Source organism: Ictalurus furcatus, chromosome 4 (genome assembly GCF_023375685.1).
Source record: "Ictalurus furcatus strain D&B chromosome 4, Billie_1.0, whole genome shotgun sequence".
NCBI classification, from domain to species: domain Eukaryota; kingdom Metazoa; phylum Chordata; class Actinopteri; order Siluriformes; family Ictaluridae; genus Ictalurus; species Ictalurus furcatus.
Window position 1 is genome coordinate 11,186,477 of NC_071258.1, and position 72,089 is coordinate 11,258,565.

General features: G+C 38.4%; 2 protein-coding genes across 2 annotated transcripts; one reads left to right on the forward strand and one right to left on the reverse strand.

The window, feature by feature from the left end:
- Positions 1-2,257: 2,257 nt before the first annotated feature.
- On the reverse strand, positions 2,258-15,389 carry mgat4c (mgat4 family member C). The gene is made up of 3 exons (XM_053622951.1): positions 13,916-15,389; positions 5,381-5,528; positions 2,258-4,327 (listed from the first exon to the last, which is right to left on the reverse strand). Exons 1-3 carry the CDS (start codon positions 14,144-14,146, stop codon positions 3,171-3,173), a joined length of 1,536 nt encoding a protein of 511 aa, XP_053478926.1. The 5' UTR covers positions 14,147-15,389; the 3' UTR covers positions 2,258-3,170.
- Positions 15,390-42,306: 26,917 nt separating this feature from the next.
- Positions 42,307-49,327, forward strand: eps8b (epidermal growth factor receptor pathway substrate 8b). Its single transcript, XM_053622950.1, has 6 exons — positions 42,307-42,957; positions 44,257-45,594; positions 45,718-45,808; positions 45,995-46,172; positions 48,693-48,825; positions 48,974-49,327. The coding sequence occupies exons 2-6, from the start codon at positions 45,373-45,375 to the stop codon at positions 49,049-49,051; spliced, it is 702 nt and encodes a 233-aa protein (XP_053478925.1). The 5' UTR covers positions 42,307-42,957; positions 44,257-45,372; the 3' UTR covers positions 49,052-49,327.
- Positions 49,328-72,089: the final 22,762 nt, after the last annotated feature.

Here is a 72,089-nt window from a genome sequence, read left to right on the forward strand (position 1 = left end):
CCAAAGATTCTGTTCTTTTGAAACGCAAATAACTCAAAGCTATGTTGTGACACTTATATACAAGTCTGCATAACAGATTTGGTAAATTAGTGTTAAGCTCTAAATCCAAAGAGCTATAGGAGATGCCAGGTTCCTTATGACTTTTCCTGGTTTCCTGTGACAATGTGCCATTTAAAGCTACAATTAAATTAATTTATTTTCATTGTCTTTAGTGTTAGTTTCTGCGATGAGCGATCGTGTCATTATGAGAAGGTTAATCTTGGTTGTAAGAGTGCTGTGTTTAGAAAGTTCCACCATAATTGGCTTGTTATCAGTGGTATCTTTTACAAAGTTGAAGGTGTTATTGCAGTTTTGACAATGGTAGTTATGAACAGTTTTTTTCAAAGTGTCAGAAAGATTACTTCAGTTGGCAGCTTGAGAAAATGTGGAATTTTAAGCAAAATAGTACAATTAGTAGCATTTGTATCATTACAGTATCACGGGGGTAATGTGTTGCACACACAGTACATTTATGTAGCAGATCCTCCGTTTCTGTTTTTTCTAGTCACGAGCATTTATGTAAATTATTTAGCTGAAGGCAGCCCATTAGACAATGAATTGGTCACAGAGCAAGAGATGTCAGCTTAGAAAAGGGGAGGTTTCACAGATTTTCATAGGTTTTTCATTTTATGTATTCTCTCATATCTGATTTAGCAAACTGACATTGCTAAACATTTATGACGAATGAACAAAAAGGCATGTGTTTATTCTCTACTTCTACAAATTCCAACAGAAGTGTCTCAAACATCATGGAGCTAGTCAAAAGTGATAACATGAAAGCGACCCACTGTGTATTGTCTTTTTATTTATAGCCATAAACTAATCAGCAATAGTTAACCATTAAAAGGTAACTGTTGTCACCATTCAGTTATGTTAGTTGCTATTCTGACCTTTGTAAGTAAGGTATTGTATGTAACTGGACCTTTACAAATTTTAGTTGAAAGCCCCTATAGTGTATGCCCCAATGTACTGTGTGTGTGTGTAAACAAAGGGACTGTACAAAGGGAATTCACTTAAAAGTGAATGCACAGTAAATTAATTACAAATTCATTAGCACTATGCATATTAACATATAGATGAATAATTTTGGGGGGCATATCAGCTTTTGGCCATGTTGTAACAAGATGCAGTAATGTTAATTTGAGTGCTTTTATGAGCCTAAACCCTATTTAAATATCCCACAAGGTAATGTTTACTTGACAATGATGAGGGGATAGCAAATTGCAAATAGAGTGGAGAAACTATTGTATATCAAAAGAAAATAAGCTCTGGGTGCAAATAAAGCTAACCAAAATATCTAATAAATTTATTCTGTAATATTACAAATTAATAAATACATTATAAATGTATTATGTGCCAATCCAAGTTAACTTCTAATTAATCCAAGACAAACTATTTAGAGTTTTTAGGGCATCTGTATGGCTTTAGCCTGAGAACTGTGTGTGTATCTCTGTAAACAGTGTGAAAAGACACTAGACACACAAATAGGTTCATGTTTTTTTTTCCAGATCAAATGGCATTCTTGTTTCAACACTTCAGATACAATATACAAGGCAAACAATTCTAATGATACATGTAAAAAAATATACGTCATTTTACAATATACATACAGTACCATATGACAAACGATGTGGTGACGAAATACAACATAAATATACATCATCAAGCATTCTCTTCACTTACAGACCTATGCAGTACACTCTGAGAGAGATGTACACTGCAGTAGTATTTGGACTAATTATACCAAACTTAGTACAGTACGTTGCTGGTCAAATTCAAAGCAGACAGTTTGGAGACAAGTAATAAAACAGGCTTACTCACAATGCAATAGTCTTCCCTGGCTCATGCACTGTTGAGTGATGTGTTTTCATGTGTTTCATTATTGAGTCAACAAACACCTTCCAGTAATCGTATAATTCAATTGGAAAACGAAACCATCAATTCCTCAGGTAGCTCTCTGAAACAGGACCTGTGCTTTTCTTTGGAGAAAAACAGCAATTGAAAAAAAAAGAGATTGTTTTGTAATAATACTTGCTTGGTTGCTAGGATAAAAATTATTTCATCCAGAAGGAAAACTGGAGCAACCTGATATGCACATTGGTAAGATGTGAGTGAAGAGATTTTCCTCTACTACTATACCATAATACTCCTATTTTTGAGCATAACATCAATCATTTTTAGATAAGCATGCTGTAGGTACTTGGTCATTTTCCTTTTATATATATAAAAGAATATATCCTATAATATATCCTTTTATATATTATACAGAGCCTATCTGTAGCTGGTGTATCTTTGGATACAGCAAGAAAACCAAACAAAATCCAATTTACTTGGGTAAAATTGTGCTGAGGCAAAAGAGGGGCGAAAAGAATGAGTGGACGGTAGAACAGGTCCACCTCATTTGTCACTGTACTGTTCAATCACAAGCCTTCTAAGATGGGTGAATAAAAACACTGTGTTGTGGTTCATGCTTCTGAAGGAACACACCAACAAATTACACACTGCAATTTCAAAACACTAGACTAAAGGTGACCCTTCAGGGCCAAGGTCGATTGAACAAATGACATTCCTTTTACCATTTAGTGGGGAGACAATGTGAAGTGCAGTCGACTAAATTCATGCCACAATACATTGTATATTCAATTCCACATTGACCATATGCTTGCGATTGGATGATATAATGAAAGGAAATGAGACGAAAGGAAATATCAAATAACAAATCTTTGTATGTTTACAGTTTATCAAGCAGCTTTACCATATCATGAGAATGTAAGTGGACATCCCAAGGCTATGAGTGAAAATGCCACTGCCAAATGATGGAACCAGCAATCAGACTGCTGAAGAGCTTATGGCATAATCACATACAAAACAGCATAAGCCTACAGTGTTCTTATTAACGAAGAGTCAGAAAAATAACAATCTATCAGTTCATCACATACTTTTGTATACATACTTAGGGTATGAAGCAAAACCAAAGGGATCTTATATAAAAATGAATAAATAATCAAATAAATAGTAAACATAATAAATAGTACTAAACCAAAAATAAATAGATAAATATACCAAGCAAACTCAATGACTGATTGTTGTGCCATTTGTGTGATAGTTGTTGTAATGATCTACAGCAGTTCTCACTGATTTGGAGGTTGAGTAGTCCACAGGCTTATACTTCTGATAATCAGCCATTCCTTCTGGTTTGCTGTGACCACAATGCGAACGCACTCAATATCAAAAGCAATTTTATGGTCCACATTGTGAACCTCAATGTTCCCATGTTTAAACTCTCCTAACGTGATGTAGGAGGAGCACTGCCTGCCTTTTTTTGTTCCCACCAGTTTCTCTCCAACTTCTAATGCTCCATGATGCAAAATGTCATTCTGACGGTCATCTGTTCCAGTGCTGATTTTAATTTTGCTGATTTTTGTCGGCTTGTTGAACACTATGACATAAAAGTCCCCAGTTGAAGGAGCCTTGCCCCAGAAGTACTCATCCACACTGCTGTAAGCTTTGGCAGCATCATAGCTCTCAAACACATTGATGTTAGTGTACAGTGTGGCAGGGGGGTTGTCTGGGATATCGAGTGAGTCCTCCTCAAAGTCATCATCCTTCAGTTTATTTTCAGCCCCCTTGTATGATGAGTAGTAGCCCATGTGTTGGAAAAGTGATGGCTTGAAGCGAATCACTTCCTTCTGGGCCAACAGGCCTCGGAAGTGAATCAGCAGCCAATCACAAGGCATCTCTTGATAGAACATGAGCAGAAAGTGTGCAAGTCTGGGAAGATCTCTAGAGTGGTAAAGCTTCCCGATGTAGCCCAGCTTGGAGAACTCCAGCGTGACCCAGTACGACCCCTCTCTGGAAGTGACTACTTTCTTTAGAGCAGTGAGAAAATTCCGTGAGCATCGCACATCATCCTCTAGCATCATATAGAAGTGGGAGAGGTTGGTGCAGAAGTTGAGGAGGAAAGCATAGTCTACATTCTGCTTGGAACGGAACCGAACTCTATCCTCAGGGTCGTTGTAGTTTCGCTTCAGCCCGTCAAGAGATGGGTAGTATTCCTCAGGCGCATGAATAACCAGTAGACGTCCAGCAATTATGTGATGTCCAAATTTGCGGGTAATCTCCTGAACCAAACTCTCACACCAAGCCAGGTCAAAATCCGCCAAGTGAACCACAACTACAATCTCTTTGAGCTCTTCATAGCTGGACTGGTCAAAAATTGATTTAATGGTCTCCAAAAGGTAATTTCCTCGTTTTCTTTTCACTGATGACAACCCAATCGTGAGGTACTCTGTGTAAAAATAGATTTAAAAATGTTAACAATCAACACATTCATAATGGGTTCATTACACAAACTATTCCACTTTCTACTTAATACTGGTCCTGCATTTCCGGTTCATTTACTACACTCGCAGTGGTGGTATTTCACAGTCAGTGTCTGCAAGAGCTCCCAAAGATGAATGCCAATGATGTCATCAGATATGTAAGAATATTTACAAATCCCCTTCAAAGCTGGAGAAAGGCTTCAGACTGTATGCCTCATTATGCATACACAAGTAGAATGTTAGAAAATCCTGCTTTATATATAACTTATATACTGTAAGTACACTATTTGGCCAAAAGTATGTAGACACCCGAGTACTGAACATTCCAATTCAAAACCATGGGCATTAATATTGAGTTGTTACCACTTTGCTGCTATAACAAGCTCCAATCTTCTGGGAAGGATTTTCACTAAAGTTTGGAACATGGCTGTGGGGATGTGTGCTCATTCAGCTACAGGAGCATTAGTGAGGCTGGGCACCGATGTCAGGCAAGAAGGCCTGGTGTGCAGCCATCATTTCAATTCATACCAAAGGTGTTCAGTGGAGTTGAGATCATGGCACTGTGTAGTACATTTGAGTTCTTCCACACAACCCATGTCATCATGGATCTCACTGTGCACAAGGGCCAGTGAAAGGAAATCATAATGCTACAGCATACAAAAACATTCTAGACAGTTGTCTGCTTCCAACATTGTGGCAACAGTTTAAGGAAGAACCCCATATGCTCTAAGGATCAGGTGGCCACATACTTCTGGCCATATAGTGTACATTATATAGATACAGAAATAATAGTTAGAGAGACTTGAAGGACAAGTTGCTGTCTTACTGTACCAATGACTGTAAACAATTCTGCCCGAAACATGAAAGCCACACTATTTCAAAAAGCTAATGCGTCATAGCACTGAATGTAAGTAACCCATTATCTTGCACATTATTCTGCATGCTAGAGTTATGTTAAATTACAACTACAAGATAGAATGCCACATTACACCACATATAAATAAATAAATAAATAATACTTTTTCGAGGCAACGGTGTCCCAGCAAGGTAGCGATATGTCACGTTAATGGTTCCAGAAAAATTGGTGATGTCTTTGAAGGTGTGAACATATCGTTCAGAATTTAGCGGGTGCATCGAAACCTCCCTCAGCTGCCGTTTATCCTCCTCCTGTGGACATACAGATGTATTAATATAGATTGCTAATATACAGTACAATTCTTCTTATAACAAAAAAAGCTCATCTAAATATTTCATAAAGCACTAGTGACCTGATGCAGTGAAATGTTTCTTAGTCACACTGTACCCATCTGTTAGCACAATAATCTAATATGAAAGGCAGTGAAAAAATGAGTGCACCTATTGCTAAACAGAATGAAGAAGCAGGTCTTGATGTTTTTTTCTCCTGTTATGGGGTTTTCTCCAGACACACAATGTATATCCAACAGCTTGAGGGCTGAGTTTGATAAATGGTTAGTTTTACTTAAAAAGATGCCATGTTACCAAGCTCAAACATCAATTCTTCAGCAGCAGGCTACTCCTAGCGCTGTCGCTGTGCAGCAGAAGGCTTCATTATTCTGCTTACAGAGAAACTGATAATTCTGCAGATTCTCTTTTGCAATAAGTTTCTGCTTGTTTATTCTATGCATTACATAAAAGAATGCTTAGTTTCTCAAAACCAGACTATCAGCAAAAAACAAAGATTTCCATTAGGAGAATACAGTGTGACACTGTAGCACTAATGCACGTTATACATTTGAAATCAGCTGTACAGACATGCATGATCATTTTCTGTTATCTGTTCATGAAAAGTAAACATTGCATATATACTCCCTGTCCACTTTATTAGGAACACCTATATATCTGCAGCAATGCAATGCATACATTCATGCAGATACAGGTCAAGAGCATCAGTTAATCTCCACATAAAGCATCAGAATGAAGGAAGAAAAAAGTGATCTCAGTATCTTTGACCATGGCATGGTTGTTGGTGCCTGACAGGCTGGTTTGAGTATTGCACGAAATGTTTGATTTTGCACAAAATGGTGCAAAACACAAAATGTCATGATTATTTGTGCACTGTTATTGTAAAATATTACCGAAAAATGTTGCCTGGTTTATCTACATTATACACACTCAGCAAAAAAAGAAACGCCCCATTTTCAGGAGACTTTGTTTTAAAGATAATTTTGTAAAATGTAAATAAGCTTTACCGATCTTTATTGGAAAGGGTTTAAACAATGTTTTTCATGCTTGTTCAATGAACCATAAACAATTATTGCACATGCTCCGCTGGAACAGTCCTTAAGACATTAACAGTTTGCAGGTGGTAGGAAATTAGGGTCACAGTTAAAATAACTTAGGACACTAAAGAGACCTTTCTACTGACTCTGAAAAACACCAGAAGAAAGATGTCTAGTGTGCCTGCTCACCTGCGTGAACATGCCTTAGGCCTGCTGCAGGGAGGCATGAGTACTGCAGACGTAGTCAGAGCAATAAACTGCAATTTCTGTAATGTAAGACGCGTAAAACAGTGCTACAGGGAGGCAGGAAGGACAGCTGATCGTCCTTGCAGTGGAAAATTACCTGTAACTATGTGTGTCCCCCCAGACGTGATAGAGAACACAAGGCAAATGCCTTGGTGGAAGAGTGGGGTAACATCTCACAGCAAGAACTGACAAATCTGGTGCAGTCCATGAGGATGAGATGCACTGTAGTACTTAAAGCAGCTGGTGTCCACCAGATACTGACTGTTACTTTTGATATTATCCCCCCTTTGTTCAGGGACTCAGTATTCCGTTTCTGTTCGTCAAATATCTGTGAAACCTGTTCAGTTTATGTCTCAGTTGATGAATGTTTTTATGTTAATACAAATATTTACGCATTTTAAGAAATTTGCTGGAAATAAAAGCAGTTGAATGTGAGAGGACTTTTTTAGTATATAAACACTGATTCTTTTTATTAAGTCAATCTGTGCAAATTATTAATTGCGCATCTGTCAACATTTACAGATATGGAGTAATATATATATATATATATATATATATATATATATATATATATATATATATATTTCAAAATAGTTTGTCAAAAATTATAAACATCTCTTAAATAATTCAAAAGACAAATACACGTGACATGTTATGACCACGAAGTTTTGATCATTAAGTTGGTCTCATAAATAGTAAATGGGTTTCTTGCATTTGGAATGCATCATGAAATTTTAACCATGATGCATTTTGAGCTCCATAATGTTTACAACACATCAATATCAATGATTCGAATTTTAAGAATTAACACCTACCTTTAAAAAACACATACATCTGGAAACTTCAAATACAAATGGAAATTCAAATACCCAGTCCACACCAACACTGATTCAAAAATTATCGTTCCCCCTTTCAATTAATATTTTGTGAGGCCTCCTCTAGAGAGAATCACAGAAGTGAATCTCTTTGTGTAATGTCTAAACATATTGGATAAAACATTTAGATGGATCTTGGGCTTTCCTCCATGCAGAACATTTCAGGCTCTTTTATATTATTAGGTTTGTGCATTTGCACTGTCCTCAAAAATATAGATAAAGTTCAAAACTAAAAACTAAAATTGTCATTTCAAAACATTTGAGTTGATTGGAATAAGTCATTACTGAAACTTCATGACAAAGGCAACCATTTATTTAATGTAGTGTCTGGAGTCTGAGAGTAGTTTACAAAATAAAGAATGATTTCAAGCATTAAATATTGTGAAGGGAATTTAGCCAGCGGTGGGCGGAGCACAGACACACAGGAGGCCGTTTTAGTATTATTCATGGAGAACTATTTATTTAAGACAGTCTGTGAGGGGAGTGTGGGTGTGCGTTTGTGTGTGTGTATTGAAGTGCGATCGGGCGGTGAGGGTCTCAGCTGTCTGGGGTTACAGCCAAGGGGCGGAAGCTTCACTCGCGTCAGAGTCGTCTGAAACAAAAAAAAAAAACCACACAACAGTGATTAGCAGACATGCACTCGTCGTAAAAATCGCCTAAAACACGCCAGAGACTTGCACACATGCTCGGAGATACTTCTCTCTCCCTTACGAGTGGAATATTGCCCTTTTATACTCTCCCCTCGCCTGCTGGATGGTGGAATTCTTCCATGCGGTGCACCATTCACGAGCCGTGGGTGTGTCGGCGGCCCCGCCCCGCCTCCACGTGCTCTCCGGCCGTCCAAAACATTGGTGGCACTGAAGCGGAGCTGTTTCCTCAGCGCCACCGCGGCAGTTGCGGGAGGAGCGATCTTTGTTTCCTGTGCGCTGGCCGCCGGCCTGTCGCCACGGTACCCCCCCCCGAGCTCCGAGCCCACTGCTGTCGTGTGTCGGGCCCACAGTACCTCCCGTCACGAGAGGCCATCTGCATTCCCATGGTGGGTCCCCGCCCGGTGCTGGACCTGGAAAGAGAAATCGTGCAACGAGAGGAACCTTGGCGTTAGTGTCCTTGGCCTTGACCATCCACTGCAGTGGGGCGTGATCTGTCACCAGGATGAAGTGCCGACCAGCCAGGTAGTATCGCAGCTCCTCGATGGCCCACTTTATCGCCAGGGCCTCTCTTTCCACGGCCGCATACTTCCTCTCAGCTGGGGACAACTTTCGAGTGATGTAGAGGACCGGGTGTTCCTGTCCGTCGAAGGTCTGCGAGAGAACAGTGCCCAGCCCGGTCTTGGAGGCATCTGTGTGTACGGAGAATGGGAGGGCGATGTCTGGGTTGCGTAGCACTGGGGCGCTGGTGAGGGGCTCCTTTAGGGCTTGGAACGCCTGCTCTGCCTCTGCAGACCATTTTACCCGGTCCGGCTGACCCTTCTTCGTAAGGTCTGAGAGGGGGGAAGTTACAGAGGAGAAGTTAGGCACGAACCTGCGGTAATACCCCGCCAACCCCAAGAAGGCACGTACCTGTTTCTTTGATGTGGGCCAGGGATAGTACTTCACTGCCACGACTTTCTTCGCCTGTGACTTCAGCATACCCCGGCCAATACGGTAGCCCAAGTACTGTGCCTCGGTCAGCCCTAGGTGGCATTTCTTGGGGTTGGCTGTCAGCCCGGCCTTCCGGAGTTCCTTCAGAACCTTCCCAGGTGGAACAGGTGGTCTGACCAAGTGGAGGAGTGGATGACCACGTCGTCTAGGTAGGCGGCTGCGAACATACGATGGGGTCGCAGGACCATGTCCATCAGCCGCTGGAACATTGCGGGCGCCCCATGTAGCCTGAAGGGGAGAACCAGTGACCTGCCAGTGACTGGTGGCCGTGCTGAAGGCAGTCTTCGGGCTCGCATCCAGTGCCGGCGCGACTTGCCAGTAGCCTTTTATTAGGTCCAGGGTAGATAAGAACCAGGCCCTCCCCAGTCGCTCCACGAGGTCGTCCACTCGGGGTGGGGTTAGCTATTGATCTCGGAGACCTGGTTTAGCTTCCGGAAGTCATTACAAAGCTGCATACTTCCGTCCGGCTTCGGCACAATGACAATGGGGCTGGACCAGGGGCTGTTGGACTCCTCTATGATGTGGTCTCGCAGCATTCGGCCGACATCTTCCTCGATAGCCTTGCGCCGGGCCTCTGGGACATGGTAGGGCCGCTGTCTTACCACTACTCCCGGACGGGTCTTGATCTCATGGTGTACCAGCTGCGTCATTCCTGGGGAGGTAGAAAACACATCAGAGAATTGGTCCACCAACTCAGTTAGCTAGTGTCTTTGTGTGGGGGTAAGATCTTCCCCCAATTCTACCAAGGTACCCTTGCCGTGATCTGTGTCCAGAGCTGCGTACGCCAATACTACCGGTGCCGGTTCTGTCCACTCCTTCAGCAGATTCACGTGGTAGAGTTATTCCTCTGCTCGCTTACGGGCTGCTGCAGGCGGTAGTTTATGGTGCCTTTTTGCTCGAGGACTGTGTACGGACCTTGCCACCAGGCCAGGAACTTGCAGGAGCTACTGGGCTCTAATAGGAGCACCCAATTGCCCGGTTGGAACTCCCGAGGCTGCATGGGACGGTTGTACACCCTTTTCTGTTCTTCTTGGGCGGCTCACATGTACTCCTGAACTATCAGAGTTACCCGGTCAATCTTCTCTTGCATCTCCTGCATGTAGTTGATGACCGAGTGGAATGGGGACGGTTGTTCCTCCAATGCTTCGTGGGCCACGTCCAGCAGTCCTCGAGGTCGCTGTCCGAAGAGGAGCTCGAAGGGGTGAAGCTCATGTATGCCTGGAGGCACTCCCGGATGGCGAAGAGCAGGTAGGGAAGGAGAAGGTCCCAGTTCCTTCCTTCCTCATCTACCACCCGGCGTAACATCTGTTTTAGCGTCTGGTTGAATCTCTCGACCAGTCCATCAGTTTGCGGATGGCGGACAGACGTCTTGAGGTGTTTCACCTGTAACAGCCTACACAGATCAGACATTAGTTTGGACACAAAAGGCGTACCTTGGTCGGTCAGAATGTCCTTTGGGATCCCCACATGACTGAACAGTTCTCTGGCGATGTTGCGGGAGGTGGCTTTGCATAGTGGCACCGCCTCGGGGTACCGGGTGGTGAAGTCCAAGATGACGAGTATGTAATTCTGAGAGGGGCAGGGCAAGTTCTAGGGCAGTTAGCATCTCCTTGGGGGTTCCGGGCGCACGTATTCCCACAGTTCGGTGCTCTGAGGGCGGCAGAGCTCTCAGGAACCGGCCCATGGCCACCTTTTCTGCCACCTCGGTGGCGGTGCACTGGTCAGGGTGGAGCCACCATTTGGTGAGGCACAGGAGGGTGTTCACTTGACCATGGGGCTGGGCCCCCGGCTGGTAGCTCAGCACAGGAGGGTGTACATTTGACCATGGGGCTGGGCCCCCGGCTGGTAGCTCCACCGGTGGAGCTCCGCTGCCACTTGGTGGGAAGTTCGGCCATACCCTGCCAGGATCTCATTCTTTACCTCTCCGTAGTCCACCGCGTCCTCCATGATTTTTTTTTTTTTTTTTTAATTTATCTGAGTGTTAAGAACCATTCGTGAGCCATGCAGTCATCCATCCTGTTACAATGAGTTACTGTGACGGTGGCTTGCAGCCCACACACACCAAAACCAATGTGCTTCTCACACAACTCACAACTGCCGCCCGGGTGCTGAATGGACAGCTTCGCTTCAGCACCCAGTTTGTTGTGGACAGTACAAGAGCACATGGCTGCAGGGCGGGGCAGCAGAAGCACACATGGCTGGCAGCCAATGAGTGGAGCTGCTGCTCTTCGCCCTCCTGCAGGAGCCAGGAGAGTATAAAAGTGCGCAGCCAACCCAGAAAGGTGAGTAAATTCTACTGTCCAGGTTTCGCTGATGCATGTTTCTTTGCTCCCTGCAGAAGCCGACACTGCAGCGAAGATGACAAAACTCCATGGCCATGCTACGCCCTCAGCCAGCACCCACGACCAGCTCCACGGTCCCTGAGTCCTGCCTCTACACTGCTCCAGCTAACTTGCTGCTCCTGACGCCGGGAAGACCGCGACGACCACCACCTGCACCTCAATATCTCACTCCTTCACCTTCCCCATTTCCTTTTTAAAATAAAAGAGCACTTTTCCCCACTCCTGCCTGCTGAGTGTCTATGTTCTGCCTGCCGCAGCCTATAGTAGCCACAGTGGTGGAGAATGCAGGCATGAGCACAGACCCAGCCCAGACCCCCAGCACAGACCCCATGCTACAGCATAAGCTAGAAACGAATATCCAGCAGCAGGCAGTGACCCAGGAGCTGGCACAGAGCCTCCGTGTGACCACGCAGCTGAAGAAGCCCCGCTCCGCTGTCACCATCCCTCTCCCGGACCCTTGCTGAGATGCCCAGCACCTGCTCACCAAGCTCAGCAGTGAGGACAATGTCGAGGACTTTCTAGAGACCTTTGAGTGTTACCCTGCGTGAGGAGTGGGAGGGGCATGATTGGGACAAAATACTCTCTCCATTTCTCTCGGGGGAGGCGCAGCTCGCCTACTACGTGCTTCCACCGGCAGCGGATGTCCACTATGAGACCCTTATAGGCAAAATCCTGGCTCGATCCCAAATGGACACCTTACTTTGCATCCTTAGTAATTCACCAACATGGGGATGATTAAAGAATACACAAATGATATAAGTAAAATGTGTTGCCTTTCATAGGTTAGGTATTGGCTTTAAATAGCTACATGCCTGAAAATGCCCATATTCACTGTTATAATTATAATTAGGAAAACAACCAGAGCTATTCTTTTAATTAACCTGGCTGGAAGTGAGGACAGGGAGGAGGATAAAGAGGTTAGAGATGAACAATTTCTCCATGGAAATCTCACTGTAAGACTGGCAGAAAAAGGTATCATTTCAGGTCACCATGTCTCCAAATCTACTATTAGATGCCACCTCCATTAGAAGGTGTTCCAGAAGAAAACATTTTCTTTCATCTAGCCACAAATGTGCAGAAAGCACCTGGAGTGCACCAACTTTGAGTGGAACTGTGTTCTGTACACTAAAAAAAAGGAATATGTGCTCGGTTAGATTTAAGTAAACCTATTATGTATGGTTTACAATATAAAAATATATCGTTTCTCATCAAAATGTGATTTCATTGCTTATGCTAAATTTAATATAAACAAGTTTCTAATTAAAAGATGATTAATTAGTTGAATTATGTAAAGTGAAAGATGGGTTCACATAGTATTTACATAAACCAATTACATTATGAAATCTTGTGGGGATGTTTTCACTGACAGGCACTATAACTATGGTATTTAAAATAACATGAGCAAAAATGGCTGTGGTAGAATACTGCAGTGGTAATGTGGGTGTTACAGCAATGCCAGTAACCTGGGTTTGATGCTCAGCTCAGGTGAGAGTGTGGAGTTTTTATTTTATTCAGCACATTTAAAATATACACAGTAAAATCCCTAGTGTTGAATTAACACCCTGAGTGTTTATTTGAGTCCAGTGGACTTATATAAACACTGTAGCGTGTGAATTCAACACTGTGGGTGTTAAATCAATACTGGTGATTTTGCTGTGTATGATGAAATCATTTTGGATATATGAAAACCAATTATGTTAATGTAATTCAATTCAATCATGTTGAATCAATGTACGCATTTGAATTAAATAAATTAAATGAGCTTTTTTCAGTGTAGTCAGATGAGACAAATATATAGCTTTTTGATTTTTGATGACAAACACATAAGAAGGCTAAGGCATAAAAAGAAGCATTGTTATGCAGAAAAGAGTCTAATGCCAGCTGTTCAGTGTAGTTGAAGAGCTGTGATGTTGTGTGGCTGTTTTTCCTCCGAAAGGGCCTGTTAACCTTGTTAGGAAACATTGCATGAAATACACATCCATGAGGTACTATGAGACTGTAAATGAAAATTGGGCTGCTTCTGCCAAGATCTTGTTTGGATCTTCAAGGAAGACAGTGATCCAAAACTGTGCAAGTCTGTGCAAGTCACCCTAATTAGGCACCCTAAGTTTTTAAAGCACAAATTCTGTCTTAGATGTTTGTCACTTTCCGCATTATAAAGTTACAACTTTTTTTAGATTAGTGTGTATTTAAAAAAGTAAGAGTACTCACCAGCACATAGCCATCCTCCATGTAAAGGTTCATGAAGAGCAGAAAAGTGATGAGAATCACCAAAAAGGGGATGGTTGCACGCTTGCGTAAACATCTCATTTTATCCAGGTTCTTTAACAGAAGCCTCATGATGGAGACACTATCACTCAGACCTGCCAGGAAACAGAGAGACAAAGCTACATTGGTGCTGAAGTATAATACTGAATATAAGATACCTCTAGAATGCCACATTTTAAGTGTAGGAAAATGCCATATATTAAATTCTTGCTTCACACCAGTAAGAAACTTGGTGTTGAATAATACTGATTAGTTCTGGGTGAAAAAATGAGGCTCTGTAATAATCAGCAGCTCTCTATAAAGTGGATTGCTGTCTCAATGCTGTCTTGGCTATAAAAAGTCTAAGATGGTGTTGGGAATGGCAGAAGCAAATGCTGTCAGGAAAAGAGGCTTAGCTCATTGTTGCAGAACACTTGTACAATCATGTCTTCAGAGAATTATCCCCAGGTTCAAACTGCATATCTGTACAGAAAACAGAGTATAATCTATTTGTTTGTAAGGCAATGCACCGGGTAGAAATTCAGTCTGAATATAAAGCCACTTTCTCAGGCGCTACGTTCAGGAATTAACCTGACAACAATGTTTGTAGGCTACAGTACTGATTCCAGATAAGAACAAAATGATGGGATTAATATTAAGACCCACTTAGTATTAGCAAACTTGATACTAAGCATCTATTATTCATACTTATTAAGGTCTGTCCACGGACTAAATATTTGCCTGAAAATCCATAAAAAGAAAAACATGCAGAATAGGACCATATATTCAGGACTGGAAGACAGGAGAGAATAGCACTATGAACTAAGATGGGATAAAATGTCTGGTTATTTCTCTAGCAGCAGAGGGCCATTTTGTTCTCAGTAGCCTTCATTCAAGGAAGAGTGGACGCAATCATTATCATCTTTTTGCTTGAAAAAAAACTAAAAGCACTCCATTATGTGCAACATGCAGACTTGGGGTGTTAAATTACACTAAACAAGCAAAAAAAAAAAGATATAAAATAAGAAGTGCTGTTGAAGATTCTTGTGAAAGCACCTGTGTAGCCGTTTTTATGACTCTTGCTAACCACCAGGGACCACTAATGGAATACAAAATAGCTCTATGCTAGATTCCGTGGCCAGATAGGTATCGATCTGCCTGACCACCAGTCTGTTCACCAGGGTATAGGGCAGTCAATTGCTGCCTGAACTAACAGCAGTTAACATGTTCAGACCAAACAACGGTCCACTGCAATACTTATAGAAATATCACAAGTCACCGGCTAATGAACTTTTATGGAGCGTTTTTGAAAAGATTTTGGATACCATCTATTGATGCAACATTATATTCTAGTAGCAACACTGATTCAGTTGTCCATGCTCTTTTGCCCTTTGGTCTTGCTCTCATTAGACTTTTAAATGTTTTATAAATGGTGTGAATTAAGCATTAAATATTCACAGTGCGACATGAGAACAGACATTATGTTATCTAGCAACAAAACAAATGTCTGCTGGGAAGAATAACTGTCAAGGATCAAGGCTGTTTCATATATATACACACATACATACTCACACACAGGATTATATATACATTCACATGAAAAAAGAAGGACACATATTTGGAAAAGCAAACATTTGATCCTCTTTGAATAAACATTTGATCCTATCAATACAGGTGAGACACTTTGTCAAATGACACAAAAATTGACATTTTGTAGTAATTTTCACAATTTTAATTAACAAAAAAAAAACAACAACCCCAGATCAGTCATATGGCAAAACTATGTACACCCCTACGTTTATCACACCTTCAAATAAGGTGTTCAGGATTGGGTGCCAGTGATTAGAACCTGCTTGGGAGTGCAGGTGGAACCTGTCTTATTTATACCCCTCTCATATCTAGTGTCTGGTGTTCTCATTGTTATTGAGGTGTGTGATGCCATATCAAGATCAATTCAACAAGACCTTCAGAAAAAAGGTTGTGGATGCCTATGAGTCTGACAAGGGATTTAAAAAGATCTCCAAATTATTTGAAATACATCATTCCACTGTAAGGAAAATAATCTACAAATGGTTCAGATTTCAAACGACTGCCAATTTGTCCAGGACTGGTCGTCCTAGCAAATTCTGTCTGACACAAAAATAAGTCTCCAAGAACCCCAAAATTTCATCACAGGATTTGCTAGTAAGTCTTGCACCTTTTGGTGTACAATCAGAAAGAGATTGCACAAATTTGACCTGCCTTTACTATCTAAGCCTTTACTATCTAAAACAAAAATTACAGCAAGACTACAGTTTGCCAGTGAGCATATAGGCAAATACTAGGCCATTTTGGAATAATGTGCTCTGGACAAAGTCAAAGATAGAGTTGTTTGGCCAGAGTAACAGCAGAAATGTTTGGTGCAGACCAAAGACAGCTTTTCAGGAGAAGCATCTCATACCAACTGTGAAGCGCGGTGGTGGAAATGTTATGGTTTGGGGTTGCTTCACTGCCTCAGGGATTAGACAGCTTGCATTCATTGATTGAACTATGAATTCTGCATCATATCAAAGAGTGCTTGAAGATAAAGTGAGTCCATCTGTCCGAAAGTTGAAGTTGAACCCAAAGTGGACATTTTAACAGGATAATGATCCTAAGCACACTAGCAAATCCACCAAGGAATCGCTCAAAAAGAGGAAATGGAGGGTTATGGAATGGTTTAGTCAAAGCCTGGATTTGAATCCCATTGCAATGTTGTGGGGGGATTTGAAACGGGCAGAATATGTAAGAAAACTCTCAAACATCCTGCAACTGAAAGAATATTGCATAGAAATGTGGTAAAAAAAAAAAATTCCAGCAAGCCTGGTGGACAATGGTGGCAAAATGCCTACAAGAAGTTATTTCTGCTAAATGGGGCAATACTAGCTTCTGAGGCCAAGGGTGTACACGCTTTACACAGAAGAATATCACATCTATTTATATTTCTGCTGAATAAATGATTGAAAATTGATAAATGATTGAAATTTTTTTTTTTTTTTAAACTTTGTGGTTTAGTTCAAGTACATCAACTTTATTAATAGGCACTGTTTCAAAGATGATCAAATATTTGCTTGTACAAATATGTCAAAAAAGCCAACAATTTCCATGGGATGTACTTGTTTTTTCACATGACCGTATAGATACAATAAAGTTGGAGCAGCTTTAGACATACTTTTGTGCAGCCGTGTTCAGTATAGCTTGGCACACACTGAAGAGCTAATATCATTAAAAAGGGTCACCAGTTTTCAGAAAAATTTCCAGCCCAACTACATCGCAAAAACTGCACATAAGACTTGAAATTATAGCCAAAAAATTTGGACACTGGAAAAGTGGAGCCATTTTTTCCCCTTTTTCTCAGCCTTTGTGTGAGAAACAAGGCCACTTTGGTGCTTATGCATTCCTGATGTACGTACATTATCAACTCCATAACTCCCCTCGCCTCCCATTTAAGATATATACTCTTTGCAACATAACTTATAGTTGAAATGGTTCTGTACATTACAACTAGGGGCCTGACCAAATACCCACACTTATGGTCTTTGCACTTGACCACTTGTCTACTTACATGACGTATTTCCTGTATTTGGCCCAAATGTTCAAGTGGGCGTGAAAACCACAAGTGTATGTAGAACTTCATTACTTGATGGGACACACTTAGCAAGTGCAAAAATGTTGGTCCAGGTTGTGGCAGCGGTTCTCATCATTGTTATAGTTCTTTTAAGAACTTACAATTACAGAACACGGCAATGCAATGAACAAACAAATGACCTAACTCTGATGAGTAAATTCCGGGTAAGTGAAATGTATTTTAAGTGATAAAAAGCAGTTTCAAACATTTTACAAAATACAAGTTTTCCTTGACATCTCGCAATTTCTGGGCACATGAAGTCCTGAACATGATGAATGATGGGATATGCTTAGCCTCGAATACTTCCCTGAAGCGGTATTAGAGATAGAGTGTTAGTGTGCATTAAATGCACTGAACGTTGGCATTCTTCAGTCCTGAGACAGTCTTGTGCATTTCCTGTCGCGTGCATGCGCTCTCAAGTAGCCAAGACTGCAAGTGTGGGTATTTGGACGGGCCTACTGTGTCTGTACCTTACTTTGCCTTGTAAGTGTTGTTTGAGAAAATTCATTGTTGGAAAGATTTTGCAACTCAATCTGGGAACCCTCTCGGTAACTGTCCTTCCCACTGCTCCTCCCCGAAGCAGGGGGTTAATGAACTAGCTTGTTTCACAAATTCTCCAAAACATTAAACGTAACTATAAAAGAGAACAATTTGTTGATTTGGTATAAGAGAAATAGGAGACTTCAGGGTAGACTGTTATAAGAAAATAATCAACTTTGGGTTCATAACAATAACTCCACTTTGTGTCGAGCTGCATCACACCACCCCTGATTATTTTACTATACCATCATGCCATGTTAAAATTCCTTACATATTTAACAGACACACTGATAACATGAAACTTCTGTTTCTAAAAACAGATAAACAGTCAACTTTATTTTGAATGTGTACTTTGGGCTTTGTGTCTTTACTAAAGACTCTACATAGCTGTATTTAGATTAAAGTATTAATAATTCTTCAGAGGATTTCTACACCACAGTGCCTGATGGATGCATGGACACATTCTAGAGTGCCACATCCTTGAACTTGTCTTTCCTGCTTTGCCCCAACTGCACTATTGTTAATAAGTAGAGAAAAAAATCACTTTGCCAGACCAATGGAGGTTTACTGTACAATTACACAATTGGATGGTTTTTAAATTTTCTAGTTCATGCTGTTTTGCATCTGAGTGGCACTGTGGTTATGTCATGATAATGCAGATTAATGGTGGGTCTGGATCCTTTCAGCTGTTTAGGCTGCAGGTGGACTCGGCTTTGCCATGGGAGGTCACTCAGGGAAGCTGCTTCACACTTTACTGCTGATGCGGTGAGAGAAACTGGGGCAGCAATCTACACAGACCTTTCAGAATATGATGCATATACAGCACCGAATACAACAGGGTGACACTCCTGAATAACACAGAGCTCCAGCATGTAGAACTGCAGTAGATCATGAGCAAGGGAGATACATGCTTTTTAAATTTCAGAATGAAATGCATTTCTTTACTACTGAAAGAAAATAATTTATAAATATACATTATGCGTGTTAAGCTATCTCACCCCCTCAGATTGCCTTTTACAAACTCCATCCTCATTAGACATGCCCTCTGGCTGACTGCAACATGTCTATTAGAAATGTATTAAGCTGTGCTGATATCACTCATCACTAAACTCAAAAGAGCTGAACTCTTCTACCCATAAATACAACAATTTTGAACGAACAAATCCTCTGATACAAGCTTTTCCTTTTGGTTTTCAGACATTGTAGAATTTAACAGTTAATTACTTCTGACAGGGGCCAGATTGAGCAAGAAAGCCCTGCTTCCAGCTCTTTGTTGTCTGCCAAGGACCTCACATCTGAAGAGGTGTCTTTGATGGGAATGGCCATTCAACCACTCATCACCTACCACAGAGGAAACACTGTAATGGCAAATTAAGCATGTATGCTACAGAGAGAGGTAACTCATCTGGACAGTATTCATTTAAATTCATAAGATCATAGTAAATCCATATGGGTTGCTGAAGTATTGGCTCATCTGCACATTATATTGTAAATTTGAACTCATAGACAGGCGACAGAACAGATTTATTGCCCATATACATTTTTACAACATGAAAGTACAATGGCGACAAGCCTGAATAAATAATTAAAGGCATTAATAATAATCAAAGGAAAATGCTATACCATACCATCATCACCATTGTTCTTGGAATCCCATTACTGTTGACTAAAGAAAAAAGAGTTTCATGCTCTGCATATGAAACCGATGTATGTAATTCCTAGTCTAGAGGCATAACAGTGCCTCTAGTGGATTATACCAAGAGTCACTTTAACCTGTTCCTCATTTCAACTAGCAAGCTATTAATAACACAGCATAAACCTCACAGGATTTAGAAGCACTTACCATTTATCTGCTAGTAATCAGTGTGTGTAAGCTACAATTCAGCACAGAAATGAGTTTTCTTAAGAAACCTCTGAAGATTATTATCTAATCTTTTAGGCATTTCAAAAAAAATCTTGTGTCATGTACTGTCATGCATGAAGTTGACTGATGAAACCTGTGTCAGGTGAGAAGTTCTTGTATTAATTAGGATACAAAGGCATAACCTGCCTCAATATAAAAACCTGGACAGAGTGTGGGGGAAAAAGCCAGTCTGACTGAGAAAGAAACAGATTAATAAAGCTGGCAAGAGAAATTCTCCAGCATTTGATCTTGTTATCTGTTTTACATTATTTCCCCTGGGTGTGCTGCACCTCGCTGATACACAGCTCTGCGCAAATAATCAATTAAGCCTGCAGCCCTTACTCTCTTTGTGTCACAGCTTCTGCCAGTTAAATAGGGTTTTCTTCAGCAAAAAAGAGCTGAAAAATGGCAATAAATACTGTGGGGTGTATGAGATAAGAGTGTTTCAAAACAGAAATATATTTGAAATAAGACAGAATATTCTAGAAAGAAAAGAATAATGTTAAAAATCCTTTGTTATGATCAAATAATGTGTGTTTTTTTATTATGAAGATTAAAAAAATGTCATTGTGGACTTACAGAAAATGTTAAAATGCCAAATATGTAAAAGGAGTAGATATACACTCACGCAACAGTTTATTGGGAATACCTTTACACATACTCATTCATGCAATTATCTAATCAGCCAATTGTGTGGCAGCAGGGCAATACATGAAATCATGCAGATACAGGCCAGAAGTTTCAGGTAATGTTTACATCAATCATCAGAATGGGGAAAAATGTGATCGCTGTAATTTTGACCTTGGCATGATTGTGCACACCATGTTGAACCTTGACATGGATGGGCTACAACAACAGAAGACCATGTCAGGTTCCACTTCTGTCAGCCAAGAACAGAAAGCTGAGGCTGCAGTGGGCATAGTTTCACCTAAACTGGACAGTTGAAGACTGAATCTCGATTTCTGCTAAGGCACACAGATGTATCCATGGACCCAACCCGCCTTATGTCAACAGTCCAGGCTGGTGGAGCTGGTGTAATTGTGTGGGGACTGTTTTCTTGGCACACTTTGGGCATGTTCATACCAATCATTGCTTTTATGCCAAAGCCTATTTGAGTATTCTTGCTGACCATGTGCATCCCTTCAAGGCCACAAATTACTTATCTTCTAATGACTATTTCCAGCATGATAATGCACCATGTCACAAAGCAAAAGTCGTCTCAAACTGGACTCATGAACATGACAATGAACATATCACTGTTCTGCATTGGCCTTCCCAGTCACCTGATCTGAATCCAATAGTATACCTTTGGGATGTGGTACAACAGGAGATTCACAACATGAAAGTACACCTGAAAAAATCTGCAGGAATTGTGTCATGCCATCATGTCAACCTGAATTTCAAAGGAATAATTCCAACATCTTGTGGAATCCATGACATGAAGAGTTGAGGCTGTTTGAAGAGCAAATGGAGACCCAGTACTAGTATAATGTTCCTAATAAAGTGCTCAGTGAGTGTACAGTACATCTATTAAAAAAAACACTCAGTTAATGTCATGATGCACAGAGGTTGTGAAAAAGTGGTGTTTTGCCTGTTCATTGTAAGCACAACAAAAAGGGTGTAATTTGTGAGTAACATAATAGTCAATGCTCATATAATGCTATTGATTAATCATTTGCAGTTGCCTCAGGAAGTGACTAACAGTACCATTAATTATTAATGCTTTAATTATGTTTCACTGCATGCTACTCTTAACTCATTAACTAAGTGGATGTTAAAGCTCATCTACATTGTGAGCATTCGTGTTGCGGCACGGGGGTACAGGGGTGAGGGTGGATGCAGGGGGAGGGTGGGGTGAGGAGTTGTTGTGGGGGGATAGAATGTTCAGTAAGAATTCAACAAATTCTAAGAAGGGTAGACAGTAATGTTCCAGAAACAAATTGTTCCTGCAATGTTCTACACTGCAAAAATGATATCATAGCAAGTTATAATATCTTAAATATAGGCAAATTTATCTAATATTTTTATCATTCGATTATTACAATTCAATTATAATATTATTCAGCTTGTTTGTAGATGCTTTTACTAATTTCAAGCTTTAATCTTCTTATTCTATTACCAGACAATTTTGCTTCTTCCTTCAAATAAATGCTTAAACATAGAATAAGACTATTAATATTGTAAAATAAGGTTAATAATCATATATTTTGTTTATTGTAATATTATAACAATACAATTATATTAACATAACAATACAATTATATTAACAGTTGCAATCAAAATTATTCAACCCCCATTGCAAATCAGGTTTGTTGTCTAAATTCACAGACTTTCAGCTGTTTGCAATGAACAAATTAAACAAAAGCAGTTGAAATAGTGCAACACAATGAATGCTTCAAGTGGTTTCCCCAAATTCAACTGAAAATGCAACTTGTAATGATTTCTCCAGTCTCAAAATTATTCAACCCCCTGAATAGAACCCCTCACAACAGCACAAATATGCAAAACAGGTGTTGTCTCAAGCACACCTGATACTATTAATCAAGGGCTTCATTAGTTGCACCAGGTGTGCTTCAGCTGGAACACATGAAATACCTGAACTGGCTAGGGGTAGAAATTTTTTTAAAATACCTGGACGGGGCATAAAAAGGAAGCTATCAATGGCTGCAACCAGATTTCTGAGAAGGCAGGTTGTAAAAAACCCTTGAGTGACTGCAAAAGACCTGCAGCAAGACTTGGTGTCAACAGGCGCTGAGGTTTCAGTGAGCACAGTAAGGTGCGTACTAAACGCAGAAGGTTTCTGTGCCAGAACTCCAAGACGTACACCACTACTGACCCAAAAGCACAAGAAACGTCGGCTTAAAATCATATACAGTATCTCACAAAAGTGAGTACACCCCTCACATTTTTGTAAATATTTGATATCTTTTCATGTGACAACACTGAAGAAATGACACTTTGCTACAATGTAAAGTAGTGAGTGTACAACTTGTGTAAAAGTGTAAATTTGCTGTCCCCTCAAAATAACTCAACACACAGCCATTAATGTCTAAACCGCTGGCGACAAAAGTGAGTACACCCCTAAGTGAAAATGTACAAATTGGGCCCAATTAGCCATTTTCCCTCCCCGGTGTCATGTGACTTGTTAGTGTTACAAGGTCTCAGGTGTGAATGGGGAGCAGGTTTGTTAAATTTGGTGTCATCGCTCTCACACTCCCTCATACTGGACACTGGAAGTTCAACATGGCACCTCATGGCAAAGAACTCTCTGAGGATCTGAAAAAAAGAATTGTTGCTCGACATAAAGATGGCCTAGGCTATAAGAAGATTGTCAAGACCTTAACACTGAGCTGCAGCATGGTGGCCAAGACCATACAGCAGTTTAACAGGACAGGTTCCACTCAGAACAGTCCTCGCCATAGTCGACCAAAGAAGTTGAGTGCATGTGCTCTACGTCATATCCAGAGGTTATCTTTGGGAAATAGACGTATGAGTGCTGCCAGCATTGCTGCAGAGGTTGAAGGGGTGGGGGGTCAGCCTGTCAGTGCTCAGACCATACGCTGCACACTGCATCAAATTGGTCTGCATGGCTGTCGTCCCAGAAGGAATCCTCTTCTAAAGATGATGCACAAGAAAGCCTGCAAACAGTTTGCTGAAGACAAGCAGACTAAGGACATGGATTACTGGAACCATGTCCTGTGGTCTGATGAGACCAAGATAAACTTATTTGGTTCAGATGGTGTCAAGCGTGTGTGGTTGCAACCAGGTGAGGAGTACAAAGACAAGTGTGTCTTGCCTACAGTCAAGCATGGTGGTGGGAGTGTCATGGTCTGGGGCTGCATGAGTGCTGCCAGCACTGGGGAGCTACAGTTCATTGAGGGAACCATGAATGCCAGCATGTACTGTGACATACTCAAGCAGTGCTGGAAAATAATGGTGACCACACAAAATATTGACACTCTGGGCCCAATTCGGACATTTTCACTTAGGGGTGTACTCACTTTTGTTGCCAGCGGTTTAGACATTAATGGTTGTGTGTTGAGTTATTTTGAGGGGACAGCAAATTTACACTGTTACACAAGCTGTACACTCACTACTTTACATTGTAGCAAAGTGTCATTTCTTCAGTGTTGTCACATTAAAAGATATTATCAAATATTTACAAAAATGTGAGGGGTGTACTCACTTTTGTGAGATACTGTAAATAAGCCACAAAAGTTTGGGATTCTTTTTGGCATGATGGATCAGCAGTATGTCTGGAGAAAGCAGAATGAAGAAAGAACACTCTGTGCACAGTCAAACATGGTGGTGGCTTGGTGATGCTCTGGGGCTGCTATTGATCGTCTGGCACTTAAAACCTGTAGCGTGGTGAAGGCAAGATGGATTCATTGAAGTATCAAGAAATCATAGGAGAAAACTTTATGCTGTCTGTGAGGAAGTTGAAGCTTGGGCGTCACTGGACCTTCCAACAGGACAATGATCCCAAGCATACCTCAAATTCCACCAAGGCTTGGTTGCAGAAGAAGTCCTGGAAGATACTACAGGGCCATCACAGTCACCTGACTTGAACCACATCAAAAATCTCTGGTGGGATTTGAAGAAGGTGATTGCAGCACGCAAACTCAAGAATATTACTGAACCATTGCTCATGAGGAATGTGCTAAGATTCCTCAGGAATGCTGCCAAAAGCTGGTGTCTGGCTATGCATCTCATTTGCAGCAGGTCATAACAACAAAAGGGTGCTCTACTAAGTACTAAAAATGCTTGCCGTGAATAATTTTGAGACTGGAGAAGTCATTATAAGTTGCATTTTCAGTTGAATTTGGGGAAACCACTTGAAGCATTCATTATGTTTAATTATGTCTTTTGTTTGATTTGCTCATTGAAAACAGCTGAAAGTCTGAAACTTTAGACAATAAACTTTTTATTTTTGATTTGCAATGGGGGTTGAATAATTTTGATTGCAACTGTTCATTTAACTATATTCAAGATATTTACCTTACTAAGATTTTTTTTTACAGTACCTTGTCTTTTTTTTTGTAGTGTAAAACATCTGGTGTAATAAGGCTTGCTTGATATGGTAAATAGAACATGAAAAAGACCCAGTTAGACAAACACTAACATTATGGAATGTGCAGGATCATTTACATAATAGAAATCAATCAAATTAGGGAAACTAATACAGACTGATTATCTTTTCACCACAAGCCTTCAATGATTTTTGTGGTTGTTGTTTTTCTTTTGTTGGAGACCAAATGTCCCCATAATAATAGGAATACAGGGAAAACTGCTCTTTTTTTTACTGCTCTTTTTTAAGCTTTCATTTAAAAAACTAAAAGAGCCAAAAGCTTACCTTTTGATTATTAAGGTTAAAGTTACCAGGCTTAGATTTAGGTGGAGTTATAGTATTAATTATCTGCATTAATAATTATGTCAAGAGAATGCATTCGCAAGGATAGTAAGGCAATAGAAATCAAATGAAATGGTCTGCACTTATATAGCGCTTTTTTTAACCTTAGTGGCTCCAAAGCACTTTACATTGGTTCTCATTCATCCATTCACACACACACACACACACACACACACACACACACACACTCTCACTCACACACCAGTGGTAGCAGAGCTGCCATGCAAGGCGCTAGCTTGCCATCAGGAGCAACTTGGAGTTCAGTGTCTTGCCCAAGGACACTTCCACATGTGAAGTCATGTGGGCCAGGAATTGAATCACCAACGCTATGATTAGTGGACAACCTGCTCTACCACCTGAGTCACAGCCGCCCTAAATCCAGCAACTAATAAAGAAAGATTATTCCACCTCAATCTCCCAATGTTTACATGATTCTCTCTCTCTCTCTCTCTCTCTCTCTGTCATATTCATATATATATATATATATATATATATATATATATATATATATATATATATATATATATATATATATGTATGTATATTTGTGTGTGTGTGTGTGTGTGTGTTCAAAGGTACTGACACTGTATCTCCTAGGCTTATGAGTTTTACTCATTGTCATATTTTCAGGCACAAGAATGCTCTATAGAGTCTCTGGAGAAACACACTCACCTCACATATGTAAACATTCACACGTGTAAACATTGTTAGCAGCTCTTGCTCTGTGTGTGTGTGTGTGTGTGTGTGTGTATGTGTGTGTGTTTGTGTACACTCACATACACACACACTGTCTAATCTAGAGAATTGTGTCAGTTCTCCTGCCCACTCCTTTACTGCCAGAGAGTTGAGCAGTAGCAGCAGCAGCATGAACTGCACACGCTTTCAGCTGTGCTTTATTATGTGTATTAAAAGCATGCTCTCAAAACCACAGACACAGAACAGAGAGACATCTCATTCATGTAAATGGTAAGAATTTGATGAAGACATACACTTCTGTGTAGGAACTCCAGTTCTTTATTTCTACACTTTTTTTTCTCACCTTAAAATGGGGTGGTCTGCCACCGAATATTGTTTAACACATCTAGATGTATCAGGAAACGAAAGCTGATCTATCATCACATATTCAACTTTTGATCTCAAACCCAAATGTTTTCAGTGTATAGCAAAAACAAAATAATTGACCTTGCTGTTCCAATACTTTCAGAGAGGACTGTATATGTCAACCAACACCAGCTTTTTATGTAAGCTTTTATAAATGCTTGTACCAGTTGATGAGTGTGTGGCATAATTGCTATTACAGACTCTACATGTCAGATTAGGGTATAAGACACACTGAAGAGCTCTCCTGAAGTTTCACATTCTTGAGTAGTTGCTTTAAGAAAGTGATGAAATCTGAATGAAATGTTTTGTTCATTTTAAAATAAACAACCAAGGTGTGTAAGGTTGTGGTTATTCACTTTGAGAAGAAATGTAACGAAAGGTAATGCTTCCTTTTCAGCATGGAATGGACACCAAATGTCAGATGCTACTGTGATAAACTGACAGTAACTGGTCTGTTTTTCTAAATGGATGTTATCTTAACTGGCGCCCTTCGACCTGATGTAACTACACAGCACTTAGGCATTTGATGGAGAAAAAACGCTATGTACTGAACACATAAAATTAAGAGCTGTTATTTAGGAGGTATTATCTCTTCATCTGTTTCGTATTGAGACAGTGGATTTAAGAGCATAATTATAGTGTTGCAGTGATTTTCCTCATATTTCATTAGCCTGCAAATTTCCATAAATAAACACACACTCACACAAACACACACACACACACACACACACACACACACACACTAATATTAATATACAATCCCAATTCTGAAAAAGTTGGGACAGTATGGAAAATGCAAACAAACAAACAAACAAACAAACAAACAAACAAAAACCACCAAAAGAGTCATTTGAAAATTCAATTCACCCTGTACTACAGTATATTCAAAACACATTATTAACACATTACTTGAGGTTTACTTTGTGAATTTAATTTATTTTTAAAAATATATATTCATTTCAAATCTGATGACTGCAAAACACTCCTTGGGACAGTTGAGACAGTCGATTGTTTACCACTGTGCGCCCCTGTGCAACATCACCTTTTCTTTTAATAACACTTATTAAGTGTTTGGGCACTGAAGACACCAGTTGGTTAAGTTTAGCAAGTGGAATTTTCCCCATTCATCCATTATGCATTTCTTCAGCTGCGCAGTTGTACAGGGCCATTGTTGCCTTATTTTTCGCTTCATAATTCACCACACATTCTCAATCGGAGACAGGTCAGGACTGCAGGCAGGCCATGCTATTACCCGCACTCTATGCTTGCACAACCATGCGCTTGTAATCCGGGCAGAATGAGGTTTGGCATTGTCCTGCTCTGGATGGCAGCATATGTTGCTCCAAAATGTGTACATATCTTTCTGCATTAATGATGCCCACACAGATGTGCAAGCTACTCATGCCATGGGCACTGACACACCCCTATACAATGACAAACGTTGGCTTTTGGACCTGACGCTGATAACAGCTTCGATGGTCCTTTTCCTCTTTGGCCCAGGGAATACGACGGCAGTTTTGTCCAAAAACTATTTGAAATGTTCACTTGTCAGATCATAAATCATGATTTCACTGTGCTACTGTCCATCTCAGATGATACTGAGCCCAGAGAAGTCGGCGGTGCTTCTGGACAGTACTGATGTATGGCTTCTGCTTCGCGTAGTAAAGCCTTAACTTGTATCTGTGGATGCAGCAGCGAATGGTGTTGACTGACAAAGATTTACCAAAGTATTCCAGAGCCCATGTCACGATATCCATTACACACTCATGAAGGGTTTTAAGACAGTGACGTCTGAGGGATCGGAGCTCACGCACATTCAGAAGTGGTTTTCGGCTTTGTCCTTTACTCACCGAGATTTGACCGGATTCCTTGAATCTTTTAATTATTTTGTGCACTGTAGAAGGTGAAATGCCCAGAATCCTACTGATTTGTCCTTGGGGAATGTTGTTCAATAGAATAACGAGCCTCGACCCATCCTTGCTCTTGAAGGACGAAGCATTTTTTGGAGGCTCCTTATATACTATGATTAGATGATTGCCTCACCTGTTTCACATCACCTTCTTATTTCAGCTAGTCACATCGCTATTAGTCCTAAATTTTCCCTGTCCAAACTTTTTTTGAACATGTTGCATGCATCAATTTCAAAATAAACATTTATCTTCAAAAAACTATGCAGTTGATTAGGTAAAACATCAAATACCTTGTCTTTATATGATTTTTGTTTAAATACAAGTCAAAGTACATTGACAAAATCACTCCTCTTTGTTTTTATTAGCATTTTCCATACTGTCACATCTTTTTTGCTATTTGGGTTGTATATGAACACTTAATACAGCACACAAATAAGTTACTCATGTTGGCAAATAACTGTATTCACCACTTCTATCTATACATATCTATTAGTTATGAATTAATATTTAATAAGCAACCCTATCTGTCCTTTATAATACAGCGCTGCTGATTTCTCAAATGTGTTCACTTTGAAGGTGTTTTTCTCTAACAGCGGCTCTGAAAGTGGTTCTGGATGCAAGACAAATCACAGGTTTATATTAATGCCCTTCTTCTAATATGTATATAATAAAAAATTACCCTGGGAACTGTAAGTTGGATGTTCCATATAAACAGATTTAAAAAATGTGCAATTGTTGATAAGGTGAAGTTTTATGTTGGGAGACTTTTATTCAACATTTTTGGAAGGAGTCTCGTGTCAGTGCTTTGTAACAGTCAAAGGTAAAGTTATAACTTTAAGTATTCTAGCATGGGAAAGTTTTTAGTATGGGGGGTTTGTGGTTTCTTAACAACATGGCAAGGTGCAATTTTTCTTTCTCATTAAATTAGAGAGTAAGAGAGAGGCTGGTGAGGGAACGATTTTATAGTTGAAAACATGTCATCCTGTAATACATAAAATGAATAAAATAAATAATTTTTTTTAAACAAATTGACATTGTACAAGAGGGACAAATCACTTCAGGTCATGCTGTTACTGGAAAAATAATCAACTTCAACTTGATTGATTATTTGCCTCTAACAGCACACTCCATCATGTTTTTTTTTTCTTATGCAATTCATCACTGTATAATCTGATGTTCCGTTAATTCCATGCTGGGAGCAATGAAGCTTCTTTATGGCACCCATTCACCTAAAATTTGCCTTGTGACTGAGCAGATGTTTAAATTATGCTCTTTCTTACAGAGATGACTAATATGAAGATTTTACTTGTCTACACCTGGCCTTAGCCTATTTTCCTTCTGGTAGTGAATGATTACAAGGAAGAAATTTTTTTTAATGTATGAGCCATTCCATCCTGCTGCTGGAGATCTGGGCACGGTCCAGCCTGCAGCGAGACCCAGCTGCACAAAGGAAGGCTGCCTCTGCGAAACGCTGCCTTGATGCTGACAACAAAGATGCTCTCTATATACTGCCTTTCTAGATACAAGCAAAAAGAATGCAGATTGTCCAAAATGAGCCATAGACACAACAGCAACCCAAAAGCCTGATAATGTCGCAAGTGAGAAGAGTTTATTAATGGGACAATCCACACTCTTTTCTCCTCATTTTGGACAGCTGCCAATTACCATCCACCACCCAGCTCTCCCCTATCATATGACATGTGCCAGTTACCAGATCTTTTGAAACTGCCGCTCATACTGCTTCACAGGGCAGTGTAACACACTCGGAAGAAAGCATTATTGGACCTTTTCTGCATACATGAACTCACAGATGCCCATGATTGCCTAATAGTGCTATTGAAATATGCATGAAATAGTTATATGACATCAAAACGTCTAGTGTTTTGAGTAAAAATGATTAACCCTTATTTACATGTCATATGCATAAGGCACATGGTAATTGTGCACAATGGCAATTAACCCTCATATACTCATTTATTTGACCTTATATAAAGTCATATACCTCATAAAAATTGTTGGCTTTTTTGACATATTTGGACAAGTAAACATTTGATCCTCTTTATTAACAGTGCCTATTAATAAAGGCTATACACTCTATATACACACTCTAAATGACACATAAAATTGACATTTTGTGTAGTAATTTTCACAATTTAAATGATCAAAAAACAGATCAGTCACATGGAAAAAGTAAGTACACCCCTACATCTATCACACCTTCAAATCCATAAAATTACAGTCAGGTGTTGAAGATTGGGTAGTGATTATAATCTGCTTAGGGAGTGCAGGTGGAACTGGTCTTCTTTATACCCCTCTCACATCTAGTGTCTGGTGTTCCCTTTGTTATTGAGGTGCGTGGTGTCATCATGCAAATATCTAGAGTTCTGCAAGGCCTTCAGAAAAAAAGGTTCTGGATGCCTATGAGTCTGGCAAGGGATTTAAAAAGATCTCCAAATTATTTGAAATACATCATTCCATTGTAAGGAAAATCACCTACAAATGGCGCAGATTTCAAATGACTGCCTTTTTGACCAGGACTGGCCGCCCCAGCAAATTTAGCCCAAGAGCAGACCATCTGATGCAAAAAGAAGTCTCCAAGAACCCCAAAATTTCATCATAGAGTCTGCTAGTAAGTCTTTCAACGGTTGGTGTTAAAGTGCATGCTTCTACAATACAGAAAGGGGCATGCCAGGAAAAAGCCTTTGCAAGACTTCAGTTTGCCAATAAGCATATAGGCAAAATACAGGCCTTTTGGAATAATGTGCTCTGGACAGATGAATCAAAGATAGAGTTGTTTGGCCACAGTAACAGCAGACATGTTTGGTGCATCTTTGGTTCAAAGACAGCTTTTCAGGAGAAGCACCTTATACCAACTGTGAAGCACTCTGGTGGAAATGTTATGGTTTGGGGTTGTTTCGCTTCCTCAGAGACTGGACAGCTTGCATTAATTGATTCAACTATGAATTCTACATCATATCAAAGCGTGCTTGAAGATAATGTGAGACCATCTATCTGAAAGTTGAAATTGAACCAAAAGGACCTTTCAACAGGATAATAATGATAAACACACTAGCAAAACCACCAAGGAATGGCTCAGAAAAAAGAAATGGAGGGTTATAGAATGGCCTCCTCAAAGCCCAGATTTGAATCCTATTGAAATGTTGTGGGGGGGATTTAAAACGGGCAGTACATGCAAGAACCCTCAAACATCTTGCAACTAAAGGAATATTGCATGGAAGAGTGGTCAAAAAATCCAGCAAACCTGGTGGACAATTATGCAAAATGGTTACAAGAAGTTATTTCTACTAAAGGCGACAATGCTAGCTTCTGAGGCAAAGGGTGTACTTACTTTTTCCTCAGAAGAAAATCACATCTATTGATATTTCTGTTGAATAAATGACTGAAAAAGCTCATTTTCCTTGTGGTTTTGTTCAAGTATAGTCTTCATTAAACGTCATTAATAGGCACTGTTTCAAAGAGGATCAAATGTTTGCTTGTCCAAATATGTCCAAACAAACAACAATAACAACAACAACAACATCCATGGGATGTACTTATTTGTTCACATGACTGTACATGTAATTTGCCTGAAACATGCACTAATTTATGTAGGTACTCTTATAATGAACGAAAGAGCATCCACAGGAACATGGAAATAAATATTCAGTGAAGATGAGTTGGATGTGCTTTTGTTTGGGGTGCAAAGCACAGAACACAATTATGGAAGTATGCTGAGATTTGTTTTATTTAAAAGAAAAAAAAAGAATATTTTCCAACCTTGCCTTCAGATAGTTATGTGAACTATATTTTTAGTGATGCTTTTATTCATTTTAGAACTTAAATAGGTTTCAGTGATTTAACTGAAATCCAACTGAAATAAAGCTTCACTCCATCCAGCTTATCTTACACAGTGTCATGGGGGAGCCTGGAGCCTATCCGAGGGAACTCGTGGCACAAAGCGAGGAACACCCTGAATGGGGTGCCAACCCATCACAGGGCACAATAGCACACTCACTACAGACAATTTGGAAATGTCAATCAGCCTGCAATGCATGTCTTTGGGCAGTGGGAAGAAACCGGAGTGCCTAGAGGAAGCCCCTGTAGCATGGAGAGAACATGCAAACTCTGTGCACACATTGTGGAGACAGGATTCGAACCCCCAACTCGGCAGGTGTAAGGAAAACGTGCTAACCGCTAAGCCACTGTACCCCCTTAAAGCTCCCTTTTTGAATGGCAAAGCTCTATGCAAAACGCTTATTCAATTGAAGGATTAATGAACTGATAAAGCTCCATGTCTGTGTCTCTAATTAACATTTACGTTTTAGACCAACTAGACATTTCTGAAGCTAGTACTATCAAAAAAATATTCAACATTCAGCAACCTTTTTTGCCTCTCAGATTTCTTTTCTAAAAAACACCTCTTTACAATGCCCTCTCCCTGCTTCTCCAAAGTCCATTAGCGGCATATTTCAAATACTGAGTTACATAGGCCCTCAAGTGTTGTGGTTTAAGCACTGGGTGACCTGATTTGGTGGAGCTGTGTGCTAGTGCGATGTTCCAAAGGTGCCATGTCGAGTGGCTCTCTGTGAGTAACATGAAGCCGAGAGCTGCAAGTCCACCTTTAAGGACAGTGTGACACATGAAAGGCTTTGAAATTCTATCTGCAGCAAGCATAATGAGGACTGGAGGCATAAGAAATGATTTATGTGTGAGTGAACCTCTCACAGGCCCTTCTCACCAGTTAACACTTTGACCCAGATTACAGTGTTAGGGAGGCTTGGAGACCTGAAGGCCGCTGCGATACCGGCAGCTCTGAAACTGCTCTGCACTGAAATTCACATTTGGTCCCACTGTTTGTTTCTCTGCCTGCATGAGCAAAGCATTTGCGTATGTCTCTATATATTGCAGATCCTATAATGTCAAACAAGCTTTGATTCAATGGTATATTAAATTACTGAATGTTAAAAGCAGAAAATTCACATGCACTTATGTGTTTTCTTGAAGCCTGAATTTATCAGTAGCCAGTCAGCAAACAGACCTTTTTCAACCGCAGTCCAAACTACTTCCTAAAATCTCTCCATTTCTCTCTGTCTGTGAGGGGAAATCTGTGGGCACATGCAGTTTCATTAAAAGCTCGGAAAAAAAGGCCAAGGTGACTTATAGGATGTGTGTTGATGAGAAAATGGCTGCAGGGTGAGCATCCAGTGGCAGATAACATGAAAAAGCATTATCTCCCCTCAGCACATTTAGTGGGAAGAAAGTCCACAGCAGTCTCAAAACAGCATTTCTCTTTCTCTCTCTGTCTAAGAAATGAAGACTTATGAATAGTCTTAATTTTCCCTTGCTCAAAAAGCCCTGAAGGATGAGGGTGAAAAGTCTGTTTGCCAGTCAAATTTCCACTTTATTTATTTCTTCTACTTTCTACTAAAAACTAAACATATAGTCAGCATCAGTTTTACATGTTCTACCCTAAAATGTCTCAGATGACATTGTGATCAAAGTTGGTATAACTTGCTAACTGTTAGTTCCCCAATTTTTCACAGACTGCACTTTTTTCATACTTCAACAGTGAAAAAAATGGGGGGAGAGAATTTTTTGAGAGCTGAAATTGTAAAAATTTCTTCCAAAATTATTTACTATTATTACTCTAAACAATTTTTACTTTGGCCCGCTAGAGTACCTTGCACTGTTACAGGCAATATGTACCACATTAAACTATGTAAAAATAATTTTAAAAAATAGATTTAGATGAGAAGCTATTCTAAATGATAAAATAAATATAATGTCTTTAATGCCTTTACAGAATGCTGACAAGTGTTGGCTTGTGAACCTGTGTATAGATTGCACATACACTAACATTAGATACATTATTAGTCTTGCATGTGTCAGTGCACAGTATTGGAAGGTTGTGTAAGGTTTAATAGGACTAAAGTCTTTGGGATGTTGTTTATGAGTGATGGATGAATTCCTTAAAGTGGAATTTAATGTTAATTTTTATTGACTTTCTAGGTAGCTGCGGCTGATGGCACATGTACATTGTTTTGTCTCTGGTTGGTGGTGTTCAGGGGTTATGTTGCGTTTGGACTGATCTTTATGCAGGTATATTCAAGCTTGGATTCAAAACTTTGTGTCATGAATTGGGCTTGGACAGCATGTTCTCTGGCAGCAATCAGGGCACATGAAATATTTTAAAGCCAGTTCGCTTAGAATGATATACAAACCATCAAAAAGTATTTCTTAAAACAAATGAGGCATGCAGTTACACAACTGTACAGAATGTCTTTGTATGCTGTTGCATTAAAATTCCCATCACTGGAACTAAGATGTCCAAACATGTTCCAGCATGAAAATGCCCCCATGAAACAAAGCGAGGTCCATGGTTTGCCAAGGTTGTTGTGGAACAACTTGAGTGGCCTGCACAGAGTCCTGACCTCAACCATACTGAACACCTTTGGGATGAGGTGCCAGGCCTTTTCACCTGACATCAGTGCCCAATCTCACTAAAGCTCTTGGAGCTGAACGGGCACAAATCCCCACAGCTGAGTTCCAAAATCCAGTGGAAACCCTTCCCAGAAGAGTGGAGGTTATTAAAACAGCAAATTTGGAATGGGATGTTCAGGAAGCACATATGGGTCTGATGGTCAGGTGTCCACATTCTTTTGGCCATACAGTATATAGCATTACACATTCACAAGCTGCCTTCAAAAGCTACTTTCACAATGAAACATGATTAGCAAACTAAATTTGCTACCAAACTCTATACCAAAACCTATATTGAAAATTATAACATACAGCCCTCTAAATTTAGTTGTACAAGGATGTGGGTCAGTTTCTCTAATCCTGTAATATGGTTCTCTGATATATTGTCATCCATACAACAGTCTCAGTTTGCTTCATCCATGGGATTCTCCATGATTTGGGTCTTTTTTAATAATTTGGCATGAGATGGGTTTGGGTGGTGTGTGAGTGTGAGATAGGACCTGAAAGTGAGTCCCATGCCAAAGACATGATTGCTGGCAACCCTGTCACTGTCCTTCGGCAAAAGTCCTGACTATATCTACTTTTTGTGCGAATATGCTGAATCTGTTGCCACCATGATTCAATCTGTTCTTTCGATCTAATGAAGACTCTCTACATTGCAACAATGCATTCAACTAGCTTTCTTAACGTTATTACAACTACAACATGCCATTTTAGCACGTTTCACGTATTTTAATGTCATATTTAAATACACAATAGATTTATAAATTTACAGACAAAAAATTATTTTATTTGACAAAAAAAATCTTAATTTACACTTTATAAATATTACTAATAAATAAGTAACTGAATTTCTTACTATTGTGCAATAGTAGTTCATATTTAAATTAATATACAGTACTTTTATAGAATTAAGTAATATACTGGATGGAGAGTGTACAATACACACAAGTCAAGGATCACTACAAAATACTAGACATGGCATTGAATATGATGCACTCACACAACCTTATTAACCAAAGATTCAAATCAGTGTGTGTTCTGGACAAACAGTGAGCTAGCATGTAATCCAAATGAAAAGCCTTACACTGGCCTTACTCCAGCTCCTCTCAACACAGTCCAGCCAATTTCCAATGCATTCTTGATGAATAATTGATGAGGGCAAGCATATGACTTCTCTAATCTCTTTTTCCACCATTACTTAAACAGACAGGTGACAAATTAAAGGAAAACAACAACAACATTAATTATCTTAGTAAAGTCTTGGACCTCCATGAGCTGCCACAACATCTTCTATGCACCTTTGGAACTGTATTGGAATCTTCCAAAATATATTTCCTCAATTGGTGTTTTGATAATAGTAGTAGAGAGCAATGTCTACCATGTCAGTCCAAATTGGGTTATACGTGTTGGTCACTGTGAATGCCATAGTATAAGTTTTACATCAGTTTCATAGTCATTAAACCATTCAGTGAACTATTGTGTCCTGTGGATGGGGCAGAGTCATCCTGGAAGAGGCCACTCCCATCAGGATAGAAATGTTTCATCATTGGATAAAGGGAGTGGAAGCTCTTCATTCATATTCATATATACTATACTGTATTATATTATCCAAATGTGTATCTCCATAAAGTCCTCATCCATACAGTTCAAATTCTATTAAAATACTAATTACCTCTTTTGAGTGACCAACCATTTAAAATTTTTTTTGCTATCTGACAGATATAAGCCAATGTTTTATTGATTTGCATGCTTGCTGCCCAACTCAACGCCATAGATTTATTATTGCAACTGGTGGTCAAAAATAGGAACTGCACCAAGCACTAATAAAGGCCTATTGAGGAAGGAATCAAGGTGCCCCATGCTTGGTCTATGAACATTTTCAGTGGAGAAGCAGCAGCATACAGGACAGCTAATAAATTTACATTACATTACATTTATTCATTTACCAGATGCTTTTATCCAAAGTGACTTACAAATGAGAAAATACAAGCAATGATTTACCACTATTAAAATAATTGTTACATAACTGTTATTCTAGAATGTGTCCATTGAGAAGTTACTAGTTGACCACTATTTCATTCTGAGTGGCCTGAGTCAGGTTTTGTTCATTTAAATGCTCACAGTCTGATCAGAACTTGAGACGATTCACAGTCCAACCCACAAAATCCAATGTGATAATAGAAGTGATGATGGTAGATCACTCCATGTGAAAGACCCAGGATAGGCAGTTATCACTCTAGATTGAGTGTAGGTACACAGCCAAATGATACTTTCACTGATGTATTTAGAAACATATATTTCACTAAATATATGTGGAAGAATTTTAATAAATCTTTATAAATTATAAAGAGAAACAATTGCGTTACAATCTCAACAACAATGAATGTGATTATAGTTTCACATTGCACGTTCTTGGTAACTTGGTAACCTCTCTAATAATAGGTATATGGGTATATAACTATCTATCTATCTATCTATCTATCTATCTATCTACACACACACACACACACACACACACACACACACACACACACACACATATACATACAGTACTGTGCAAAAGTTTTAGGCACATGCAAAGAAATGCTGTAGAGCAAAGATGCCTTCAAAATAATGAAATTAAATGTTTTTACATAAAAAAAATTCTGTAATAAGCAGAAAACAGCAATAAATGAAACAAAGTCAATATCTGGTGTGAAAAAAATCTATAAATATAAAAATAAAAATAGTAGTCTCCGTTACAATTTGTGCAGTTTTATAAGGAAATGAGCTGTAAGTTTTATTGAGCGTCTTGCAGAACCAGCCACAGTTCTGGAAACTTTGACTGTCGCACTTGCTTCTTATTTTTTGCAGCAAACCCCATCACCCTTTTTGTCCGAAAAGTGGTCTCTTGCTGCTTTGTTTAATGACATACAGGCATTTTTCTGTAACATTTAATTTTGTGTTAGAAAACTAATGTTTGGAAATCTAAAATGTTTTTGTACTGACTTGATAATGTAGAAGTCATAAAATAAAAAAAAAATTAAAAAGTTTGTACTAAAAAAATAAACCTTTTGCACAGTACTGTATATAATTGGACTAGTTTAAAAATACTATTTAGATAGTGTTTAAAATTTGTTTTATAGAAAACAATTGGAATGAAATCTAACATTTCTACAAACAGACTGTAGGTGCAGACAGTGTGTCTATGATGTACAGAATCATGGAAAAGATTGGGAGAGGCAAAGGGTGATTGTGGAGTGGATAATGTCCATACATCAGAAATGTGCATGCACCATGGTGACCTTGTTTCCCACTCAAAGGCTGAGCTATAGAAGAAAAATGTGTCTCTCTTTTGTAAGGCCCAAATTTTGGGCTCGTTTCAGGTGTTTTGTGTGCTTTTTGAGATGTAGTTGGGCTGGAGAATTTGTTGAAACCTGGTGACCCTGGTTAATAATATTAGCTATCGTACACTGTGACAGAAAACACACCTGCTATATCAAACACAGTTGAAAAAAGGTACATCTAGAACCATCAAAATGAGATGCTAGATGCTAGGCTGTATGATTGTACACAGTCTATTGTAGACTCTATTGTAAACTGCCTATTACGGGCTTACTCTACAAATACACTAGATAGTAGCATAAGTCAGCTGTGATAGCCTCAAACAAAATTAAGTCGAGAGGCTATGTCATTATTAATGCCGTCCTGCCCCAATAAAATCTATGGTCATAAGCCGCTGCTAGATATACTGTAGGTAATCAGTGAAAAATAACTTTGTATTTGATTTGCAGCAACTCTTCTCTCTAAATGGACAAGTGGTCCCTAAGCATACCAAAAAAATGCCCCCACAGCAAAACAGGGAAACCATTTTTTCCCTTTAAATTGTCACCAGTATGTACAATACCAGCCACGCTCACTAAATTAAATACACATGGTGCCTGTTACCTAAGAATAAAGCCACGTTTCCATGTTGCTTACTTTTATGTAGTCATTATCATCTGATGAATTAAATCTCGCTATTGCCAGAGGAAAGGACTACTTGTAAGTCCAGATTTATCATATTATGTAATTATGAACTACTCTGAGATTGCCATTCTTTTTTCCCAGCCTCCCTATTAAGTTAATGATTCTTAATCATGAGCAAGCTCCTTTCAGCACTCCGCAATACTGTTAATCACTTAAGTGTGCTTCCATTAATAGGAGGCAGCTATCTTTTATATTCAGACTATCATTGTACAAACAATGGCTGTACTACAGTGTGTAGGAACAGGAAATTTCTAAGCAGACGTAAATTTCCATAGAGCTGATCACTGCCATTTAGTTTAGTTAATGAGAAAATGTCTAAGAACAACATTATCAGATTTTTAGCAATGTTCCCCGGGCTTGGAGAAAAAAAGTGGGTATTTTCTCCTTCAGTAAAGCCTGTTTAGACTGATACCCCGACAGAATTAAATGAGGCTGTAGCACATTTGTAAAGCAATCAGTCCTTAATTAATGAGCACTATTTTGTTCACTGACATTTCTGCTTGTAGCTATGTGGAATAACTTTCAGCCTGCAATCATTCTTCCAGACTTTAAATCCCGTAACTCAGCATTATGCTGCAGAATTAAACAGCCGTTACCCTAGAATATCCAAATAATTACACGTAAGCATGATATGCAGACTATCAGAAATGCCAAGTTTACCATGTCAGTAAAGTTATATCCAAAAAAACAGAAAAAAGATATGAATAATTCAGAATGTTAGGTCGACAGTATATGAATACTTTCACAGTTTACCAGTTTGACTTTGAAATGTCTCAGCAAGTCTTGGATGATTTTGTTGATGTCCTTAACAAAAGAAAAGTCCTGCATGGATGTTCCAGACTGCAGAACCTATATAAACAGATGTCTATCAGAAAGTCGTGGTATACTCAGAAGCATATTCTATATTATTAATTTAGCTTGTCTTAAAGAACATGTCTTCAGCACTAATAGGAGAAGCACAGAACAACAGCTCTTTCAGTGAAAACAAAAGTCAAACCAAGGAGTCCTTTGCTTGTATTATTTATGACAGCACAGAGGATTTACTGTAGATGGTAGAATTTGTCTATCTCTCCCTCTCGCTCTTTCTCTCCCTGTCCTGTCTCACTCTCTGTCTTTTTCTTTCTCTTTCACTTGGTCTGTCTCACTCTCTGTAATTCATCTTTTGACACTGGTCTGAAACTCATTATTCTAAAGAGAAAGTTCCTCACACCAACTCAGAATGTTTTTTGTCTTTTTTCCCCCTCATCTGCATATAACAGTTTGTTTTTCACACATTTTCATCTTCTCCAAATCTGGTTCATGTATTCTGGATTCTGCACTCACTTTACTTACTGAACTACTTTTCTATTTGCAAGCTTCCAGGAAATGAATATGCATCAGTGAATATTGCAGGGGATCTTATTTACATGGCGGAATGTTAATGAAGAAAAAGTGCTCTTAAACACAATTAATCTTATGTAAAACGCCTGCTCAATGCCTCTAATTAGATGCCATTTTAATAACTGGGTGTGTTGTACAACAAAGCCGTTTGGTAAACACTATTGTTCATTTGTTTGATGACATGCAGATGGGAAAGAGCTGATTTTGTTTGCCAAAATAGAACCATTCATTCTTTGATCTTAAATACACCTGCCCTATGAATGGTTCACATACATCTTGTTTGAACTTCATTTCCACTATAAAAAGACCAACAAGGCTCTTTTACTGAAAATGTATCAAATTGAAATTTTAATTATGAATCAGTGGTTGAGGATTGTTATAATTCAGCCATGCAGAGGAAACAAATACATCTCTTATTTCTTTAGATGGAAATTTATTACATTATTTATATCACATGCTGGTTTCTTAAACAATGATATTTTATGCTTACAGTCACTGATGAGTAATGTGCAACATGGAAAAGTTAATGAAAAGTTAATTTGCTCATAAATTTGTGTTTTGTCAGAACAATAATAGTTTTGTCCTATGTGCATGTTTTCCCAGCTCTCCATTAGCAAGCTGTAATTAAAAATGAGGCCATGATTATTAGCCCATATTTTTTACTACACTGCCACTGGGAATGGTCACTTTTTTTGGGGACTTTTGGCACATCCATTCAACACTCAATGACTGAATTATTTATACTAATTAAACGTCTCTATGTTTAATCTTTTGCCTTTAATGCTTTGCTATATGACAGCCTCCAATCTGGAGCATGAGCAAAAATAAAAATAAAAATTACATGTACTATTTAAGCATCAGCCGCTGTGAGCCTTCACTGACCAGTCCCATGGGGACAGAAATGTAGTTACTGACATTTATGGCTAATGCCACCTACCAATGTCATTATTCACCTGTACAAGTGACATACTGGCTCAGTGAGGAGGAAATACTTAACAGCCAATGGAACCTGCGCGTAGCCTCTGGCTATACGTCACAGATTTCAAATCTGTCTGCCACTGTAGTCATATTAGTGCTTGCAGCTGCTGTCAGTTGGGATATCAAACACAGTAAAGTCTGGCCTCCACTACAGTTATAGTGTGGGTAACAAATTAAAGGAAAAACCTGAATAAATATGTGGAGAAACAGCAAGTGCCGATGTTTCCGGGCAGCTGTACAGCATGATACAATTAGACAAAATGAAGTAAATAATATGTTATGATCTTCAAAATCACTGGATCTCAATGAAAGACAGTGCTCTGATCATCAACAAACTAATTTAGGGAATATATTTCAGAAGTATGTTGCTCATCCATCCTGATCCAAAGACTTATAGAATCTATCCCAAGGCAAACTGAAACTGATCTGTTCCCAACACATTATCTTACTTACTTGAACGTTTCATGCATAGGCCCCTTGTCTCACCACCTTTCCGTTAGCAGAATGTGATAAAGTTTGGAAAAAATGTGACCTGGTGAAATGTTTACAATTTTCAATTGTTCAGTTTCGGTTAGCCTGTGCCCGCTGTAGCCTCAGATTTCTGTTCCTGTTGAACAGGAATGGAACCTGATGTTGTCTTCTGCTGTTGTAGCTCATCTGCCTCGAGGTTTGGTTGAAATGCTTTTCTACTCACCGTGGTTGTAAAGACTGACTATTTGACTTACTGTAGACTGCCTGTCAGCTCAAACCAGTCTGGTCATTCTCTTCTGACCTCTCTAAGGAACAAGATATTTCCGGCCTGCAGAACTACTGCTCAGTGGATGTTTTTCTCTCTCGCACAATTCTGTGAAAACTATAGAGACTGTTATATGTGGAAATCTCAGGAGATCACCAGTTTCTTAAATACTCAAACCAGCCCATATGACCATCAACAATGCTAAGTCACTGAGATAATTTTTTTTCCCTCATTCTGGTGTTTGATGTGAACATTAACTGAAGTCCATGACCTGGATCTGCATTATTTTATGCATTGCACTGCTTTATTGGATAATTGCCTGAATGGGCAGCTGTACATGTGTTCCTATTAAAGTGACTGGGGATTGTGTATTCAGGATTCTGGAATCAGGATCTTCCTTTTGACTTATTTACACATGCACTAGCCCAATTTTATTACTAAAAAGTGTGTTCTTTTTGCCTGAATGTATATGTATCTCTGTGTGTGTGTACTAAGAAGTTTATATAACATTTGCAGATCTACAGCTGTCATGCAAAACTGCAATTGCAGGGGAAAATGAATCTGTGTGTAGTGGAATGGCGTGCTGGTTTCCTGTGTTCACGCTCCTAATTTATTTATAGGAAAAGAAATAGACAGCCTGTTAGAGGCCGGACACTGGAGGCAGTGCTTATCCTCTTCCCCTTGCTACTGGACAAAAAGACGGGAGGAGGTGTGCACATTAAAGATGCATGGGGACCAGTGTGTTGAGTTTAAAGTTCTCCACGCTTTATGCAGGCCTACTAAAATATTCATGGCCTACACTGCGTGTGCAGGCTGCGGCACATCGACTTAATCTCCTTCCACTGTGAAAGAGGGTGCTGGGGCTCACAGCAAAGCAAGCACCGGCTCTTCTGATTAAGGATGTTCGAGTCGTAAGTTGCTTGTTATAATACTTGAAATCCACTCTTTCTCATGTAGCATACTTGCTATCCTTTTCAACATTCCAGTGCAGGCTTACATCGTATTACAACGTACTTATGATCTACAGGATCAGAGACACATATTTCATTTTGGATTTAAGTGTAGCCAAAATGCTTGCATTATTGTGATGAATTGTATTATTTTCCAGTAAGAGCAATGAGCATTAGAGGCTAAGTAAATAAAACTCTGAAATTACTTTGTGCAGACAAACTTTTCAGATGATAATACAGAATGATGCAATTGAGAAACTTCTGTCATAGTGAATTTGTAATTTGAAAAAAATTTATCTGTGCTAGGGTTATTTCGTTTGAGATTGGCAATACTAAGCACCTGCTGTATTTGGCAAAGGAAAACAAATATACACACTCACCCTCATGTAAAAAATAAACATACACACACTCAGAGAGAGAGAGAGAGAGAGAGAGAGATTTCATTTATATTTTGTTTACTTTTTTGACATATTTTTAGGTCAGAATAGAAAATCCACTACATCACAGAAGTCTAAAGGATGCACTGCTGTAAAGAGATTATATAAGGAATAAAATGACTTTGCTATTATAGGAAAATAATGCAGCAAAATGATGCAGTCTTACTGTTACCACCCTGAAGTTGATTTACCAATACTACCACTGACGAGGTTTATTCATCATATACCAAAGACATTTTCCAACACAATTTTATATTTATTAATGAACAACACACCATACTTTTAACCGTTAAATTTTGTTGAGGAACATCTGTAAAACAAGCTAGTTCCTGTTATCACTTACATTATAGCAGCTATAAACAGATATTCTTTCAACATTATTTCTTTTTTCTCTCTTAAAGTTAATAAAAATATAGAATATATATATTTTAATATATAAAAAAATTAATACAGCTTGTCATGATACAGAAAACCATGGAAGACTCTACTGTGGTGGAAAACTTAAACTTAAAATTTGTTTATTAACCTGACATTATGTGGATCATTCTCCAAGTTGTTGTGAATGATCATTACTATACATATTAGAATGAGAACAGAAATATAAACCTGTGATTTAAATTTGATAAAATCAATTTATAGTTTCTGATAAAGCCTAAGCAAGAATTCTACAAACCAGCATAACTCCAGCCAAACATCCTAAAAAACATGCTATCTGCTGTCTGTGTGCTATCAGTTAACTTCCAAAGTGTTTCAGTGTCATAAAAAGCACAGCATAACATCTTCTGTTTGAGCAACATCTGTTCACACTGTTCTCACTACACAGGTCTAACACTGAACCAAAATGTGTGAAGATCCGCTACGACTTTGTGGCACGCAATTCCAACGAGCTGACTGTGCAAAAGGGTGAGGTGCTAGAGGTATGGATGAGACGAGAAGAGGTGGTGGAAACATGAAGAAAACAGAATAGTGCCTGAGAGGTTGGGGGAATTCACCATCGACTAATGAACACCTGAAGTCATGATATTGAATGGTTGGTGATATGCTGGGGGCAGAGTCTAGAATGTTCTCTGGGCTGGTGTCATGGTCTAGAACGTTCTCTGGGTTTGGTTATGCTGAGTTCATGGTCTAGAATGTTCTCTGGGTTTGGTTATGCTGAGTTCAGGGTCTAGAATGTTTTCTGGGCTGGTGTAATGCTGGAGTCAGGGTCTAGAATGTTCTCTGGGTTTGGCTATGCTGGGGTCAGAGTCTAGAATGTTCTCTGGGCTGGTGTTATGCTGGGGTCAGGGTCTAGAATGTTCTCTGGGCTGGTGTTATGCTATAATCAGGTTCTATAATGTTCTCTGTCAGTTTCTGATGCATGGTGGATTCAGATTTTGGATGTCATAGATTTAGGGTCCGAAATGTTCTATGGGTTGATCTTATTTTGGAAGCTGAGTCTAGAATGTTCTGTGGGTTGATCTTATGGTGGAGTCAGCTTCTAGAAGGTTCTATGGGTTGATGTTATGCTGTGGTCAGGATCTTGAATGTTCTATGGCTTGACGTTATGGTGGATTCAGAATCTAGACTGTTCTTGGGGTTGGTGTTATGCTAGTGCTAGTATAATAGTGGATCCTTTGAGATGTGCACAAGAGATAAGTAAATATGAGATGTACCTGATTAAGATCTGACATTTCCACAATTTTATTTCCAATTTGTTTTATTCACATCTTTTATTAAATGAACTGAACATAATCTGTCATCTAAATGTTAGTGATTTTCATAAGAAAAACTGATCCATATGTGATTTTGAAGATGTTACTTTTAGGAGAACATTTTAAAAATGTAATTTGACCAAAATAGAACATAAGGGTTAAATTACAGCTAGGTGCAGTGCATTCAACAAAAAATAGCAAAATCTAATTATTTTGCAATTGGAATATTAATGCACACTGCTTTTTAAATGTCATATGAAAATAAAACAACAGCTGAAGCTGAAAGGTGCTACAGTGTGTGTGTGTGTGTGAGAGTAAGTGTGCACGCACTCCAGGTACTGAACAGTGAAAAGCAGTGGTGGTTGGTGAGGAACCGCAGCACTCATACGGGGTATGTGCCCTGCAATGTGCTGGAGGAGTTGAAAGCAGGAGAGACACAATACAACCGTGCTGAGTTCTTCAACAGCCAGGTGAACCTCCACATCTACTGGCCTTCTCCTTCATTATTAAAGCTCTGCAAACACACAGTCACCCCCATGTGGCAGGTATAGTCTAACTCTCGCCCACTCGCTCACACTTTTTTCTTTTCTCAGGCTGTGAATCCTTACAAAGCTACTTCTCCACCTGCCTTGATAAATCACACTGAGAATGTGGAGATGAATAAATCCTCGCGGGACAAAGACAGTGCGTAACTGCTCTTATCTGTGCTGTGTAGTGGGTGTGAGATAGAGAGAGGAGTGAGTCAGGCAGAGAAATGCAGCAAGAGAGCTTGTATATACGGAGATTGCATGCCAAGAACTCATTGTTTCTCTCTTCAGCAATGTGGCATACAATCTTCTCTTATTCTCTTCCCTTGACTTGTCTCTTTAGACCGAACTCAGCAGAAGGAGGTGAACGATGAGCTCTTGAAGAGGATTACGGACAGCAAAGCCCAACCTCCTGCTCGCAACTTCCGGGTGGAACACCCCGTCAGAACATTGCCCATCACTTATGATTCTCAGCCATTCGAGATTTGCGGGTGGCTCAATGCCAAGGGCTTCTCCAGGCCGTGAGCTCCCATTTGTTTGTTGATGTCTTTGCAGTGGGGCCCTCAGAGTGAAAACATTTCGTAACAGCTTTATACTGGTCATTGTAGTAGTGCAGTTTGTGAGGCCCATTAAGATTATTGAAATTATATGTGTGTAGTTGCCAGATTTTTCTCGAATAGAATTCTTCTTGGGGCAGAAGTTTTTCAATTGTGTCTAGATCAGCCTTTAATACAAGCTTTTGTCTTTAAGCTATAAAAACTGTGCAATAACAAATGTGGCTGATAAAGCAGACTGCAGGTATTACTTGCATTATGGCATAAGCTAAAAGCTAAATTGAATGACAATTAATTAAAAAAATATCTAAGCTAATTCATTTTCTAATTAATTAGAAAATAAAGTTTATACTAATACAATATCAGGATACATGGTGGTGTAGAACTACCGCCTCACAACTCCTGGTCAGCTTAAACTACTGTCTGTGCAGAGTTTCCCATATTCTCCTGATGTTCACAGAGTTTTCCCCCAGGTTCTCAGGGTTCTGCACACCTCCCCAAACATGCTGGTAGGATTGGCTACACTAAATTGCTCCAGGTGTGAATGTGTGTGTGAATGTTGCCCTGCAATGGACTGTTCTGCCATCTAGGATGTATTCCACCCTTGCACCCAGGGTGGGTTCCGGATGCAGCCCTGACCCTGAGCAGGATAAAGCAGCTACTGAAGATGAATAAATATAAAATACAAATAGAAAACCATAACCATCATACCTATTTGTATTGAAAAATGTATTGAAAAAGTTAATTAGCATAAATAGTTTTAATTTAATCTTTGCAGATTTGTCTCAGTTTAGTAATGTGACATCCACCTGCATAATTGGGGAATTTTATGAAGACTTTATAAAGTTTATTATGGCACTATTGCACTACTGGTAGAAAACAGAGAGCAAATCAGAGTTGTCTGAGTTGGCATTTAAGTTCAGCATCAAATCAAGAATCAGTTACTCTGTTGATCTGTAGTGTAGTTAATAGCTCCAACAATTAATCAATAAAATGTTGACACATCTAGGTTGATTCCAAAGCTTTATCGGTGTGATTTTTTTTTTTAAATAGTTTATGCATCACTTACTTTAACAATAACACATTATAATGTAAAATGGCACAGGATTGATTTCAGTGAGTCCAGTTATCACAAATCTAAAGAGATGTCATTAAACACAAGTTTTTTTTTTTTTTTCATTTTTAATAGATTAAAGAAACGGACCAACTAATTTAACTTGCTCACAGACTGCTCATTCAGATAATAACAAGCCACAAGTAATCAGACCGAACACAGATAAAAGATTAGTTGAGGCGAACTTTAATGCTCTTTTGACCTTTGCTCTTTTCTTTCTGGAAAAATAAGTAAGATGAGTAAATGTTATTATTTAATAGCGGTCACATTAGCTTTGTGCTAAATGTTCATTTATCACCTGCAAAAGAATAAAAGCAGCCAGTCAATTACCAAAGATGAAATCACATTTCACATTGACAGAACCATGAATGATGGCAGCAACAAAATGTTAAAAGTGTGGGAGTTTCCTCACTCAATTAAAAAAAAAAGCTTTATAAGTTTTTATAAGCTTTATTTCATAGCAGCACATCAATGAAAAAAACATTGATGCAAGTGAAACAGACTTGTATTACATAATGTTTCATGGAAGGGCCATTTTTCCTAAGATAGGGTCAAAGTAATAAAATATGTGAAATACTTTATTGTTTATGAGATCAGTTAAGTTTAGCTTGTTTAATAGAGAGAAAGAGTAAATATGATCCATTTACATAAGTGTTCTTATGTCATTATTTAAAAGTTTCCTATGATTACACATTACAAGGTGTTTATTCCTCTTACACCACAGCAATTTGCCAAAAAGCTAGTTCCTGTTACCAATTTACATTATAGAAGCTATAAACAGGTATTCTCTCATTAGTCTCACCAGCCTAGCACTGTATCCTATTCCCAAGAAACCACAAAATGCAACGTCCTCTGTCCTGAACGCTTCCCTGTGTCTGAAAACCTAAAGCTCAAACTTTTTGGAGCCAGGAATTTATTTCATGAACATAATTTAATGGTGTACAATAATATTTTGTCTATTTCTTAAAGACCTATAACTTTTTATTCCAGACCTATCCACCAGTAGAACACGTTAGGTTCAAGTTGATATTATTTATAGGTTATTATCGGTTTTTGAGTTTTGGATTAAACCCATTGGATTCAAGTGACCAGTCAAAGGTTAATACTTAATTATAAGAACTCATTAATAAATATAATAACTTTGATAATGACAGATTGTAATTTCCAATGATGCAACTAAAAGAAAAAATCACAGACCCCCTGGCCATGCTTCATAGACCCCACACTGAGAACCACTGCTGATAATTCTTTGTCATTATATACAGTTAATTTCAGTATTTTCAGTATGATCTTTTCACCATGCATGTTAAACTCTGAAAATGGCCCATTGAGAACAGTTCCATCTGACAGAGCTTTTCCATATGTTGGATCAGGGTAGTGGACAGTCTGGGCATCCTGACAGGGGCTCAGCTCTTCTCTCTGAGTAAGGATGAACTAAAGGCAGTGTGTGGTGACGAGGGCTCTCGGGTCTACAGCCAGATCAGTGTGCAGAAAGCGCAGATAGAGGTCAGTCACTCAGAAGACCATAGCAGCTACACAGTTACAGCTACATTAATATCACCAATCCTTATAATGCTCACACTACTGTGTGTCTAATACATTTTTGCATTTTACAGATTTGCTTTGTAAACTCTCTTCATTTCCATTTTCTCAGAGGAGCTATGGAAACTCTGAGCTAGAGGAAATCATGAAGCGCCGGCAGCGGGAGGTGGATGCTTTTACTTGGGACTGATTGCGCTCAAACTGCCTGTCAGTCACAGCACATTTCCATCCGGTTCCTTCAGCTCATCTAACATACTCCACAGATTTAGCAGAGTTGGAAAGAAGAACACAGACACTGTCAATTGTTTGTCTAAACTAATTCAAACCAAACTGAACTGGGCAACAAAAAACAAATTCCAATGTTATTTATGCTAGTAATTTAGTATTTATTCCTATTCATTTGCCTGTATATTTATGTATATATGTATGTATATACATATATATGTATATATGCATGTATATATACACACACACACACACACACACACACACACACACAATATATATATATATACATAAAGCGTGAATGTTTATTTATGCCTCTTTAACAGATCTGTAAAAATCCAAGGAGGAATGCAATGTATATTAATGTGTGATCAGGGAAAATAAAAGCTCGCAAATACCTCTCATGTACTGTATATGGCTGTACAACTGGTACATGGAAAGTATAATAATACAGGGGCTTGTATATAACACAATAAAGATTTTATCAGCATTATTTTGCCTCATTTGCATGAAAAACAATGTGGGAAGGTGGCTAAACCACAATGAATAGTTTGCCGCTGGAAATAATATAGAGATGAGCAGATTATCAGGTGGCCTCATTCCAAAAGGTAGCAAGGGCAATTAAGTTGGGGGGCGGATGGGTTTGAGTGGCGAGAGGAGGCTGTTGGAAAAATGGTGGAGGAGCTCATTTAGAGCAGGAGCTGGTGAATCAATTGACACATGCATCAGCAGCATGTTGTATAATCTCAGTGGATTGTGATTGCTGATCTGTGACAGACTGATGACTAAGCTGCTACAGCCATCATCATGTAAATGTACAGGCCATGACAGGAGTCCTGCCACTCACCGCCTAAGGCATACAACTCTAATATAAAGGCAGCATTTAATCCTTACACAAATCTCATGACTGAATGAGTTTACTTCTGACAGACCGCTTTCCTTGCACTGGAAGCAAAACAGTTACTTTGACATGTCAATTTATTTCTTGTCTAGACGGCAAACATTTCAGCCAGTATTGTCCTATCATGTTTAGTATGAGTCAAAGGCTGCATTTACACTACATGATTCAAGTGAACCAATTCCAATTTTTTCCTCTCATGTGGCACAGATCGGATATGACCCATGAACGTGTAAGCAGGAAAAAAGCACATGGATTCCGATATTTTCAGATCTGTTTCAGGCCTCATTCATACGTGGAAATAACTCGTATATGATTTGGATATGTGCATTTGTGTCTGCCATGTAAGCGGACAGATCGGATATTCCCCTGTCAATACGAGTTGTACGTCATTGAAAAAGCGACGGTGTCGAATGATGTCAACTCAGGTGGACACCAACCGCAAAAACACAACTCTCAACAATGGCTTTCTTCTTTTTTCTCCACCTTAAGAGGCTGGTGTTTTGCTTTCCTTTAAATATGGTGCGGAAAGCAAAAGCTTGTATTATATTTTCGTCTGCGTCCATTGCAAATTGCGCTATTTTTACTTCCTTTTCGGCCTAAGCTTCTGTTGACGTCTACCTTGGGTTGTTTCAGGAAGTGTACAGTGTAAATGCAGATATTGGATATGGGTCACTTTTAAAAGAAGATGTAATTGTCAACAAATATATATTTATAGTTTATTTATATTTATAGATATAGTCAACAAATCGGAATTGGGCATCAAGACCTGCAGTGTAAATGCAGCCAAAATGAACTCTATCGCTCTTGCCACACTGATTTATGACACAAAGTGATTTTTAACAATGGGATTTTTCATAAAGAACATCCAAGCAAGGATAAATATCCAGCTCAGTCTGGTTTAACACTTTAACAGGCAGCTCAACCACACAGTTACACACATTTATTACTGTAATTCCAATATATAGTGATCATAAATTCATCTCCAACTTTTCCCTTTATCTCAAGGGATTACAGTGAGTGTTTTTACATAATTCATTCACAAGGTGACTCAAATATAGCTGTAAAATTGGTATGAAACCTGGATGTTGATATCACCAGAACTACTCCATTCATCAAGTTACCGAGCTCAAATGTCAAAAGTTAGTAAAACAATAAAACACATACCTTGTTTTTGACTTTCCTCTCTTGAAACTATGAAGTTATAATATTTCATTCACGCCCCTTTATTTATGTATGAGTTGTGTTCAAACGTGTCACCATGCAGCCACTTAGTCACTAAACTGAAGTGACTTAGCAGGAGCGTATTTGTTTGTTTGTTTGTTTGTTTTCTATAAAAGATACTTTTATAGAAAGTGATAGTCATGGTGTTGTCTTGTCTAGTTGTCTTGTCTAATGTTATAGTGTGGAGACTAAATACCTAACAATCAAACATTTGATTGTAATTTCATATCTAAGCACTTGGAAAAGTTTACAATGAATATTAATTAAGTTTGTAGCAGTAAAAGTAAAACCATACTACTTATGCATTGTGCTCAATAGGAGCCTCTACTGTTACCATAAACGAGCAACTCAACCGTCCTGTAGATGTCCATAACTCCTAATCTAAAGAGTGAATTTAAAATAAAATCAATGAAATTCTTTTGAAGGTCATCCAATTAGTAAGAATTAACATTAAAATATTTTTGCACAAGTATTTAATTGTGTGTATGTTAAAGTGTAATGCAGCAGAACTAATGTAATGCACGTAGAGTGTTCAGAGATTTTACATGTGACTTGCTTAAAGTGACTGACAGAGATGCATATGTTAGACATGTTAGCTGTAAAAGTTAGTGCTAAAAGACAAATTATTTATGTTTGCCTTTATAATTACCCTGACGTGACATAAGCGCAATATTATGCATTATAAATGTGTCACAGAATGAAATAATGCTAGCTTGAAGTGTACCCAACATTTTATAGAATGTGTACAGTACACTGAACGAAATGCAATGTTTAGAATTATTAAATGTACATTTCAAACATTTGTATTTGTGACAAATATTAAATAATGGGGTCACAACATTTGACAAAGCCTACTGAAAAAAAACCTTGTTGAATTTACTTAACTCAAATGCGTACATTGGTACCATGTGATTGAATTGAGTTACATTAGCATAATTTGTTTTCGTACATCCAACATGATTCGATCATGTATTTTCAATGGCCTGAATAAGATTGAACTCCACACTCACACTGAGGATTGAACCTGGGTTGTCACCCTACTGCAACTGCAACATTACCACTGCACTATTCTACTACACAGTTGTAAATGGCTTATGTTAATACTATGTGAATCTAATTAAATAGAAAGTTGTTTAAATTAAGTATAAGCAATCAAATCACAATTTGATGAGAAACTGAATATTTTTATGTAAACCATATGTAATAATTTTCCTTAAATCTAACCGACCACCCATTCCATTTTTTTCAGTGTAATTAATGTAGGGTATTAGACAACTAGGCTTCCACTCTTAATACTCCTGTCATGTAATGAGGGTTAGGATGGATGCAATTGCAGTAAAGAGTTTTACTATGAGAGATATAGGCAGACAAATCCAAATGTGAAACACTTACGTGGTCAAAACAGGCAAAGGGTCAGGCAAACAGGCTAGAGCAGGTAAGGAAAAAATCACCATCAAAGGCAAAGCATTATCAAAACCAGAATAGACAAAACAATGGAACGTATTACTTCGTGAAGAGTGAACAGTCTCTTAGGTAGTGTGGTCTGATTGTCCGTGTGATTGGGAACAGGTGTGTGTGATTAGTCCTCAGGAGAAGGTGTCATGTCTGTGTGTTCCATTGGGAGTTTGTAGATGTTGGCCATGTTTGTAGTTCGTGGTGCATTCTGGGAAATGGAGTCGCTAGTTTGCCGTGACATGACAGAACCCTCCCCCCCCCCCCATGTCAAAGAGTCTATAGTGTACTAAACAAATAAAGTGTTATCTGTATTTCTATCATTACAGGGACATGTACCTAACAAAGGACTCTCTCACACACGCATAGTCCTTTAGTCCTTCAGTGTGACCAGGATAGTTATTCTCATTTAGTACACCACATGACAGTGATCTAAGACCAAGTAAAAATAGAGCAGGTTTAAAATGGTCAATGATAAATCATTTAGCTTCATTCCAAACGACTGTCCAATTAGTGAAAAGGTACGAGTGTGCACATAAGATATGGAAGATAATAAATAAAGGCTTTGACCTTTCATAAGGCTAATCAGGTTCATAATTCAATGAATAATACCCAGCCATCTTCATAATACCTCGCAATATATTAAAAAGAAACTCTTTTTAGCCCTGTTATGTGTTGTTTCCCCCCCATCAGGCTAACAAACTGGGAACTGTAAAAGATGTCATTAGTTTGAATGTCATTTCACTGCGAACAAGTAAACAGCCACAACTTGAGACGAGTTTGGCATTTGGGAGAACCACCCGGGATTCTTCCGGCTGTGATTGTGTGTGCACTGGAGAAGCTTTTTTTCTGCTGGATGGACAACTAAATCTGTGTGTCACTCACACCTTGCTGTCAGCACGACAGGAGACAGACAGTAAAAAACTTCGGCTCATCTCACTCCTGATGCTACTCAGCGGGAGGACACTTAAAATAGAAGACAATAACATGCATGAGGGCCTTTCCAAGGGGAGAAGGATGAATGGGTCTGACGCCCCACATAATACATCCCCTCCTCCCTCTGCTCAGCTTTTTAATGTGGGTGTCAGTTTGCATAGCATATCCGATTAATGAGCGCCTGAAACATTAACACTTAATCAATGATCTATTCAAAAGCACACAAAGCGCACACACTCTGAGCATCTCCCAGGGTGTGGATTAGGATGATAAAATAAAAACTGAATTGAAACCTGAGATACAGCACAGTAATGTGCCAGTTAGAGCAGAGGATAACAGCATGTACAAGCAGAAAATGAGCTCAAAATATCAACCAGAATGAGTGATTAAATTCCCATTTTCCCCCATGTGTTTCTTCATACAGATTACATTCAGTGGTTTGAGATTTTTTTTTTTTTTTTAAATATTGTGCCAATTTTGTATTCACCATGAAATGTGGTCTATTTCTGAGTGAAATTAAGTACTGTAAGACTTTTATGATTTAGATTCAGCATGCAAAGTCTGCTAGCTCAGAGGTGAACAGAGGCATGGTATCTGGCTTTTTATTCTCCGAATGACATTTTTCCTCCTCCTTATAGACATTTAAGCCATCCTGCTAATCATCATTAACTAGAAGATTGCCCTTTCTTTTTGACCTGACCTCCCTGACTTTAATAGATTTGATTAGATCAAATGTCATTCCACACTTAGCTAATTTAATACTTTTTTTTTTCTGTGTTCCGCCTGACATCTGAAGCAATTCATTTTCCTTTTTCTACTTTGTAAATCGCCCAAGACTTCAATTTAGATTTGCATCTCATGGCTTCAGGCATACAGAGGGAAAGACATTGATCCACTTTAGCTCTCTTAGCATGCAAGATCATCTAACAGCTCACACACTCACACAGATTGATTTCAAGAGTGCGGAAAGCCTCCTTTATGTGTAATCTGTAAAGAATAATCAGCCATTATGCCTAAATTGTTGTTCATATGCGAATGTCACACAGAGTAGAAGGCACGAGAGAGGGAAAGGGTCTGTTCATTGCCATGTTGCTGAAGGCTACTATGTAAGCATAGCCATTTAATCCTACTGAAAGTATGTAAGCATAGCCATTTAATCCTACTGAAACCACAAAACAAGCACTACCATATGGTTTAGAGGACATTGCGAGTCAGCTGACTCTTAGTCCATAGTTTTGCTATATGTATTTTAAGCAAGTCTTTGCTTCAAAAGTATCACAGTAACACCTAATAAAGAGTATTAAACCATAATACTATTAAATTCTCAATCAAGTGGTCACAAAGTGTTGATTAATTTTTGATAACAGCACAGCTCAGACAGTAGTTTATAATAATGAGCTTGTTCAAATATATTATCATTTCTATAGTAACAACAAACTCAGAGACTTTTATGGCAGATATTCCGTATAAACAGACTAAAAATGTATAATTGTTGATATGGTGAAGTTTTCTATGAGGAGACGCTTTGAAAGGTAAAGCTGCAAGTTTAAACTGTCTGACATGGGAAAGTCTTCAGGACAAAAGGCTTCACAGTTTCTTGGTAACATGCCAAGCTTGTCTTATGAAAAGAAAAAGAGAGAGAGGCTTTTGAGGGAACAACTGTTTATAAACATAACTATAAATAGATAAAACTTCTGGATATGCCAGAAAAACTGAGTCAAGCTTTTCGGTGGTTCTTAGAAAATCTTTTGAGGGTGTAGAAAATATAAAATATGAAATTGATGAGGATGAGAATAAAAGGTGCCGTCACACTGCCACAGCTACGTCCTGTTCTGTGCACGAAGGGGGATGAACTCTGAGATAACATCAAGGATTTGTATTTGAAACACTCACAAAACTGTTAAATTACTCCTCGACGCATATTTAACTTGTGTCAGAGTAAATACACAAAGGAAAATGCCAATACCGTCGTTGTAATTCTCACAAAAGAAATAATCCCACTTGTGACACCAGGAAACTGTTAAGTTCTTGTCCGATACCAGTCAGAACCAAAATTTGGACCCTGCTCTGGCTGATTTCCTCTTGTTCGAGCTCAGGAAGAAGTTCACACAAAACACAGAGTTCAGTGCAAAGCTTCTTAGTTTAATGCTCACAAAGGCATGTCATATATACATGAGAGATAAGAGGATAGGAGCCGGGGAGACAGGAAAAAGAAACTATATGAAGGTCATGCTTCCTGTTATGTAGAGGCACAGCACGGTGACACAAATTAGAGACCTTCAGAATTGAGACATAGAGATCATGCCATAAAACTTATCAGTGGTGGGTGAAAGATTTCCCTGAGTTATTATGATGCATCAGATTTGTCCTCAAAGGAAATTAATAATAAGCTTTCTGAGGAAAAGTAACAACAATGTGCTGAGATTATTGCTTTTTAAATTAAGAAATGCTGTTGTGATTTCAACGCAGGATATTTGAAATGAGGTTTCATTACATTTGTGCTCAGGTATCCTTTTCACCAGGACATCTTGTCAAAGCATGCATTTTCAATCAGTTCTGAACTGTTCCATCAGGATTTTGCTTGAGAATGAGAATTATTCTATCCAACTACTAGTGGTTATTATAGTGGCACTAGCTGAATTTGTTAAGTGCTCAAAATATCCTTATCTGTTGTGGCTGAACTGGAAGAATTGTTTTCCAGAACCATCTGGGACACTCTAGGAAAATTCAGTTATACTTTTTGTTTGTCCCTGCCCATGATATTTTCTAATGGCATGGTTCTCAAAATGGGATCCAGGGATCCCCTGGGGTTCATGGTGTATATCCAGTGGGTCCCTACTTTAAAACACGACTCTGGAAATATACTTAGGTATCATTGTCCTACTGGAAGACCCAGTTGTGACTGACCAAGTTTTTGCTGTCTGGCTGATGTCTTGAGGTTTTTCTTCAGTGTTTCTAGAAAATCCTCCTTCCTCATGATGCCATCTATTTTTGCCATCCTTTGCCAGCAAAACACCCCCACAAGAAGATGCTGCCAACACCATGCTTCACAGATGGGATGGTGTTCTTCGGCTTAAAAGCCACCCTTAAAAGCCACCCCCTTTTTCCGTCATACATAGTGCTGATCATTATAGCCAAACGGTTCCATACTTGACCAGACAACACTCCTTCAAAATGCTGGTGATCAACTGCAAACTTCAATCTGGCTTTTTTCTGACAGTCTTAGAGTAATGGTGTGTTCCTTTCATAATAGCCTCTCAGGCCATGTCGATGAAGGACTCTCTTGATGGTGGATGTACATATTTTGGTACTTGATGCCACCAACTCCTTCACTCGTTCCTTTGTTGTCTTGGGGTTCAGTTGAATCTTTCGGAACAAAGTTTGTTCATTGCTGGGAGTTAATTGGTGCCGTTTTCTTGAACAATGCAGTGTCTGTGTGAAATTCATTTCGTTGGGACTCTAGCTTATTTTTAGTTGGGGGACACTCAGATGACTGCTATGGAAGTATTTTGCGGACAATATTCAAAAGGAATTGCAAACTGTATTTGCAATTGCATTTCCTATTTGTGGACGCATAAATTGTGACATAATTCAAATGAAAATGCAAATCGTGTGTTACTGTTTGCATTTTCATTTACACAAACATACCATGTCTACCAAATTTCAAAAGGAAAAGCAAAGTCCACTTGCAATTGCATTTCCCTTTTGTTATGCGTTATGATCTTGTCATATTGAAATAGCAATAACAATTACCCTGTTTGCTATTTCACTTCCTCAGTGTGGCATACGGAGCATGCCAATATTCAAATGGAATGGCAAATCCCTTTGCCTTTGCATTTCCCATGCCTTGCACAGAAACCTGCCAATCAGTGTTGGGGGTGGGAGTACACTATGGGGCATGCTTGTATGTGGAAGTGATGTCACTCACAGGAGACCGAATTTTAGACTGCTTTGCGGCCACTGTATAGTCACTGCACATTTGAGATTCTCTCTTCTATTTCTCAAAAAATAAACACACAGAAAGAACAAATGTGTATTGTCTTACACTGAAGTGGAACGACAACCAAGTACAATTTAATATATTTTTAATTTTTCTCCAGTTAAATCCCCCTGAAGTTAATCCCTCAGAAACTCAGCTCACCAGCGCTTATAGTAATAAAGTCAGTAAGGGACTGTCTAAAAATTGCATGACCTGGGCAAATATGTAAGATTCTACCAGGATTATATTCATCTACTTCACAGGATATCTAACGCATTGCAGTATTATGATACAGTATGGATACAGTATTTATTTATTTTTTATAACATATATTTTATTAATAATTATTAATGATATACATTTTTAAATGTGATAACACATATAAATAATTATTTTTACATAAACATTATTGTGCCACAAAAACCCAGGATTAGTTTTTTTTTTTTTTTTAAAAAAAGCAAGTGGCTTTTACTGCTACATTTTTTTCTGCAAACAAATAGAAATGAAACTCAACCAATGTTATGATTCACACTATATTATATTATTTTGTTCCCATCAGAGACACAACTCGATTTTGAAAATAAGGGTTTTAAAAAAAAGATAAATAATTAAAATATTTTTTTTAAATGTAAAACACATTACTATTAAAAAATAATAAAATAAAACAAAACATAATTTTTAAAAATCTATTTGCTTTAGTTGATAGCAATAATGAACTATATCCTAGTATATATGGTTTTACATGAGTAACTCCTACAATCAAAAAATTATTGAATTTTAATAATTTTTCTTTTTTTTTAAACAAAAAACCCATTATTTTCAAAATTGAGTTGTGTCTGATAGGAACAATGTAATATAATATAGTGTGAATTATAACATTTATTCTCAATGAACAACATTCATGAGTTATGTGTGGGCTGTGTATAGTAACATGAAATGTGTGGAGTTTCTTTAGCCTAGGTGTATGTAAACCTTTGGCCTCAACAGTATCTGTTTTTGTATCTGTTTTGAGCACATCTGTTTATTCTCAATAATGTATTCATATTCGGTTACATCCCCAGTAAATACAGAACACAACCACCATATTCCATTGTTTTATGGCTCACATCGGCACACAAACTAAAGCAGGGCAAAATGGAGTGTCTGCTATAATTCTCAGAGAGATTGTTGCATAATCTTCAGCTTCCCAGACCCAAATCTTTCTCATCTGCTTTGGGAAATCCTCCCCCTACGCTCCTTCAGTCCTTAATCTAACAAAGATCCACACATATAATACAAAGATAACAGTATAGGCAAAAACTGTTATTATAGTCAGCTGAGAATAAAGAAAATGGGATTTAAAAAGTCTCTGGTGTGCAGTCTTCACCATACAGGTAATAATGTACTAAAAGGTGATATCTCTATATGTAACTCTTTATACTTTCCCCTTAGCTTTCAGCACTTTCCAGGGAAGTTATTTTAAATAACTGTGGATGACATTCCTGGTTAAAAAAAAAAAAGCATTACTATTATTTTTAAGTAAGTCTTTTTAAGCTACTCCTGGTTGCTGCATGCAGAGGCTTTTTAAAGCTGGCTGAGCCTGATATCTCTGTCTCCGTTTCTTGTTTTAGAGAGTGTGAGATGATGAGAAGTTGGACTGTGTTCATCGTGTGCAGATGGTGGTCCATAATGAGTTTCTGACCAAACAGGACATGCTAAATCCAAACAGCACAGAGTTTCATTTTCTAAGCAGCTCAGTGAGCCAGATCATGAAGACGGTGAGTGGGAGCTTGCACTAGCTCAGTGCCAGAATGGTGAAAATCAGAATTTCACAATAGTACTAAATTAGATGTGTAAGAATTTCTAAAGCAAACCAACATGCACTGTATTACCTTATATTCTATTCTCTATGACAATCCATGTCTTGTTGACCCAGACCATTTCTTACTACTTGATAGCAACACAAGTATAAAATCCATTTCACACACAAAATCCTTTCACATGCTTGGGACTCATCCTGATGACAAGTGTGTGAGCTCAGGTGTGAGTGCAAATTAGAGCTGGAGAATGGAAGGTATTTAATCAGTAATTTTTAACACCTCCAAGTTTCTCACAGGTAACACATAAACTGTGCATAATCTACACAATATAACATATATTTAGAGATTAAATAAACATATATCGATCTATGTCGCACTATAATGCCACACTATACTGACTTCATCACAGAGTAAATACTACAGGTATCATGTAGTGTATAATTAATATGCACTTAATAAATAGATAATATTAATTACAGTAAATAGTTATGCATTAAAGTACACATCCAAATTCCACAACTTGAATAACTAAATGGTAACAAGAAATGTATACAAGATAAATATTAAGCACAAATTCATAGCAAGCACTATTGATCAAAAATAACAAATGATGCATTTAAAAAAACCTATAAACCCTGCCTAAAGATTTATATCTTTGTTAAATATATATTTGTTAAATATAGGCAACAATTATTGGCACCCTTTTAGTCAATACTGTGTGCTACCACCCTTTGCCGAGATAACAGCTCTGAGTCTTCTCCTATAATACCTGATGAGGTTGGTCTGCACTTATATAGCGCTTTTTTAACCTTACCCTTTTTAACCAAAGTGCTTTACACTGGTTCTCATGCACACACACACACACACACACACACACACACACATCCACCAAAGGTAGCAGAGCTGCCATGCAAGGCTAGCTTGCCATCAGGAGCAATTTGGGGTTCAGTGTCTTGTCCAAGGACACTTCGGCATGTGGATACATGTTGGCCGGGATTTAGTGGACAACCCGCTCTACCACCTGAGCCACAGCTGCCCAAGGTTGGAGGATGTTGGAGGTTGTAGAACACATGGCAAGGGATCTGAGACCATTTCTCCATACAGAATCTCTCCAGATCCTTCAAATTTCAAGGTCCACACTGGTGGACTCTCCTCTTCAGTTCACCCCACAGGTTTTCTATGTGTTTCAAGTCAGGGGACTGGGTTGGCCATGGCAGGACCTTGATTTTGTGGTCAGTAAACCATTTTGGTGTTGATTTTGATGTATGTTTTGGATCATTGTCCTACTGGAAGATCCAACCATGGCCCATTTGAAGCTTTCTGGCAGAGGCAGTCAGGTTTTCATTTAATATCTGTTGTCCATGATGCCATGAATCCTAACAAAATGTCCAGGTCCTCTGGCAGAAAAAGAGCCCCAAAACATTAAAGAGCCAACACCATGTTTAACCGCAGGCATGAGGTACTTTTCCATATGGCTACCTCTCTGTGTACACCAAAACCACATCTGGTGTTTATTGCCAAAAAGCTCTATTTTGGTTTCATCTGACCATCGAACCCAATGCCATTTGAAGATCCAGTAGTGTCTGACAAATTGAAGATGCTTGAGTTTGTTTTGGATGAGAGTAGAGGCTTTTTTTTTAAACCCTTCCAAACAACTTGTGGTGATGTAGGTGACTTTGGATTATAGTTTTGGAGACTTTCTGACCCCAAGACGTAACTAACTTCTGCAATTCTCCAGGTGTGATCCTTGGAGATTTTTTGGGCACTCGAACCATCCTCTTCACAGTGCATTGAGACAATATACACACGTCCTCTTCCAGGTTGATTCACAACATTTACAGTTGACTGGAACTTCTTAATTATTGCCCTGATGGTGGAAGTGGGCATTTTCAATGCTTGTGCTATTTTCTTATAGACACTTACCATTTTGTGAAGCTCAACAACCTTTTGCCGCACATCACAGCTATATTCCTTGGTCTTGCCCATTGTTATGAATGACTAAAGGAATTTGGCCTGTGTGTTACCTCATATTTATAACCCTGTGAAACAGGAAGTCATGGTTGAACAATTTCCTTTTCCTAGTCACTCAGGTGTACTAAAAAATTTTTAAATATCAATGGGAATATACTTCAAATATATTTTTCTCATATGAATTCATAGAGGTGCCAATAATTGTTGCACACCTATATTTAACAACTGTTGTTGTTGTTTTTTTTTTTATAAACCTGTGTTGTATTTACAGTTGTTTGATATCCATGAGAGTAGAGTATTTTTGTGAATTTTTTAAAGAAAAGATCAAAAAGTTAAACAATAAAGACAATTTTTTACAGCCTTCTTTGGTCGTATTTACCAAGAGTCCCAATATAAGTGGAGGGCACTGTATCATGCTCCACGCTATTTGAAAACATTGTTCACTCTTTAAACCTAGAACAAGTCTCTCAGGTTGCTCTGTGGAGATATTAAAAATGAATAGGCATGAATTATATAACCAGTTCGTCGTGTCATAAGTGTGTCGCTCATGATAAATGCTCTTCTCTCTCCTGAGTGTGAGATAACTATGAGAAATCGACAAAATATCATATCTCACACCACCTCCTCAACTCTGTGCGCTAATGCTATAAATGATGAAGTGTTACTGTGAAGAATCAAGGTGGGGGTCAGATTCATTAAAACATTGAGACAGCAGTAAACTCATTCCATGAAAGGACCACATATGCTTCATTACATTGATTTTATGCTGAAGCCAAATTAACTAATGTGTATTATTACTTTTTTCAGCTCCTTCTACTTATTATTATGCCATGATAAGTGTGGAGCAGGTAGGAGTGGATGGGGTTGTTTTCATTTTAACACTCCTATCACCTCTGAGATTCACAGCAAACAAGAGAAGAGCAGGAAATTAAGACTCAGATAAATATATGAAAGAGGCATTGCAAGTGAAATACATTTTGCACCATCCATTTGATTCATTGCATACTGTAGTGCAAAAGTATATGGTCATATCCTCCCACAATTCATCTCTATTTTGGAGGCATGGTGCAGGAGAACACAATCTGGGTCTTAACTACATGCATATTTTGTAGTCACACCTCTTCACTTCTAGGTTGGCAATATTCAAATTATACAGACATTTTATAAAATCAATATCCATACCATACTCATGATGGGGTTAATTATTTAAATACAAAATCTCTTAAATAAAATTGTGATATAAGCAAAACAAAAAAAAAAATCTCTAAAATCAAACAGAAAGGTTTTAATATTTAGAAATTATGAAAATCCTTCTGAACAGCAGACACATCTATCAACCCACTGTGCACTGTGTTTTTTTTTTCCTTTTTCATTACAGTTGATGAGAGGAAGAACACAAAATGCATTTAGGGCTACTGCACTCTATAAAGAATATAATCAATTCTCTATTATTGCATTCGGGAGGCTCGCAGGCTGTCAGGACACAGCAAAATGATATTGCTGGAGACCAGCCTAAGACAAATTTATGTGTGCGGCATTCGTGATGACAAATGGGATTGGGCGCTGTCCAGTTTGTGTGAGTCACATTAGTGATGATGGATGACCATTCTCTGAGTGTCTGTGATGTGTCAACAATGACCTCAGGTACGTCACGTGTCACTATTGATGACCATGGTATGACAATGCTTAGCGACATGGTTCTCTCTTACAAAAGTACAGATGTCAAACAAAGGGACTCCACCGAATTCCCTTTGGATATAATTGGGTGCACATTAAACATCCAGACAGGTTATAAATCTTTTTGACAGGTTTATACTTATTTTACAGCCACAATAAAAGATGGCAGATCAGCAGCGTCTGAGCCTGTAATTCAGACCTGGGGATGTTGCTTTGATGCTCGGTAAGATGGTGCCATTAAAAGACATATAGTGTGCACAGAGTAGTGCCTGAAACATCAAAAGCAGATGGAGTTCCCACTTTGTGTTTTCTAAGAACCATTTAAAGACATATTCAAAATCTTTTTGAATAATTCATCACATCCTGCTTTAATGGCAGCTATTCGTTTCTCTCCCTCAAAACTTTTCCTTCCATTTTTCACTAATTGCATGTTTGTTTTTCATTTTTGGGAAACTGCAAGATGGCTCTGTGCAAGCAAAGAAATCAATACGCCAGAAACAAAAACAATAAACGCTGGCAATTTTATAGCACATTCTATTAAACTAGAACAAAACCCCTCCAGGGCCTGACTTCTGCTGTCAAACCCTAAACAGTAATTGGTTTATCAAAGGTTAATTGCTCAATAGATACCAGACTGCTGGAGTTTAATTGTGCAATTAAATGCTCGTGCCAGAGCCCCGGGTTTAGGTAATGGATGTTACCATTTGAAAATATTATTTGGGGACTATATGACTGATAAGGCTGTCGAGCACTGAGAAAGTGATGCCCACATGCTCACTGCCTTCACCATGAGAAACAATGAGCTGAGTGTCATGCATACACACACTTACTGAAATGAATAATTATATTTGACCAAGGTCTATTAATCTAAATTCAGTTTAAATGACTCATCATTCACTTGCCAGTCTTTCCATCACTATTTGCCTTTTATGAATGAAGCCGTAGCTCATATCAGTCACTACTACATCAGTATATGCGATAAACAAAGAATCATACAGACAAATTATATAACAGTGTACTAAAGGGGGAAGATGATAAACAACAAAAGACTACTAAATGACAGACATTACAGACCTTTTATAAACAAATGCTACTGAAAGAGGTTTTTTTTATATATAGATAAACTACTTTGAAATGCAATCTAGAATGTGTCCATGTGTCCACTGTGTGAGCCCCAGGGGTGTAAATGCAGAGATATCAATATATTAATTTCATGGTAACTTGATCTACTTTAACGCAATCTTGTTTGTCTCTCTCACTTTCCACTGGACGACTCCTTTAATGGTCATTAGTGCAGTCATCATATCACATCAGTGACCTTGAATTGTGCTTCAAAACAAACATTCTTATCTGTGCACCATTTATAACAACCTCCATCCTGGTAATTGATCCCAGAGGAAAATTTATTATGAGCGAGAGAGAACAGCAGACATGATTTACTATTCTGCAGCGTGAGCATCAAATGTCTGTTGTTATCTGAGTGATGACGCTTCATAACACTAACACATCCCTTATATTTTGTGGATTTGAGAGAAAGAAGAAAGAGATCACCCTGTGCTGGATGAAAGTATTTTAGAATTTATTCACACTTATTATTATTGTTATTATTATTATTATTATTATTATTATTGCTGTCGTGGTTTTGTTGTAAAAAGTTCATTCATAAATTAAGTACAAAATAAATCTTGGGTGCCACTGAACATCACTTGTTAGTTATAAAGATTAAATGTGCAAGTCTTTCAGGGTGGATTTCTCCATTGGGGTTCTCTTAACTAACATGATATACTGCATGAGTTAACATTAATAAAGCATGAACTTCAGCATTAACTAAGTTAACACATGTGTTAATCAATATTTATTTCAATTTTAGTAAAAAACATCTACATTCAACCCAAGACTAAAAATAAATATCTACTTAAATTATTAAAAATTAAATTACACTACATGTCTAAAATGTTGATAATTTACTGAATTCTGGTCTCCAGGTTTATATATTAATATTGGAAGCTGCTATTTATCCTAAGTTCTGAATTTTTCCCCTTAGCAAATGCAAACATGTTTATTAAGTGGTTATATCAAGTTTTTCATTCTGTTCTTCATTTGATTCATTAATGTCACAAACATCAGTTAATGCAGGTGTTGATTGTTTGACATATTACTTTAAAAAGAATCAAATAAAACAGGTGGTAATCACTTATGGTGAATTATTGATGAATTGTGTAGTTTGTCTATGCTAACTAAAACTTTAAATAATTGGAATGCTTTAAATAATGCTTTAAATTAAGAGGACCGTAATCATTATTATTAGTAACAGTAATAATTGTAGGCTGTTTGTTTGTAAAGAGCTTAGCTCAACTTGATCACCCATCAGCTTCTCCCTGCCACTATTTGATACAAACATGCCATTCAAATAAAAACAAACACCCCTGGGACAAAGGGAACAACATTTCCAGGAAATAGAGCCAGCTGTCATTTCTAGCAGAGCAGAGATGCAGTGAAATGCTTGACAGAGTGTCAAAAACCAGCGCCACCGTGATCTAATCCTGACCATCGTCAGCACAAAAGAGGTACAAGCACTTTTCCATCTCCTCTGAGTGTGGGACCTGTCAGTCTACTTATTCAAAGGTCTCCCTTTCCCAGCGTGAGCCTGTTTCTTTCCATCTGCCATTCACCCCTGCCTGTAAGTGTCACTTCAGTTTAGAGCGCCTGTGGACGGATCTGCGGATGGAGGAAAAGCCACAGTTTCATTAGCACTATGGGAAGGATAAGCTTTTAAAGCAGCTTCGCATCGTAGCACAAGGCCCTTCAACTTGTCTGATGATTGTCTGTGCAGATCAAATGCCACTCCAGGCAAAGTGAGTCAGCCATTTCATGCCTGTAACAGAATGTTTATATTCAAGTTTAGTATTTTTATACATTATGTATAAATGATTGCTGAGAAAAGGCACAGGATATACTTTTGGAAAAAAGAATGAAATAGCACCTTTGGACCACACAACCAGCCTGAATTGTTCCATCACATAAAATTCCTAAACTTCAGCAGTGTTTGTTACAGACAGCCAATGAAAGGGAAGAAGGGCCTTATGAGACAATAAATCCTGCAAGCTAGGTGAAATTCAATATATTGCTGAGCACAGAAATAATGACTCCTAATCTTAGCAACAATAGCCTGGTCTGAAAAACAAACAATAGCTCCAGACTTCCAAGGATTTACATTTCTCTTCTCATTTCTGACTGATCTGCTTTACACAATAAGTTACTTATGTCCAGTCCCTCCAGGAAATTGCAGAAATGACCACAAAATCAAGCAAATTCTACAATATTTGGAGGAGCTTGCAATTTTTCAAAATTACCACAGATTTCTGTAGCTTTGGGCCAAGACGCATCATGTGACATCACAAGCGCATTCATCCAAAGCCCTCTTGGACAGTGGTGGCTTGGCGGTTAAGGCTCTGGGTTGCTGCTCAGAAGGTCAGGGGTTCAAGCCCCATCACTGCCAGGCTCTGGGTTACTGATCGGGAGGTTGGAGGTTCAAGCCCCAGCACTGGCAAGCTGCCACTATTGGGACCCTGAGCAAGGCCCAGGGGTGCTGTAACATGGCTGACCCTGCACTCTGACCACAGCTTCTTGACACACTGGGGTATGCGAAGAAAAGTATTTCACTATGTATATGTAATTAATAAAGACTCATTATCATTATTTTCGATTCATGTGCATTGAACATGAGTATAGTTAAAGGTCTCATTTACCAACAAACATCACTGTGAAAGACCATGCAACTGCAATTTTGCCAATTCAAGTAGTTTTCCACAAAAACAAAATCACAAAAAACACTGTTGCAATTTGCATTGCAAATTTAAAAAAAAAAGCTGCAGCGAGATCAAGCAATTGTGGTCACAATTGTACTGTACTTCTAGGCTTTTGCTTGGAATGAGGTAGGGAAGACCTATCAACTATAGCATCTTTAATAATTTTGGAAGCCCCCAATCATCAATAAATCATCAATAAACATTAATAAACTCAAAATATCAGCTACCACCTCCAGAAAAATATCTTTAGTTAGACTGGACTAGCCAGCTCCCCTAACATTTAAAAGTGAATTAGAGCGCAGTGTTTTTTTTCTAATTGGCAGTACTATATCACCAAGTAAATGTAGTGTTCCTTTGCAAAAATCCCCACCAAGAGCATCTTAACATTATCTTTTCTAAGACTACTGATTTGCAACAATACTTGCCATTGCGTCTGAGTTACTGGCTGTGCACTATCTCTGAGAACTGTAGTACATTGACTGCATAATGTTGAGCAGCATGTCTGTGACTCAGTGCATGACTGCACAGACATCTGATTAAGTGCTGAAGCATAAACTGATGGGCAAAGAAGGAACAGTCCCAATGAGAATCTCACACCCAGCACATGGCATGGCTAAGCCTCGAGACTTCTGCATTTCTGTGCAGGGACATTTTGTCCACTAATTATGTCAGGGCACTGTTTGCCCATTACCAGAAGTACATAAGAAAAAATCCAAGCAAATAGGAGGGAAAATATAGAGATTTCCTACTAAACCGAATGCAAAACAGAGATATATCCTATTAATGGTAACCGGTAACTGTTAAAGCTCCCCGTGATGGAGAGGTTTTTCAGCTCCTGATTAGATCACCACCAATCGACTGGGTAAACTATCCATAGGTTTTGGCAAAACAAAAATGACCTGCTATGCAAAATAATTAATTGAGAGGATGACAGTAGTATACAACACATTGTAATAATAATAGAGAAACAGATCAAATGAATAAAAGTGAAAAAAGTTATTTTTTCAGGATGAACTGGAAATCCTCACAAATGAGATGTCCAGGAAGCATGCAAGAGTAATTGGTGGCTATTGTGTTGGAAAACATGAATCCTAGTGAATCCTAGTGAGGGGTGCATGGCCTAGATGTCCAAACAGCTGAGTCACTGACTGTCTTAAAACAATGACTTAAGACCTAACTCTTCATGAAGTACTTAAATTAGCATTTTGTTATTAAATGAAAACACAAAATCTTGTTGTAACTGCTAGTGACATCAAGTCACTCTGGATAAGGGCATCTGCCAAATGCCAAAAACGTAAATGTAAATAGGTAAAATATGTTAAATGATGCACACATACACAATACAATACATTTCTGAATGTTTCTGTATTTACATTACTGTGTATTTACAGTCCTATTATGTTTAGGAGGAAAATTGTGGTTATAACAAATTGTCAGACAATAGCGTTGGACTAATACAACTTCTCAAAGGAGTAGATATCAGGCAGACAAATAGTACTTTACCCCCTGCCAACAAATGTCCAAGCAGCAATTAAGTCCATAGATATCGATGTGCACAATTTCTATATTAACTCCTGTTTAGTTTTAAGGAGTTTTATAATTACAAAGTAGTAATTTTCTCACATCAATAATTTAATTGCCAAAAATTACTGTTTTACCCGTCTTGTTTTATATTGTGCTGCTATTGCACATGAAATTCCAGGATCTATTTTCATGCTCATAACTCAAGCACCAAAAAAACAAGATAAAATCAGCCAATTTATGGTATCTTTTGCACAGGTGCTGTAAAAAGCTGTGGTTAGGCCTGCTTCTGTATTATCCAATCAAATCAGCTCCTTTCAATCTGTTTGAGAACTGAGAATGACATTTTGTAATGACATGTGATTAGATTTAACTTCCAGATTTCATATAGGTTTTTCGTGAAAGAAATTATCAGCTGGCTAAACTTAGACCTTAACAGAAAACAAATTTTCTGTCTCTGTCATTAGATTTAATGCCATATCTTAGTATTATTACTACAGAGACTTGGACAAGTTAACTTGGACAAATTAACGGTCCAAAATGCACAATACACTCAATGAGTTAAAATATAGCAGAAGATTTATATGCAGTATATGTCTACAATTAAAACAGCATATGAGCTATATTTAATAGTTTGTTAGTTGACAAATTCTTACTTTGTGTTTTTATGAATGGAAATGAATGTCCATGGAACATTGCAAAAACACATGTTGCCTAAATGGTTGAAAGATGAGTTTCTCTGTATATCTTAATCTCATCCAAATCTGCTTTGTTTTGATGAAAACTATACATATTGCAGGGGATTAAAGCCACGTACCCAAGAGCTTTGTAGATAATCTCATCCACCACAGTGAAAAAATTTTTATACATTAAAACATTTAAATTAATGTGGAATTGGTGGCTCCTTTGCTAATTATTGAGATCATCATTTGAGAGAGGAGCTAAACATAAATTAAAATTGGAAGGCGAGAAAGGTGTTTTATTTAGTTAGTATTCGGGAGAAGTAGCCCATATATGTTGGAGAGGGGTGACAAGTAGTGACCACCCATTAAGAATTGAGACAGGACTTTGCTTTAAGTGAGAAAAAAAAATCTGTTTTATCCCGCATCTGTGCTAAGAGGGTCTAGGGAGATGGTAACATATGTGGAATTTTTTATTTTTTTATTAATTTTTTTTTTTTTTTACCAGAATTGGTTATAAAAATTGTCTTGAGTAGGGTTTTAAGTGTCACACACCCCCTTTGCAGCATTTAACCCATGGCATGACAGTAGATTAATTTATGAACATGAAAAATAGATTATAAGTGTGAAATATTGCCTTGCACCCAAACTAAATAGAAACACGCCAGCATTACTCAGAGAAATACTTTTGCGTCAGCATGAAAATAGAGTCCACCATTTTGTTGGTTCAATACCCATATCTCAATTGTGACTGTAAGGCAATGTAACTAGCCTAGCTCTGTGTTTCTATAGTAAGATTTCTATAAGCATGTGTGCTAGACTTCCATTATTCAATTTAATATAGTGTATGCACTGATCAGCCATAACATTAAAACCACTTGCCTAATATTGTTCAGGTCCCCATTGTGCCACCAAAACAGCTCTGATCCATCAAGGCATGGACTCCACAAAACCTCTGAAGGTGTGCAGTGGTATCTGGCACCAAGATGTTAGCAGCAGATCCTTTAAGTCCTGTAAGTTGCAAGGTGGGGCCTACATGGATTGGACTGGTGTGTCCAGCACATCCCATAGATGCTCAATCAGATTGAGATCTGGGGAATTTGGAGGTCAAGTCACCATCTTGTCATATTCCTCAAACCATTCCTGAACATTTTTTTGCAGTGTGGCAGGGCACATTATCCCGCTGAAAGAGGCCACTGCCATTAGGGAATACTGTTACCATGAAGGGGTGTAATTGGTCTGCAACATATGTTTAGATAGGTAGTACATGTTTAAGTAACCACAACATAAATGCCAGAACCCAAGGTTTCCCAGCAGACCATTACTCAGAGCATCACACTGCCACCTCACCTGTCAGTGGTTTTGATGTTATGGCTGACCAGTGTATATCCAAAGTTATTCATTACTTGCATTACTTGATTATGATGTTGAAAAGGTTGGCTGTGATAATTAGTCTTCAATGGTGTACAGCAAACTTAAAATGCCAGGTCCCTCCAGGCTAATTTGATAGTTAGATTTGTGATTGGTGCTGTTAATAATGTCCTGTCCAACTATACACACACACACACACACACACACAAAATGCATATAAAATCTTCATTGAAAAATCATTTGATAATGATATCGTCTCTCAAATTTGGAAAAAGAAAACCCGCCAGTGATTCTACGCAATATAGTGCAGCCTTAAGAGCTTCCCTATAGTACTTAAGCTTTAATAGCTCGAATTCTGTGATGGAAAAGCAACCTTTTATGCTCAGAGTAATCTAACATAGCTCTCTACGGGCAGCTAACACATTTGTCACGCTGGCTGCAGTGATCCACTTGATTGCATTCTGCTGATTAGGCTGTAAGCGACCCATTCTCCCATGTTCCTTTCCCCTTTCTACCGATCTCTTTAACACTTTCTGTGATTGACCTCGCTTGGCAGCCAGAGTTTTAAAATGCAACACTATGGCTTGGGGATTTTTTTCATTCAAAAATCAGCTTGAGTCTTTGGGACAAATTGCATGTATTTTTTGTAACTTGTGGTTGTTAATAATAGACACATACTTATGAAAAAAAATAGACTTATTACCTAAATTAAATAAGATGAATGAATGTTGTCTTTCTACTATAAGACTCAAATACTGAACAAGATGCTTCTCAAACAGCACTTACTGTAAATAGTTTCCTACACATATAACCCAAAGCAGAAAGGCACTTTATAAACGGTCTAGCAGATGCATTTTTGGGTTAAATAATAGAGGTGGTTAAAAATAGTAGTAGAGAAGTCTTAACAGTGGCTATTTTTCTATTTTGAGGAAACATACTAACACATAGCTCAGATCATCTGGGTTTTTGTCTGTGCAGGCAAACTCTCTATTAGAAGACGCAGGTTCCCCCAGAGAGGCCCTATGTTATCAGCACTCATCAAAGGCATTGTCAAGAAAATGGAAAACTGGGACTTACATGGCCTGTCTCAAACACTCCCCATATTTAACTGAGACAGCCTTATTATTCTTCAATGTCCAGGCAAAATCCAGAATCTATTTTCACAACAGACTAATTTTGGCACATTTAAGGAAAATAAAAATGGTCAACCTCAAACACCTACACAAATGAACTTAAAGTCCACGTCCATATTGAGCTGCTCTTTGCTGTATTTAGATGTGCCGCATATGAAGCTGGCTGTCAATAGTTATTGCACTTGAGTTTTAAAAATAACTATAGAACCTATGATATATAGCAAGCATGTCATAATACATAAAACATGGGTTTATAAGATAGAGAAAGCTTTATCGGAGACTTCTTGGAGAAATAAAACTTGATCAGACAAGGGAAAGCATCTTGAGAGCTTTTTATACATAAATAAATCAATAAGAGCTGTTATATACAGTATGTGTGTACATGCCCTTGTCTTTGTATGTAATATATTTACAGTTACACTGTACAGTTCTTCTAATATTTAGTGGATATTGCATTCTTACATTACAGAAATTATATCTGAAACATTTAAAGTCCTCATGAAATCAAAATTGAAGTTTGTGGCTTTTAGTATGAATATGTTAGCCTTAAGGT

Bases quoted from the DNA above. Each gene is read 5' to 3' on its own strand.
- mgat4c (XM_053622951.1), bottom strand. From the start codon at position 14,146: ATGTGGCATTCTAGAGGTATCTTATATTCAGTATTATACTTCAGCACC. The intron at 5,529-13,915 runs GTGAGTACTCTT...GTATGTCCACAG, and splicing joins TGGAGGATGGCTATGTGCTG to GAGGAGGATAAACGGCAGCT. The intron at 4,328-5,380 runs GTATTATTTATT...ATTTTTACACAG, and splicing joins GACACCGTTGCCTCGAAAAA to AGTACCTCACGATTGGGTTG.
- eps8b (XM_053622950.1), top strand. From the start codon at position 45,373: ATGTCATATGAAAATAAAACAACAGCTGAAGCTGAAAGGTGCTACAGT. The intron at 46,173-48,692 runs GTGAGCTCCCAT...ATGTTGGATCAG, and splicing joins GCCAAGGGCTTCTCCAGGCC to GGTAGTGGACAGTCTGGGCA. The intron at 48,826-48,973 runs GTCAGTCACTCA...CCATTTTCTCAG, and splicing joins TGCAGAAAGCGCAGATAGAG to AGGAGCTATGGAAACTCTGA.